Source organism: Aotus nancymaae, unplaced genomic scaffold, assembly GCF_030222135.1.
Source record: "Aotus nancymaae isolate 86718 unplaced genomic scaffold, 86718_ANA_hifiasm-v0.15.2.pri h1tg000073l, whole genome shotgun sequence".
Taxonomy (NCBI): Eukaryota; Metazoa; Chordata; class Mammalia; order Primates; family Aotidae; genus Aotus; species Aotus nancymaae.
In genome coordinates this window covers 4,023,509-4,095,597 of record NW_026988488.1, presented here as the reverse complement: position 1 = coordinate 4,095,597, position 72,089 = coordinate 4,023,509, and the positions used below count along the sequence as shown (strand labels likewise).

Genomic DNA, 72,089 nt, shown 5'->3' with positions numbered 1-72,089 from the left:
TGGTAATGTGTGTTTTGTGTATTTAAAGTGGAGAGTTCCATAAATGTTTATTAAGTTTACTTGTTCCAGGTCTGAGTTCAAGTCCTGGATGTCCTTGTTAATTTTCTGTCTCGTTGATCTATAGAATCGTTAGCTCTTCTTGTTACATTGATCCTTTTGCCATTATGTAATGTCCTTCTTTGCCTCTTTTGCTCTTTGTTGCTTTAAAGTCTATTTTATCATAGGCAAAAATTGCATCTCCTCCTTTTTATTTATTTGTTTATTTTTACTCTCTGTTTGGTTGGTAAATCTTCTCCATCCCTTTGTTTTGAGTCTTTGTGTATCGTTGCAAGTGAGATGGATCTGGATGCAGCATACTGATGGGTTTTGGCTTTTTGTCCAATGTGAATATATATGAGTTTAATAGTGCTATTTGATGCTAGCTGGCTGTTTTGCCCATTAGTTGGTATAAATTTTTCATTGTGTTGATGCTCTTTGCTTTTTGATATATTTTTGGAAAGGCTGATATTGGTTGTTCCTTTATATGTATAGTGCTTCTTTCAGAAGCTCTTGTAAAGCAGGCCTGGTGGTGGTGAAATCTCTAAGTACTTGCTTGTTCGCAAAAGATTTAATTTTTCCTTCTCTTGCAAAGCTTAGTTTGGCTGGATATGAAATTCTGGATTGAAAGCTCTTTTCTTTAAGGATATTAAATATTGGTCCCCACTCTTTTCTGGCTTGCAGGGTTTCTGCTGAGAGATCTGCTGTAAGTCTGATAGGTTTCCCTTTATGGGTAACCTGACCTTTCTCTCTGGCTGCCCTTAGTATTTTCTCCTTCATTTCAACCCTAATAAATCTGGCGATTATGTGCCTTGGGGTTGGTCTTCTTGAAGAATATCTTTGTGGTGTTCTCTGTATTACCTGGAGTTGAATATTACCCTGCCTTGCTAGGTTGGGAAAGTTTTCCTGAATGATATCCTGAAGAGTATTTTCCAACTTGGATTCATTCTCTTCATCATATTCAGGTACACCTATCAAACGTAAATTAGGTCTTTTCACATAGTCCTATATTTCCTGGAGACTTTGCTCATTCCTTTTTATCCTTTTTTCTCCAATCTTGTCTTCTCATTTCATTTCACTGAGCTGGTCCTCGACTTCTGATATCCTTTCTTCTGCTTGATCAATTTGACTTTTTAAACTTGTGCATACTTTTCAACAGAAGACATACACGTTGCTAAGAAGCATAGGGAAAAATGGTCAATATCACTAATCATTGAAGAAATGCAAATCAAAAGTACAGTGAGATACAATCTCACATCTGTCAGAATGACTATTATTAAAAAGCCAAAAATAACAGATGCTGGTAAGATTGTAGAGAAAAGAGCTATCAGGCAAAAAAAAGAAATAAAGGGTATTCAATTAGGAAAGGAGGAAGTCAAATTGTCTCTATTTGCAGACGACATGATTGTATATCTAGAAGACCCTATCACCTCAGCCCAAAATCTCCTGAAACTGATAAGCAACTTCAGCAAAGTCTCAATGTGCAAAATCAATGTGCAAAAATCACAAGCATTCCTATACACCAATAACAGACTTAAAGAGAGCCAAATCAAGAACTGCCATTCACAATTGCTATGAAGAGAATAAAATACCTAGGAATACAACTAACAAGGAAATAAGAGAGGACACAAACAGATGGAGAAACACGTTCATGGTTAGTAATTTACAGATTCAACGCTATCCCCACCTTAAACTTCATATGGAATCAAAAGAGAGCCCACATAGCCAAGTCAATTCTGCTCTCTCTCTCCAGTGTGTAGTGCTCCCCTCCCTGTGTCCATGTGTTCTCATTGTTCAACACCCACCTACGAGCGAGAACATGTGGTGTTTGATTTTCTGTTCCCTACAAAGGACGTGAACTCATCGTTTTTGATGGCTGCATAATATTCCATGGTGTATCTGTGCCACATTTTCCCTGTCCAGTCTATCATCAGTGGGCATTTGAGTTGGTTCCAGGTCTTTGCTATTGTAAACTGTGCTGCAATGAACATTCGTGTGCATGTGTCCTTATAGTAGAACGATTTATAATCCTTTGGATATATACCCAGTAATGAGATTGCTAGGTCAAATGGAATTTCTATTTCTAGGTCCTTGAGGAATCGCCACACTGTTTTCCACAATGGTTGAACTAATTTACACTCCCACAAACAGTGTAAAAGTGTTCCTATTTCTCCACATCCTCTCCAGCATCTGTTGTCTCCAGATTTTTTAATGATCGCCATTCTAACTGGCGTGAGATGGTATCTCAATGTAGTTTTGATTTGCATTTCTCTAATGACCAGTGATGATGAGCATTTTTTCATATGTTTCTTGGCCTCATATATGTCTTCTTTTGTAAAGTATCTGTTCATATCCTTCGCCCATTTTTGAATGGGCTTGTTTTTTTCTTGTAAATCTGTTTTAGTTCTTTGTAAATTCTGGATATCAGCCCTTTATCAGATGGGTAAGCTGCAAAAATTTTGTCTCATTCTGTTGGTTGCTGATTCACTCTAATGACTGTTTCTTTTGCCACGCAGAAGCTGTGGAGTTTGATTAGGTCCCATTTGTCTATTTTGGCTTTTGTTGCCAATGCTTTTGGCATTTTGGTCATGAAGTCCTTGCCTACACCTATGTCCTGAATGGTTTTGCCTAGGTTTTCTTCTAGGGTTTTTATGGTTTTAGGTCTTATGTTTAAGTCTTTAATCCATCTGGAGTTAATTTTAGTGTAAGGTGTCAGGAAGGGGTCCAGTTTCTGCTTTCTGCATATGGCTAGCCAGTTTTCCCAACACCACTTATTGAACAGGGAATCCTTTCCCCATTGCTTGTTTCTGTCAGGTTTGTCAAAGACTGGATGGTTGTAGATATGTTGTGTTGCCTCCGAGGCCTCTGTTCTGTTCCTTAATAGATTTTTTAATGTATTAACATACAGTTTCTCATAGTATCCACTAATGATCCTCTCATTTTTTTCAGTATCAGTTGTAATGTCTTCTTTTTCATTTCTGATTTTATTTGTATCTTCCTCTTTTCTTAGTCTGGCTAAAGGATTGTCAATTATTTTTAATTTTCTTAAAGTATAATTTTGTTTCATTGACATTTTGTATTTTTTTATTTCAATTTCATTTATTTCTGCTCTAATTTTTATTATTTCTTTTCTTCTACTGATTTTGGTTTGATTTTCTCTTGCTTTTCTAGTTGTTTAAGATGCATTGTTATATTGTTCATTTGAAGTCTTTCCTTTTTTGTTGTTGGTACTTTTACCTATAAATTTCCCTCATAGTACTGCTTTTGCTGTATCCCATAAGTTTTGGTATATTGTCTTTCCATTAGCCATTGTTTCAAGAACATTTTAAATTACCTTCTAAATTTCTACATTGACCTACTTGTCATTCAGGAGCATATTGTTTAATTTTCATGTTTTTATAGTTTCCAAAATTCCACTTGTTAATTTCTAGTATAAGCCCATTGTGGTCAGAGATGAGGCTTAATATTATTTCAATTTTTTGATGTTTCAGGACTTGATTTGTGACCTAACATATGGTTTGTTCTTGAGAATGATCCATGTGCTGAGGAAAAGAATATGTATTCTGAAGTTCTTGGGTGAAATGTTCTGCAAATATATATTAAGTTCATTTGATCTACAGTACAGATTAAGTCTAATTTTTCTTTATTTTCTGTCTTGTATATCTGTCCAATGCTGAAAGTCAGGTGTTAATGTCTCCAGATATTATTGTAATGTTGTCATGGGACTATCTCTCTTTTTAGCTCTAATAATAATGACTTTTTTTTTTTTTTTGGTATGGAGTTTTGCTCTTGTCACCCAGGTTGGAGTGCAGTAGCACGATCTCGGCTCACTGCAACCTCTGCATCCCACATTCAATTGATTCTCCTACCTCAGCCTCCAGAGTAGCTGGAATTACAGGCACCCTCCACTACACTTAGCTAATTTTGTGTATTTTTAGTAGAGATGGGGTTTTGCCAAGTTGGGCATGCTGGTCTCAAACTACTGACCTCAGGTGATCCACCTGCCTCGACCTCTCAAAGTGCTGGGATTACAGGCGTGAGCCACGTTGCCCAGCCCAATATTTACTTTATATATCTGGGTGCTCCAGTGTTGGGTGCATATATATTTTTAATTTTTCTATTCTCTTGACGATTTTATCTTTTTATCATTATATGGTGAACTTCTTTGCCTCTTATAGTTTCTTTCTTGAAATCTATTTTGTCTGATATAAGTACAGCGACTCCTGCTCTTTTTTGGTTTCATTGGAATGCAATATCCTTTTTCATCCTTTTGATTTCAGTCTATGTGTGTCTTTATAGGTGAAGTGTGTTTCTTGTAGGCAAGCAATCAGTGGGTCTTGTTTTTAATCCATTCATTCATCCTCTGTCTTTTGATTGGAGAGCTTAGTCCATTTACACTCAAAGTTATTATTGATAAATAAGGACTTACTGCTGCCATTTTATTTGGTTTTAGTTGTTTGTGGTCTTCTCTTTCTTATTTATTTCCTTCCTGTCTTCCTCTAGTGAAGGTTTTTTTTTTTTCTCCTGATGATATGGTTTTTAGCTTCTTGCTTTGTGTATGTGTGTCCATTATATGAGTTGAATTTTGGTTTGAGGTTACCATGAGGATTGTAACAACTTAACACTGTTTGCATAAACAACCCGGCAAAAAGAAAACCAATAACAATTAGACACTTTAACATCTTTTCCCTGCTTTTTTAACTATTTGTTGCTCCCTCCATGAGGGGCCTCATCTGACTTTTGTCTGGTTTTCCTTTCTTGTTTACCAGACAGTACTGACCTGCATGCCTCGCAATTGCTGTGTTCTCCCACCTCCGGCACCCAGAGATGCTCTCCAAACCATTCTGCTGCTACGTGGGTTGGGGATGGCATGGCATCTGTAATTCAGAACTGTTTGTTCTACCTCTTCAGTACCTTTTTTAGTGACATGAAGTTAAACCAGATATGTATGCTCACCTGATTTTTGGTTCTTATGAAGGTGTTGTTTTTTTTTTTTTTCATGTGTAGATAGTTGATAACTTGGTGTCCTTGTTGGGGGCATGATCTGTGGAGCTTTCTATTCCACCATCTTGTTCCACCTCTCTCTAAGTTATTTTAAAATGTACAATTGAATCATGCTTTTACCATAGCCACCCTATTATTCTAGCAAATACTGGGTCTTATCAACTCTTTCTAACTTTTTTTGATACCCAGTAATTATCTCCTCTTCCACAACCCTAAATACACTGGCCAACTTCTGGTAAATCATTCTTCTACTCTATATCTATTAATTCAATTGTTTTAATCTGTAGCACCCACAGATAAGTGAGAAAATGTGATGTTTGTCTTTCGGTGCCTTAACATAATGCCCTGCAGTTTCATCCATCTTGTCGCAAATGACAGGATCTCATTATTTTTATGGCTGAATAGTACTCCATTGTGTATATGTACCACATTATCTTTATCAATTTGTCTTTGTGAATAGTGCTGCAATAAACATGGAACTGCACATGAGTCTTTGATATACTGATTTCCTTTATTTGGGGTATATACCTAGGCATTGGATTGCTGGATCATATGGTAGCTCTATGTTCAGTTTTTTTTTTTTTTTAATTGCATTTTAGGTTTTGGGGTACATGTGAAAATCATGCAAGGTTGTTGCATAGGTGCATACGTGGCAGTGTGATTTGCTGCCTTCCTCCTATTCACCTATATCTGGCATTTCTCCCCATGCTATCCCTCCCCAACTCCCCACCTCCCCTCTGTCCCGCCTACTCCCCTCCAACAGACCCCAGTGTATAGTGCTCCACTCCCTGTGTCCATGTGTTCTCATTGTTCAACACCCACCTATGAGAACATGTGGTGTTTGATTTTGTGTTCTTGTGTCAGTTTGCTGAGAATGATGGTTTCCAGGTTCATCCATGTCCCTACAAAGGACACGAACTCATCGTTTTTGATGGCTGCATAATATTCCATGGTGTATATGTGCCAAATTTTTCCTGTCCAGTCTATCATTGATGGGCATTTGGGTTGGTTTCAGGTCTTTGCTATTGTAAACTGTGCTGCAATGAACATTCATGTGCATGTGTCCTTATAGTAGAACGATTTATAATCCTTTGGATATATACCCAGTAATGGGATTGCTGGGTCAAATGGAATTTCTATTTCTAGGTCCTTGAGGAATCGCCACACTGTTTTCCACAATGGTTGAACTAATTTACACTCCCACAAACAGTGTAAAAGTGTTCCTATTTCTCCACATCCTCTCTAGCATCTGTCTCCAGATTTTTTAATGCTCGCCATTCTAACTGGCGTGAGATGGTATCTCAATGTAGTTTTGATTTGCATTTCTCTAATGACCAGTGATGATGAGCATTTTTTCATATGCTTGTTGGCCTCTTGTATGTCTTCTTTTGTAAAGTATCTGTTCATATCCTTCGCCCATTTTTGAACAGGCTTGTTTGTTTTTTTCTTGTAAATCTGTTTTAGCTCATTGTAAATTCTGGATATCAGCCCTTTGTCAGACGGGTAGGCTGCAAAAATTTTTTCCCATTCTGTTGGTTGCCGATTCACTCTATTGACTGTTTCTTTCGCCGTGCAGAAGCTGTGGAGTTTGATCAGGTCCCGTTTGTCTATTTTGGCTTTTGTTGCCAATGCTTTTGGTGTTTTGGTCATAAAGTCCTTGCCTACACCTATGTCCTGAATGGTTTTGCCTAGGTTTTCTTCTAGGGTTTTTTATGGTGTTAGGTCTTATGTTTAAGTCTTTAATCCATCTGGAGTCAATTTTAGTGTAAGGTGTCAGGAAGGAGTCGAGTTTCTGCTTTCTGCATATGGCTAGCCAATTTTCCCAACACCACTTATTGAACAGGGAATCCTTTCCCCATTGCTTGTTTTTGTCGGGTTTGTCAAAGATCGGGTGGTTGTAGATATGTTGCATCGCCTCTGACACCTCTGTTCTGTTCCATTGGTCTATATCTCTGTTTTGGTACCAGTACCATGCTGTTTTGATTACTGTAGCCTTGTAGTATAGTTTGATGTCCGGTAGTGTAATGCCTCCTGCTTTGTTCTTTTTGCTTAGAATTGACTTGGCTATGTGGGCTCTCTTTTGGTTCCATATGAAGTTTAAGGTGGTTTTTTCCAGTTCTGTGAAGAAGGTCATTGGTAGCTTGATGGGGATAGCGTTGAATCTGTAAATTACTTTGGGCAGTATGGCCATTTTCACGATATTGAATCTTCCTAACCATGAACATGGAATGTTTCTCCATCTGTTTGTGTCCTCTCTTATTTTGTTGAGCAGTGGTTTGTAGTTCTCCTTGAACAGGTCCTTTACGTTCCTTGTTAGTTGTATTCCTAGGTATTTTATTCTCTTTGTAGCAATTGTGAATGGCAGTTCATTCTTGATTTGGCTCTCTTTAAGTCTGTTATTGGTGTATAGGAATGCTTGTGATTCTTGCACATTGATTTTGTATCCTGAGACTTTGCTGAAGTTGCTTCTCAGTTTCAGGAGATTTTGGGCTGAGACGATGGGGTCTTCAACATATACAATCATGTCGTCTGCAAATAGAGACAATTTGACTTCCTCCTTTCCTAATTGAATACCCTTTATTTCCTTTTCTTGCCTGATTGCTCTGGCTAGAACTTCCAGTACTATATTGAATAGGAGTGGTGAGAGAGGGCATCCTTGTCTAGTGCCAGATTTCAAAGGGAATGCTTCCAGTTTTTGCCCATTCAGTATGATATTGGCTGTTGGTTTGTCGTAAATAGCTTTTATTATTTTGAGATACGTTCCATCGATACCTAGTTTATTGAGAGTTTTTAGCATAAAGGGCTGTTGAATTTTGTCGAAGGCCTTCTCTGCATCAACTGAAATAATCATGTGGTTTTTGTCTTTGGTTCTGTTTCTGTGGTGAATTACATTTATACACTTGCGTATATTGAATCATCCTTGCATCCCCGGGATAAATCCTACTTGATCATGGTGGATAAGCTTTTTGATGTGCTGTTGCAATCGGCTTGCCAGTATTTTATTGAAGATTTTTGCATCTATGTTCATCATGGATATTGGCCTGTAATTTTCTTTTCTTGTTGAGTCTCTGCCGGGTTTTGGTATTAGGATGATGTTGGTCTCATAAAATGATTTGGGAAGGATTCCCTCTTTTTGGATTATTTGGAATAGTTTCAGTAGGAATGGTACCAGTTCCTCTTTGTATGTCTGGTAGATTTCGGCTGTGAACCCATCTGGACCTGGGCTTTTTTTGGGTGGTAGGCTCTTAATTGCTGCCTCGACTTCAGACCTTGTTATTGGTCTATTCAGGGTTTCGATTTCTTCCTGGTTTAGGCTTGGGAGGAGGCAACTGTCCAGGAATTTATCCATTTCTTCCCGGTTTTCTAGTTTATGTGCATAGAGTTGTTTGTAATAATCTCTGATGATGGTTTGAATTTCTGTGGAATCTGTGGTGATATCCCCTTTATCATTTTTTATTGCATCTATTTGGTTATTCTCTCTTTTCTTTTTTATTAGTCTGGCTACTGGTCTGTCTATTTTGTTGATCTTTTCAAAAAACCAGCTCCTGGATTTATTGATTTTTTGAAGGGTTTTTCGTGTCTCTATCTCCTTCAATTCTGCTTTGATCTTAGTTATTTCTTGTCTTCTGCTAGCTTTTGAGTTTTTTTGATCTTGCTCCTCTAGCTCTTTCAATTTTGACGATAGGGTGTCAATTTTAGATCTCTCCTTTCTTCTCATGTGGGCACTTATTGCTATATATTTTCCTCTAGAGACTGCTTTAAATGTGTCCCAGAGATTCTGGTATGTGGTGTCTTCGTTCTCGTTGGTTTCGAAGAACATCTTTATTTCTGCCTTCATTTCATTGTTTATCCAGTCAACATTCAGGAGAAAGTTGTTCATTTTCCATGAAGCTGTGCGGTTCTGAGTTGGTTTCTGAATTCTGAGTTCTAACTTGATTGCACTGTGGTCTGAGAGACTGTTATGGTTTCCGTTCTTTTGCATTTGCTGAGGAGTGATTTACTTCCAATTATGTGGTCAATTTCAGAGTAGGTGTGATGTGGTGCTGAGAAGAATGTGTATTCTGTGGATTTGGGGTGGAGAGTTCTGTAAATGTCTATTAGGTTTGCTTGGTCCAGGTCCGAGTTCAATTCCTGGATATCCTTGTTAATTTTCTGTCTCATTGATCTGTCTAATATTGACAGTGGGGTGTTGAAGTCTCCCACTATTATTGTGTGGGAGTCTAGGTATCTTTGTAGTTCTTTAAGAACTTTCCTTATGTATTTGGGTGCTCCTGTATTAGGTGCATATATATTTAGGATCGTTAGCTTTTCTTGTTGCATTGATCCCTTTACCATTATGTAATGTCCTTCTTTGTCTCTTTTGATCTTTGTTGCTTTAAAGTCTATTTTATCAGAGATGAGAATTGCAACTCCTGCTTTTTTTTTGCTCTCTGTTTGCTTGGTAAATCTTCCTCCATCCCTTTATTTTGAGTCTTTGTGTATCCTTGCATGTGAGGTGGGTTTCCTGGATACAGCACACTGATGGGTTTTGGCTTTTTATCCAATTTGCCAGTCCGTGTCTTTTGATTGGGGCATTTAGTCCGTTTACATTTAGTGTTAATATTGTTATGTGTGAATTTGATCCTGTCATTTTGATGCTAGCTGGCTGTTTTGCCCATTGATTGATGCAGATTCTTCATTGTGTTGATGCTCTTTACCATTTCGTGGGTTTTTGGAGTGGCTGGTTCTCGTTGTTCTTTTCTATGTGTAGTGCCTCCTTCAGGAGCTTTTGTAAAGCTGGTCTGGTGGTGATGAAATCTCTGAGTTCTTGCTTGTTCACAAAGGATTTTATTTTTCCTTCACTTATGAAACTTAGTTTGGCTGGATATGAAATTCTGGGTTGAAAGTTCTTTTCTTTAAGGATGTTGAATATTGGCCCCCACTCTCTTCTGGCTTGTAGGGTTTCTGCTGAGAGATCTGCTGTGAATCTGATGGGCTTCCCTTTGTGGGTAACCCGACCTTTCTCTCTGGCTGCCCTTAGTGTTTTCTCCTTCATTTCAACCCTGGTGAATCTGATGATTATGTGCCTCGGTGTTGCTCTTCTAGGGGAATATCTTTGTGGTGTTCTCTGTATTTCCTGGACTTGAATATTGGCCTGCCTTGCTAGGTTGGGGAAGTTTTCCTGGATAATACCCTGGAAAGTATTTTCCAGCTTGGATGCATTCTCTTCATCACATTCAGGTACACCTATCAAACGTAGATTAGGTCTTTTTACATAGTCCCATATTTCTTGTTGGCTTTGTTCATTCCTTTTTACCCTGTTTTCTCTAATCTTGCCTTCTCATTTTATTTCATTGAGTTGATCTTCGACCTCTGATATCCCTTCTTCTGCTTGGTCAATTCTGCTGTTGAAGCTTGTGCATGCTTCACGAAGTTCTCGTGTTGCGTTTTTCAGCTCCATCAATTCACTCATATTCCTCTCTAAGTTGTCCATTCTTGTTAGCATTTCGTCAAGTCTTTTTTCAAGGTTCTTAGTTTCTTTGCATTGGATTAGAACATGTTCTTTTAGCTCACGGAAGTTTCTTATTATCCACTTTCTGAAAGCTGATTCTGTCATTTCATCACACTCATTCTCCATCCAGTCTTGTTCCCTTGCTGGTGGGGAGTTGTGCTCCCTTGTAGGAGGAGAAGTGTTCTGATTTTGGGTGTTTTCATCCTTTTTGCGCTGGTTTCTTCCCATCTTTGTGGATTTATCCACCTATCGACTTTGTAGTTGCTGTCTTTCTGATTTTGGTAATTTTAAGTCTGCAGCAGCAGAACTCATAAACCCCCTTTTTCTTCCCTCCCGGTGTTCTGTCCCAGGGATTTAGGGCTTTATGATTTTCAGCTGTCTTGTTGTTGCTTTCCCTGCCCACAAGGTGGCAGCCTAGTCGCACTCATCCTGCAGAGGCTTAGCTGAGCTGTTGTGGGCTCAGCCCAGCTTCCTTGTGAACTTCCCTGCAGTCCTGTTTATATGGGTGCAGTTAGAACTGCTTCCGCTATGTTGGCCCGCCCCTGTAGTGACGGAGTCTCTGTAGTGGCGGGTTACCTTGGTTACGACAAATTGCCCTGGGAACTGCAGGGTGTGTCCTAATGGAGGATGCCCCTTCCCCACAGAGCTGGACCGACCCGGGTTCAGTTGTGTTTCCTGTGGTGCTTTCTTTGCCCTAGAATCTCCTGGCTTGACTCCCTGTTTCAGCTCCCCTTTCTGGCTTACCGGGGACTCGGTCTCACTCTGCAGGAGGAGCCACTGCCCCTGCCTCAGGTTGCAGGCAGAGCGGCTGCGCCAGTCAAACCAGCTGCACTGGTGACCCGTGGGGCTCTTCTGCCTGTGAATCTCCTGGTCTGTGGGCAGTAAAAATCCGCTGCCCAGTGAGCCGTTTAGTCAGCTGAAGCGGCGGCTCTGAGATTCGTGGCGCGTTTTTGCCCAGGGAATCTCCTGGCTTGACTCCCTGTTTCAGCTCCCCTTGCTGGCTTACAGGGGACTCGGTCGCACTCACTCTGCAGAAGGAGCTGCTGCTCCCTGCCTCAGGGTGCAGGCTTAGCGGCTGCGCCGCTCAAGCCAGCAGCACTGGCGACCTGTGGTGCTCTTCCCCCTGTGGATCTCCTGGTCTGTGGGCAGTAAATAACCGTCTGGAAATGCGGCATCCACTCACCCTCTGCGCTTTCTCTCGGAGCTGCAATCGCGAGTTCCTCCTAATCGGCCATCTTGGATCTCCCCTATGTTCATTTTTTTATGAGACTTTCAAATTGTTTTCCATACCAGTTTTACTAATGCACATTCCCACCAACAGTATATGAAGATTTCCTTTTTTCACATCCTTGCCTGCAAATGTTATTGCCTGTCTTTTGAATAAAAGCTTTTTGTTGGTGGTGGTGGTGGTTTTTTGTTTATTTGTTTGTTTGTTTTGAGACAGAGTTTTCCTCTTGTCACACAGACTGGAGTGAAATGGCATGATCTCAGCTCACTGCAGCCTCTGCCTCCTGGGTTCAAGCGATTCTTCAGCCTCAGTCTCCTGAGTAGCTGGGACTTCAGGTGCCCACCACCATGCCCAGCTAATTTTTGTATTTTCAGTAGAGACCAGTTTTCACCGTGTTGGCCAGTCTGGTCTGGAACTCCTGACCTCAGATGATCCACCCACCTCAGCCTCCCAAAGTGGTGGAATTACAGGTGTTATTAGCCACTGCACCCAGTCTTTGCATGAGATTATATCTCATTGTACTTTTGATTTGCAATTCTCTGATGATTAGTGATGTTGAGCACATTTTTGCCCATTTTTAAATAATATTATTAGATTTTTTCTTATATGGCTGTTTGAGCTCCTTATATATTCTGATTTTTAATCCCTTGCTAACTGAGTAGTTTGCAAATATTTTCTCTCATTCTGTGGATTGTCTCTTCACTTTGTTGACTGTTTCCTTTGCTGTGCAGAAGGTTTTTAACTTGATATGACATCATTTGTCTATTTATTATTTTGCTGCCTATGCCTGTGGGATATTGCTCAAGATGTTTTTGTCCACTCCAATGTCCTGGAGAGTTTCCCCAAAGTTTTTTGTAGTAGGTTCATAGTTTGGGGTTTTAGCTTTAAGTGTTTCATTCATTTTGATTTGATTTTTGTATATGGCTAGAAATAGGAGTCCAGTTTTATTCTTCTGCATATGGATATCCGGTTTTCCCAGCACCATTTATTGAAGAGATTGTCCTTTCTCTAATGTATGTTCTTAAAACCTTTCTTGAAAATGAGTTAATTGTAGGTGTATAGATTTATTTCTGGGTTCTCTATTCTGTTTCCTTGGTCTATGTGCCTATTTTTATTTCAGTACCATGCTTTTTTGGTTACTATCGTTCTATAGTATAATTTAGTTAGGTAATTTGATTCCTCCAGTTTTGTTCTTTATGCTTGGGATAGATTTGGATATAGTGAGTCTTTTTTGGTTCCATATAAATTTTAGAATTGTTTTCTCTATTTCTGTGAAGAATGTTCTTGGCATTTTGATAGGGGTTGGGTTAAATCTGTAGATTGCCTTGGGTAGTATGAACATTTTAACAATATTTATTATTCTAATTCATTAACATAGATATATTTCCATTTTCTTGTCCTCTTTAATTTTTTTCATCAGTGTTTTATAATTTGCATTGTTAATATCTTTAGTGTTTTGGTTGTTTCCTACGTATTTTTTATTTGTAACTATTGTAAATGGGATGAATTTTTAATTGCTTTTCTACATTGTTCACTATTGGCATATAAACATGCTACTCATTTCTATATGTTGATTTTGTCTCCTGTAACTTTACTGAATTTGTTTATCAGTTCTAATAGCTTTCTTTTGGAGTCTGTATGTTTTTTCAAATGTAATATCACATCATCTCCAAAAAAGGATAATTTGACTTCTTTCTTCTCAAATTGGATACCTTTCATATCTTACTCATTTGATTGTTCTAGCTAGGACTTCCAACACTATGTTAAATAACAGTGGATGTCCTTTATGTGTTTTAGATCTTAGAGGAAAGGCTTTCAGTTTTTCCCCTTTTGGTATGATACTGGCTGTTGATTTTTCCCATTTGTGTTTTATTATGTTTACGTATACTACTTCTATCTCCAGTTTTTTTGAGGGTTTTTATCAGGAAGAGATGTTGAATTTTATCACGTTTTTTCACCATCAATTGGAATGAAAATATGGTTTTAGCCTTTCATTCTGTTGATACGATGTATTACATGATTGATTTGCATATGTTGCACAATTATTGCATTCCAGGGATAAATCCCACTTGTTCATTATGGATGAACTTTTTAATGTGTTACTGAATTTGGTTTGCAAATATTTTGTTGATAATTTTTGCATCAATATGCATGAGTGATAATGGCCTGTAGTTCTCTTTTTTTGATATGTCTCTGTCTGCTTTTGGTATCAGGGTAACACTGGCATCATAGAATAAGTTTGGAAGCATTCTTACTTCTTCCAGTTTTCAAAATAAGTTCACTAGGTTTGGTATTATTTCCTTTCTAGAAGACATTTTATTACAGCTTCAATCTTGTTACTTGTTATTGGTCTGTCCAAGTTTTGGATTTCTTCATGGTTCAATCTTGATAGGTGGCATGTGTCTAGGAATTTGTCTGGATTTTCTAATTTATTGGCATATAGTTGTTCATAAAAGCCACTAACAATCCTTTGAATTTCTGTGGTGCCAGTAGTAATGTCTCCTTTTTCATCTTTAATTTTATTTAACTGGAAATTCTCTCTCTCTTTCTTTTTATTTAGTCTGGCTAAAGTTTGTCAATTTTGTTTAACTTTTCAAAAAAACAACTTCTTGTTTCATTGATCGTTTTTATTGTCTGCTTCAGTCTTATTTAATTTATTTATGCTCTGATTTTTAGTACTTATTTTCTTCTGATAATTTTTGGCTTGATGTGCTTTTACTATTTTAATTTACTTTTAAAGATGCATTTTTATGTTTATTTATTTGAAGTTATTCTTATTTTTAGTGTAGGCACTTATAAACTTTCATCTTATTACTCAGTTTATTGTATTCCATAGGTATGTTGTATTTCCATTATCTTTTTTTAAAGAAATTTTTCAATTTTCTTCTTTATTTCTTCATTGGCACATTTGTCATTCAGGAGATTGTTTTTAATTCTCATTTATTTATATCATTTCCAAAATCTATCTTGTTACAGATTCTAGTTGTTTTACATTGTGGTCAGAGAAGATGCTTAATATTTTTTCAGTATTTTTGTATGTTTTTTAAGACTTATTTTGTGACCTAACAGATAGTGTATATTTGAGAATGATCCAAGTGCTAAGGAAAAAAAGTATATTCTTCAGCTGTTTGATAAAATGATCTGTAAATATCTCTTAGGTCCATTTGGTCTATAGTGCAGATTAAGTCTGATGTTTCTTTGTTGATATGCTATCTGGAAGAACTGTCCAGTGCTGAAAGTGGTGTGTTGAAGTCTCAGCTTTTATTGCATTATGGTTATCTCTCTCTTTAGCTATAGTAGTAGTTGGTTTATAAATCTGAGTGTTTGTCTGGCATTGATATGAGGGTAATGCTGATCTTATAAAATGAGTTTGCTAGTCTTCTCTCCTATTTTATTTTTTGGAAGAGTTTGAGAAGGATTGATCTTAATTCTTCTTTAAATGTTTGCTGGAATTTACCAGTGAAGCCATCAAGTTCTGAGCTTTTCTTTTTGGGGAGGTTTTGGATTACCAATTCAATATTTTTATACATTTTTGATTTGTTTATACTTTGTATTTCTCAATGATTTAGTCTTCATAGGCTGTATGTTTGTAGGAATTTAACCATTTTTCAAGTTTATCCAGTTTGTTGGCATATAATTGTTCATAGTAATATTTTATGATCTTTTTTTCCCCATGGTGTTGATTTTGACGTCATGCTTTTCATTTAAAATTTTACTTGTTTGTCTTTTCTTATCTCAATCTAGTTAAAGGTTTGTCAATTTAGTTTATCATTTTAAAAAAGTGACTCTTAGTTACATTTATCTTTTCTATTACTTTTCTAGTATCTATTTTATTTATTTCTGCTGTGTTCTGTGTTATTTTCTTTATTCTGCTGAAGTTGGGCTTCATTTTTTCTTCTTTCTCTAGTTTCTTGAAGTCTCAGATTAGGTTGATTATTTAAGATCTTTCTTATTTCCTATTGTTGGCTTACATTGCTGTAAACATCTCTCTTAAAATTACTTTTCTGCTGCATAAATGTTTTGTTATGTTTTGTTTCCGTTTTCATTTTTCTCAATACTTTTTTAAATGTCCTTTTTTTGGATCACAGGTTGTTCAGAAGTGAGTTGTTTAACTTCAAGCTATTAGTGAATTTTCTCATTTTCCTCTTGTTGATTTTTAGTCTCATTATATTTGATCAGAAATGATAGTTGATGTGATTTTATCTTCTTAATGTTCTTATCTTCTAAATGTTTTAAGAATTGTTTTGTGGCCAGACATATGGTCTATTCTGGAGAATGTTCTGTGTGTGCTGAAAAGAATGTGTATTCTGCTGCTGTTGGATGGAATGTTCTGTACATGTGTGTTGGGCCAGTTGTTCAAATCCAGTTTTCTTATTGATTTTCGGTCCAGATGATCTATCCACTGTTGAACATGCGGTTTTGAAGTTCCCTATTACTTTTGCATTTCTATCTGTGTCTTCTTTCAGTTCTGTTAATATTTGCTTTATATATTTAATTGCTGTCATACTGGTTGCATAAACAAATATTTACAATTGCTATGCCTTCTTAATGAATTGATCCCTTTATCATTATATAGTTTTTTTGTCTTTTGTCACAATTTTGACTTAAAATCTATATCTTGTTTGATATTCCTAGACACAGCCTGCTTTTTTTTGATTACCCATTGTATGAAGTATCTTTTTCCATACCTTCACTTTCAGCCTATCTGCATCCTTCAAGCTGAAGTGAGTCTCTTGTAGAAAACATAAGTTGGATCTTGTTTTTCTATTTAGTAACTTTATCCCTTTTTATTGGAAAATTGGATCTGTTTTCATGTAATTTTTGATAGTCAGAACTTACTACTAGTAGCCATTGTGTTTTCTGCCTCTTTTGTAGTTCCTTTGTTCATTTTTTCCTCTCTTGCTGTCTTCCTTTGTGATTTGATGACTTTTAGCAGAATATTTTCATTCTTTTCTCTTTAACATCTGTGTATCTAACATATGTTTTTATGTACTTACTGTTAGAATATACATCTTATATAAAATGGGGTACTATTTGCATATAACCTTCACATATCTTGTCATGTACTTAAAATCATCTGTAGATGTACATATACAATGTAATGTTATATAAATTCTATGTGAATAGTTGTTATACTATATTTTAAAATTTGTATTTTTTATTGTTATTGGGTTTTACAAAATATTTTTGATCTGTGGTTAGTTGATTATCTGGATACTGAACCTACACATATGGAGGGCTGACTGTATACTGGTTTCCTTGATGGTAACCCATAACTCCCACATACTTTCATCACCTTTTTCTTTTCTTTTGGTTTTTGTTGCTTTGAGTGGACAATTTCAAATAATCTCTCTTGTGGTCACTGCTTTATTTTTCTGCTTTACTGAGCCTGTTATTTCTAGCTTTCTCTAGAAATTTTTAGTTCAGTCGTTGTGCTCCAGAATTTCTATTTGGTTCCCTTTTATGCTTTCTATCTCTTTGTCAGATGTTTCATTTTGTTCAGGTATTGTTTTCCTGATATCATTTATCCACAGTAAAGGGCCTGGAGCCTGGGTTCATTGCACCAGGCCTGGATCCTGGGTCTGGAGGTGGTGTACTAGATTGTAAGTCTAAAAGTGGTGGCCTGCAGGCTAGGTCTATAGGGGCTGGCCTGGATACTGTATCTGTGGGAACAGGCCTAGTATGTGTCCTGGCCTGAAGGCTGAGTCTGTGGGCCAAGCCTGGATACTGGGGCAGTGGGAGGTGGTTCTGGAGCGTATGGCCATGGGCTATGACGCTGGGGCCTACAGAAGCAGGTCTGGTCTTTGGGTCCACTGGAGTCTGAGGCCATGAGGACTGGTATAGAGCCTTGTTCTTTGCAAGCTGGCCTGGTGCCTGGTGCCATGTAAGCCAAACTGGAGCTAGGGTCTTTGAGATTTGTTCTGACACTCTAGCCAGCCTGGAGGCTGGGTCTGTGGATGCCAGCATGGAGTCTAATGTTGTGGGGTCTAGTCTGATGGTGGGGCTTCTCCAGAGTCTGGGATGGGCCTGGAACCTGAATACATAGGGTAGTCCTATGTATTCGTATCTACCTTACTTACCAGGCCTATAGCTGTAGTAGGCCTGATAACTAGGGTAGATATGCTAGCATAGATAATTACCTATCATTTATGTGCCTCAATTTTCTCATCTATAAAATAGAAGTGATGTTATGGTTTTTGCCGAGACTTGGAGGAGGGGTAATATGGATAACGTAAAACTTTCTTTCTTTCCCTCTTTGATGTGTCTTTTCTAATTTCTGTGCTATGCCCAGGTACTATAATCTCTCACCTGGATTCCCTCACTCTTGTAAACATATTTTTGTTCATAGTTTTCTTTTTTGTTATTGTTGTTGTTGTTGCTTGTTTGTTTTGGTTTTTATTTTAGTTTTTATTTATTTTATTTTTTTTTTTTTGAGACGGAGTTTCGCTGTGGAGTGCAATGGCGTGATCTCGGCTCACCACAACCTCCGCCTCCTGGGTTCAGGCAATTCTCCTGCCTTAGCCTCCTGAGTAGCTGGGATTACAGGCACACGCCACCATGCCCAGCTAATTTTTTGTATTTTTAGTAGAGATGGGGTTTCACCATGTTGACCAGGATGGTCTCTATCTCTTGACATCGTGATCCACCTGCCTCGGCCTCCCAAAGTGCTCGGATTACAGGCGTGAGCCACCGCGGTTTTTAAGACAGAGTCTTGCTCTGGTCACCCAGGTTGGAATGCAGTGGCATCATCATAGCTCATTGCAGCTTCATATTCCTGGGCTCAAGCAAACCTCCCGCAACAGCCTCTCAAGCAGCTGAGACTACAGGCTCATATCACCACAACAGGCTAATTTATTTCCTTCTTTCTTTCTTTTTTCTTTTTCTTTTCTTTTCTTTCTTTCCTCTTTCTTTCATTCTTTCTCTTTCCTTTCTCTCTTTCTCCTTCCCTCCTTCCTTCCCTCCTTTCTTCCTTTTTTTCTTTCTTTCTTGACATGAGTCTCGCTTTGTTGCCCAGGCTACACATTGTTTTTCAAATTGATGTTTCCACAAGAGGATGAGTGCTGAAAAGTTCTATCCAACGATCTTGCTGCTGTCACTTCCACTTAATATTTTATATGTTTGTTTGTTTCATTTTAAAAATGGAACTAATTATGGAACTGCTCTGGAAGGGTTAGTAAAATAACTTACCACATTGCCTAGTATAGTGCCTGCATATACTGCACATTCAATGATAGCAATTCTGCCTTTTCCAATTAGTACATTTTTATAATGATAGTAATTCCACTTTCCTGTGATTATAGATTGAATAAGGTATGTGTGTACAGGACTTCAAAGGGTTATGGCCCACATTACTTTAAAGTAATACTATTAACAAATATATGTCTAGAAGATTCAGTATTGCAGAGCCTTCTGGTCAGTGTGTGCTGAACTTCTGAGCATAGGCCCATGAAGTTATAGAGTAGGTACAGAGGTTTGGCTACTTGGCTGAGTCAAAATTACATTTGAAGTTGTTTGAGTAAGGTGAGAACAAACAATACCAGGAAGTAATGATAAGGAAGTTACTCATGTAACCAGATACCACCTGCACCCCAATAACTTATGGAAAAAGTAATTAATAAAAAATAAATAAATAAAAAGAAAAATAGAAGGAAAACAGAGGGGCAGGATTTTTTTTCGACATTAGAAAGAGTATTTTCCAAAGAAAAGAGTTACCAACACTGGAAAAAGCTGTGGATGAATCAAGTAAGAAGATGAGCAAAAATGTTTCTTAAAATTTGGCAGTGAAGTGTTCTTCTCAGGCTTCAGGGAAAACATACGGGGCTAGAAGCCAGATTATAGTAGGTTGGGAAATTAATGGAAAGTGAAGATGTGGAAACAGTGATAGAGACAACTCTAGCCAAAAATTTGACTAAGAAAGAAAGTGAGACGAGGCTGTTATTCGAGAAAGAAGAAATGTGGTGGAAGGGTTGATTATATTTTGTAGTACGAGGAATTCAAATATTTTTATGGGTAAAAGGAGTGGGCACAAGAAGTCAAGTAAATATTGATGCCAGAGAGAGTAGGGGTAATTGATGGAGAAAGATTCATAGAGATCAGGGGAGGCATTCTCTCCTCTTCTTCAAGAGGAAAACCCAGGATGAGTGAAGACAGAGAGAACCTTATAGGTATTAGGGAAGAAGGTGTAGGGACTAAGTGCCTAATAGAATCTGTTTTCTTGATGAAGAAAAGAGTCAGTATTTCTGGGCTATGAATTAGGTGCCAAAATAGGAACTTAACCTCTACTTCTAAAGGTAGAAGTTTAGAATAGCTCTCCAGAGAGGATAAGAAGAGCCTCTGATTGGAAGGGAAAGAAAGGATTGTACATTTTAGTGTGGCAGTGAATATTTTAGTCATCAGCTATTCTTGAGAATCCTGGGTCAGTTGCCACTTATTGGTTGTGGCACTGATAGACAGCATAGATAAGTTACCTATCACTTACGTGTGTCAATTTTGTTATCTACAAAATAGGAAAAAATAAATAAATACAAATAAAATAGGAGTGATGTCATAGTTTGTGCCTCATAGGATTATTGTGATGATTAAATGAGCTATTGCATATAGAACATTTGGCATAGGGCCTAGACATATAGAGATCATCAAGCACTGATCAAGTCTTGGCTATTATTATTATTTTGGATGTGGGCTTCAATTCTTTTGCAGCCATGTTATATTTATCATGGCAGGGGAGAGATCCAAGATGGCCGATGACTAGCAGCTCGGGCACGTACCTCCCAGTGAAAGTGCAAAGAACGAGAGGACGTCACACTTTCAGACGAATATTTCTTGCTCACGGACCAGGAGATTCCCAGTGGAGGAGCCCCACGGGTCGCCAGGGCGACTCTTGTGGCCGGCGCGGCAGTTTTGCTGGTGCCTCAGCGCGCCAACTCTAGGTGCAGAGTCCGGAGATTCCCGGACAGAAAAGCACCATCAATCTTAACACCGCTGTTTTGGCCGGCACAGTGGACTGCTCAGATTTCGGCGCTGGGAATCAACAAGTTGGACGTCAGAGACCTAGTTAGAAAGTCGGCAATTACAAAGACGACAGACGGATAAATATATAATGAAGGGAAGAAACCAGCGTAAAAAGGTAGAGAACACTCAAAATCAGAATGCCTCTCCCTCTACAGGGGATTGCAATTCCCCATCAGTAACGGAACAAGGCTTAATAGATTACACGTGTGTTCCAATAACAGAAGCAGGCTTCAAAACGTGGGTGATAAGAAACTTCTGTGAATTAAAAGAACTTGTTTTAACCCAATGCAAAGAAACTAAGAACCTTGAAAAAAGGTTTGACGAAATGTTAACGAGAATGGACAAGATAGAGAAGAATATAAGTGAATTGATGGAGCTGAAAAACACAACACGAGAACTTCGTGAAGCATGCACAAGTTTAAAGAGTCAAATTGATCAAGCAGAAGAAAGGATATCAGAAGTCGAGGACCAGCTCAGTGAAATGAAACGAGAAGACAAGAATGGAGAAAAAAGGATGAAAAGGAACGAGCAAAGTCTCCAGGAAATATGGGACTATGTGAAAAGACCTAATCTACGTTTGATAGGTGTACCTGAATGTGATGAAGAGAATGAATCCAAGTTGGAAAATACTCTTCAGAATATCATTCAGGAAAACTTTCCCAACCTGGCAAGGAAGGGTAATATTCAACTCCAGGTAATACAGAGAACACCACAAAGATATTCTTCAAGAAGACCAACCCCAAGGCACATAATCGCCAGATTTATTAGGGTTGAAATGAAGGAGAAAATACTAAGGGCAGCCAGAGAGAAAGGTCAGGTTACCCATAAAGGGAAACCTATCAGACTTACAGCAGATCTCTCAGCAGAAACCCTGCAAGCCAGAAAAGAGTGGGGACCAATATTTAATATCCTTAAAGAAAAGAGCTTTCAATCCAGAATTTCATATCCAGCCAAACTAAGCTTTGCAAGAGAAGGAAAAATTAAATCTTTTGCGAACAAGCAAGTACTTAGAGATTTCACCACCACCAGGCCTGCTTTACAAGAGCTTCTGAAAGAAGCACTATACATATAAAGGAACAACCAATATCAGCCTTTCCAAAAATATATCAAAAAGCAAAGAGCATCAACACAATGAAAAATTTATACCAACTAATGGGCAAAACAGCCAGCTAGCATCAAACGCCAGTATTAAACTTATATATATTTTAATTGGATAAAAAGCCAAAACCCATCGGTATGTTGCATCCAGACCCATCTTACATGCAACAATACACAAAGACTCAGAGAGAAGGAGGAAGATTTACCAATCAAACAGAGAGTAAAAATAAACTAATAAACAAAAAGCAGGAGATGCAATTCTCGCCTCTGATAAAGTAGACTTTAAAGCAACAAAGATCAAAAGAGGCAAAGAAGGACATTACATAATGGTAAAAGGATCAATGTAACAAGAAGAGCTAACGATTCTATAAATCAACGAGATAGAAACTTAACAAGGACATCCAGGACTTGAACTCAGACCCAGAACAAGTAAACTTAATAAACATTTATAGAACTCTCCACTTCAAATACACAAAACATACATTACCACCTCACACCTATTAGAAAAGTGACTATATAATTGGAAGTAAATCACTCCTCAGTAATCGCATAGCATTTCATAGGTTTAAATGAAATATTGGTTGGCTGTTTGTTTGTTATCTTCTTCCCTTATTCCTTCCTGATTACATCATTAAGTATAATTATCGTTATAAAAGAGGTTTTTAATAAGCATTACTAAATTGCGTTCTAGCCTGGGCAAGAAAGCAATACTCCCATTCTCTCTCCCTCTTTCTTTTCCTTTTTCCTCCTCCCCATTCTCTCTCTCTCTTTCTCTTCCTTTTTCCACCTCCCCATTTTCTCTCTCTCTTTCTTTCTTCCTAAAAAAAAAAATAAAAATATCATGGTACACCTGAGGCCTGGGAGCTCATTATAGATGGATAAATTCAAATGTGAGAATTCTCCTCCTTGGGTGCACCCATTCATTTATTCAACAGATGTATTGATATATAACATATGTAAAAATGTATTGAGCACTAAAAATACTCTAGGTACTGTTTTGTATGTGAAAAATTAGTGAAATGGTATACAAAGTCTCTGCCACATAGGTTCACACTCCAGGGAGAGAAGTTAGAATCAGGCCAGAGGGCCAATGGAGAGTTGGGGAAACTCTGTAAAACCCATGCACTTGAGGGGCAAGTGGAGAATGAGAATCCAGAAAATGCTGTAGAGAAATAAGTGAAACCAGAAGACATGGTTTCCATGAAAGTCAAGGCAAGAGAATCAGAAAGAAAAGAATCCAAACAATGTTGGATGTTATAGATAATTCAAATAAGAAAACAGAAGAATTCATGGGTTGGATAGTAAAGAATTCATGGGCGACCTTGAGAAGAGCAGACTATCGTGAGTTTGGAAATGAAGAGGTGGAGGTGAAGATATGAAAGCAATGAATCCTAGTTCAGAATGGAAAGACAATTTAGGAGAAGGAGCCAGAGGAAGAAAGACTATGAAGATACAAATAAAGCAAAATGGAATAGACAGAAGGAGTAAACACGGATGGAGACAGGAGGAATCTCTGAGGTAAGAAACAGGATGAACTTGAATGTGGAGAGGTCACAAGTTTTTAGCGCTCAAGCTTGGTGCCCTTTTACATTCTCTGTGAAACTGGTGGTGAAGTCATCTGCTAGGAGTTTGGGAGCTGTGTAAGAACAGAGTTTTAAAAGCCATCTTGGGCAAGTGGAATAGAAGATGATTTAGAATTAGACATAACACTATTGGACTGCGCTAGAATCCAACTGAAGTTTGAAAATTCCCATGGCTGGAAGTAACTCTTATACCCCGGCTTTCTAATTCAGAAGACCTAAGCCTGTATACACCATTGCATCAGATATGTATGGCCAAGGTTATCTACACAAATCTCACAGGCTGACTAAAGAGAACAAGAAGCTGATATTGTATTAAGGGACATCCCTAGCAATGTTTGAGTTTATAGGAGTTGCCCCACAGGCCTCAGCATCCCCTTAGTCTTTCAGCCTCTTTTTCCGCTCCCTGTTCCCAGTCTTGAGAAGAGATATAAGGGCCCCATTCTGCCTGGATAACCATGCAGCTCCTTCATGAAATGCTGTCCTGCCTTTGTTGGACACTAGAATTAGAGGTTACTCAGGATTCTCTGAGACACAGCTAAGGCCAGTATTCCCCTGACTGACCCTAAGTAACCTCTGAGAGAGAGCTGAGGGGTGGCATCAGTGAGCTCTGAATCTCGTTGAGCCCCAGAATCTGTCTGGCCCCAGAGATAAGCAGAGTGGAGGCTGGTCCTGCCTATCCTGCTGTCAGGTTAGGCTGGTTCCAGCACTGTAGTACAGGCAGAGAAACTCTTTACTGATAGGACTCAGTTTGGATTCATGAAATGACTCCTGTCTCTCATAAAAGGAGGGGATGTGGAAAGCCCTCAAGAAATGAGCTGATCCAAACTTAGTTCTGCTGCACAAGCACACGGAGCTAAAGTGGCTCACCCATAGAGAGCAGAGAGCCTTAACCCTAGCCACCACCACACTGCACCTCAGGTCCTGGGGTTAGTGCTGAGAAAAAGCTCACCTACCCAGTGGATTTCAAAAGGCCTAGTCAATTCCATTAGCTTGCACTAGATAGGGTATTCAAAAACGTCCTCTTTGATAGGGTGACATTTAAGCAGAGATATGGAGGAAGTGAGAAAAGGAGCCATGCTGATATCTGGGGTAAGAGTTGACTAGGCTGAAGGAACAGCAAATACAAAGACCAGAGTCTGGAGCATGCTTTGAGTGTTGGAATAAATATCAAGGTGGCCAGTGGGGTTGATTATGGTGGTCAAGGGGAGTGGTAAGAGATGAGATCAGAGATAGAGGGGCAGGTTAGTTGGGGTGGGACGGAGTGGGATGGATTGTAGACTATTATATACTATAGTTAAGGATTTTGGCTTTTCCAAAAGATCACTGGCTGCACTGCTGAGAACTGACTGGAGTGGGGTAAGGACAATATAGCAAGGACAGCTGTCGGAGGATATGGCAATAATTCAGGTGAAAGGTAACTGTGGCTTGCACCAGAGTGATTCCAGTGAAGGTGCTAAAAAGTTGTTGAAATTCAGAGTTTATCTCTGAGGCAGGAGGCAGGGCTGACAGGATGTGCTGATGGGTTGAATGTGAGGTGTGAGCAAAAGAGAGGTGAGGATCATTCTGACTGTGGCCTCATAGATTGTGAAGAGAAAATGAATTAATTCATGAAAAAAAATGGAACAGTGCCTGGCAAGTACTTAGTGAGGGCCAGCTAACTGTTACAGTATTATTGGACAAGTTATGGTGGAGGACAGTAGCTTCACATTTGCTGCTTATAATCACTTTCCACAAGCAAGAGCTTGTGTACTCTGACATTTCCCTGGCACCTCTATCTCAAATTTCCTCCTGTACTTCCAGGCAGAATCACAGAGTACAAGGAGCCGCTTCATCTACAAAATGAGTATAGTAATCTCAACCTCATAGGACGGCTCTAAGGTATGTAAAGAGACACATATGCATGACATACAGATGTTCAGTAAGTGCTCTTCTTGTACACCTTCTAGACCTTTGCTACTGAAACTATGGTCTGTGGCCCAGCATTATCAGTATCATGTGGAAGCAGTTAGAAAATAAGAGTCTTAGTCCCACACCAGAGCTGCTAACTCAGAATCTGTGTTTTAACAAGATCCTTAGGTGGTTTGTGTGCACGTTAATATGTGAGAAGCACTGATCTAGGGTTTCAAGGTCATCCAGTCCAACAGTCTCTTCAGGGTACAGATGCAGAAAGAAAGGCTAAGAGAGAGGAAGAGATTTACATGATGTTATATTTAGTTTTGTGAAGACGTCTACATTCAAGCTAGGGTTCTTTCTACTACATAAAAGTTTCAGAACTGTCTGTAACTCAGCCTCTCTGGGTAGGAAAGGAAGGAGAAAAAGCAGAGGTCCTGTTTTGTAGGAAAGGACAGGACAGAATTAAGAGGTATCCAGGGTAGCTATTTTCATTTTAATCTCACAGATAATTTCAGAGGGCCCTAAAGTGCATTCATGTATTTATTTATTTATATTTAATAAACACTTCTATACCACTATGTCCCAGAAATCGTTCTAAGCTCTTTATGCATATGAACACTATTTTGTATATTAACTCATATAATTCCCAAAACAATCTTATGAGTAAAGGATTGCTATTTTCCCCATTTCCCAGAAGAGAATCCTGAGCCACAGAGTGGTTAAGTGACTTGTCTTAGGTCATAAAACTAGTAAGAGGCAGACCTAGGATTCCAATTCTGGCAGTTTTCCCTCCTCCTAGGCCTGAGCCCACAGTAGCTAATTCTGGTCTCAACTCTAGCAAGGGGACAGATACAACGTTCATTTAGGACTTTTTCTACTTCAGCTTAGGGCCTATTCAGCCCTTTCCCACCAAAAGCTTTTCAGCTGCTGTACTGAGACCCTATCCTGAGCGGGCATTTAGCCTCTGCCCAGTACAGGAGGAGCCCCTCAGAGGCTGATAACGACACATTTCTCAGTCCTCTCCCCCATACCTTGGCTCAAGCTTTTCTTTTCCTCTACCCATAATGCTATTTCCTCTTTGACCTCTTTTAAAACCTCCAAATCGATTGAAAAGCCTTTGCTTTCCCTGGCAAACTCTTTTTTACTACTTCTTTCTACCCGCCCCTTAACCCTTCTAGTCTGTACCTCATAGTTTGGTCTTCTGACTCTATCCAGTCAATTTTATCTTCTCAACTCTTCTGCAAGCTCTTCAAGGTCAGGGACCAGTAACGTTTCAGGATTTATCCACTGCTGCCTCTGAGATCATAGATAATAAACTCCCAAGTGTCATTGCTTGAAATGCCCTTAGAGACTATGTAGTTCAACCCGCTCCTTGTACAGACAATCAGGGGCCCAGAGAAGGTGGGTGATCAGAGCTAAGTGCCGTAAACAGTTTTCCTTTATTTTTAGTAGTCTTTTCCCTGCTTCATTTTTGCTCTCTTCCTCCTGTCACAATACTACCTACGCTTCTGAACGGAGGAGTATTTTTTTGAGGCAGAGCCAGAGCTGGAATGTGGCTTCTCCATATGTCTGAAAATCGTGGCTTTTCCAACAATAATTTTCCCTGTCAAACTCCAAGCCTGCTAACTCGTGAACAAACTTGGATGAGCTGAGCTGCATTCAGCTGTGAAAGAGACAACTTGACGCTTTCTCTAGACCCAACTCCGTGGCCCTCTACTTTCTGGCCCCGCTTCAGTCCCGGGAGCTTTGCAGCTCCTGCCATACCAGTCGCTTGGTCACTGTTCTTCAGCCTCACATTGTGTCTCTGAAGGGCAGAGTGTCTTTTCGTAGCCACGCCTAGACACTCAAGTAGTCCAATAGCTGCTCTAGGAACTTCACTGGGGAGGAAGAGGTAAGCTTACCCTGAAAGGAGGATTTGGGCCGTTGAAGCTACACGTGGATGTGAAATGAGTCAAGCGGAACTTTGATTACAAGGAATTTCATCCACTGTGAGCGTGTGGGCAGGCTGGGGGCCGAGGGGCGGGGCCGAGGGGCGGGGTCGAGGGGCGGGGGCCGAGGGGCGGGGGCCGAGGGGCGGAAGCTGGGTGGGTTGTTTGCTCTCCGCTGAGGTGGGTTTGTCCCGGAATCCCATTTTGGAAGCAAGAGCCGTCTACTCGTCCGTTACAGGGTAAGTGTGGGAACACTCTCTGGTGTGGCAAGGCGGCTGGGACCTGCGGCATCTAGGTGCGGAAGTACAGAATCGTGTCAGGATGATCGTGCTAGGGTGCCGCAAAAACAATTGGGAAGGCGCCCCGTGGCTGACTGTCAGTCCATCCATTTGTATCCGGAGAGCGCTTTCTGAGGTGCCAGGGATTTGGGCTGATATCCCCAGGGTCTTGGCGAGCCAGTTCCTGTAGGCTCTTACTGGACCTGCATTGCCCTGTAGGCTCCTATTGGACCTGCATTGGGAACATGCCTGGACGTGTCCAGCAACCTTCAGCATCTAGCATTCGTAAAGAAGAGAAGGAGGCTGGGAGTTAGTGGAGGCGGGGGGGGCAGTGGATCAGACTTGTGGAGCATCCTGAGGAAAGCAGAACTGCTGGCCCACCCACGTGGCTCGAGGGCAAGTCAGGGCTTGTGTAAAGAGCAAGCTAGCTCTGTTTGGGGGCTTTCAATCCACCCCCTCACCCGCCGAGCTTGGTTTACTTGATCTCTCATTCCTGGGAGCTGAGTCCCGGGCAGTGTTATTTTGATCCTGCCTCACCCCAAACACTGGCCAAGACCCAGCAAGCTGCAAGAACTGGGGGACAAGAAGGGACCCGCCAGAGATCAGGCTAGAAAAACAGAGACTTCAGGGTCTGACTTAGACAGGTGTTGGCAGTTCGCTAATGTCATGCTGGGTAGCTGGGGCAGGAAAGTTTGCACCATCTCCCCTAGATAACTCCTCTGTTCCTTCCTTCACCACAGCATACCTTCAACTCAGCAGACTCACTGAGCACCTAGTCTGTGCCACCATGTGTGAGACAGTGAGATGTTTGTCTGAGACTTAGGCTGTACCCACTGGGGCCTGACAGTGTCATCCTGGTTATAAAAAACACAGATAAATATAAATATAACACGAGACAGGTTTTAAAAGTTAAATCAAAATGCTCAGAGGCTGCCAAGTAAGGATCATATCAAATTGAACCATATGAAATCAGAAAAAGGTTTTTTGATTGTTTTTTAAAATTGCAATGCCTTTCAGGGCTCCAGAGTCAGACTACTTGAGTTCACATCTCATACTCACCATTTATTAACTTGTGTGACCTTGGACAAATAAAATTACTTCTCCCTTTCTGAGTTTCTGTTAACTCCAGGCTAAAGTGGATAATAATAGCACCTACCTCATAGGGTTGTTGTAAGTATTAGATGATATAATCCATATAAAATACTTTCACACACTTAGCATGCTGGCTGGCCCAAAATAAACACTCAATAAATATTAACTATTATTATTTAAGATAGACTGTGGCACACAGATAAAATTTCAACAGGTGGAGATAGAGAAGACAGTTTAAGCAGAGAAAATAACAGGAACAACTGCTTTAAGGCAGGGAAGCTCAGGGCATATGAAAAGAACACCAGCTGACCTGGATTTTAGAGTTAGCAGGAAAATGTAAGTTAAAATTGCCAAGGCAGATGGGTGGTAAACTGCAAAAGACAGTGGATGCTAGGGTTTTGATTTGATTTGGCAGACAATGGAAAGCCATTGAAAGTTTCTGAGCTTAAAAAAAAAGGCAGATCCTCTGCTTTAGGAAAAGTAATCTGGTAAAAAAAAAGGTTAGTCAGCTGGAATGGAATAGGAAAACACAAGAGGTGGATAAACTAGAGGCAGTGAGGGAACAAGGCCCTGGGACTGAGGCGGGGCCTATGGGAATAGAAAGGAGGTAATGAATTTAACAAACCATCACAAAAGTTGAATCTACGGAACTTTGTAGTTGATAAATTATACAGGATTGAAAAAGGAAGAAAGAGAAAATCAGAATCTTTTCTAGTTGGCTTAGAGGGTAAAAGGTTGTGCATTCCCATCTCACTTCTGTGGATAATGCAATAGAAAAGATATGCACTTTCTGAGCTAGACACAGCTGTATTCAAGTCCTGGGTCTGCTATTTGTCTGCTGTTTGTGATCCTAAACATATTATGTACCTGACATTCCCAACTAGGATCAGTATTTCCACAAAGCATTTAGAAGTATGTGTGGTGTGTTTGTGTGTTTTACACACAGTCTGAGGTAGTACTGCATTGAATGCCAAACAGGTGTAACAAATAATTGTTCCTACCATCCACCATGCCAGTAGTAAGCCAAATGAGAAGTAGTGAAATTCTTTGAGCCTCAGCTTTCTACCCTGAAAAAAAAGGGATAACAGTACTCACATCATGGTGTTATAAGAGGATTAAAAGAGATATTTCCTGCCAAGGGTTTAGTGCACAGTGCCTGACAAATAGAATTTCATGATTTGTAATTTTCTTTTACCCTAACAGAATCCACATTAAAACATCCCTGCCAATCTCTGCTTGAACACTTCTAGAGGGAATTCCTTACTTCTTCCTGAGAGAGCCCATTCACTTCAGGGAAAGCCTTGGACTGCTAAAAGTGCTTCTTTTTCATAGCTTAACTTTGTTTTCCTAAAGCTTGTACCTGAATATCCTAGTCATTCCCCTTGAGGCCACCTAGAGTAGTGTGTTCTTTTTCTTCCATGACAGTTTTTCAGAGATCTGAAGATCAGAGATCAGATCCCCCTGTATCTTCTGTTCCCAGGTCAAACAGCTCAGCTAATTGTACCATTTCTTATCTGGCATGGTGCCAAGTCAAATATGACTGGTTTTGAAGTATATAAATTGGGGTATGAGTATGTCTTCATAGTAGTGAGGACTTCTGCAAAAGGAACAGAATGGGTAAATGTGACAAATTTCTTTGTAATTTATTATCTTTTAAACTATTTTTTCTGATCAGGCATAGTGGCTCATTCCTGTAATCCTAGCACTTTAGGAGCCTGAGGTTAGAGGAAGGCTTGAGTCCAGGAGTACAAGACCAGCCTGGGCAACATAGCAAGATCCTGTCTATGTAATTTTTTTTTTTTTTTTTTTTTGATTAGCAGGGCACTGGATGCTGGGCACCTATAGTCCAAGCTACTTGGGAGGTTGAAGCACTAGAATCTCCTGAGCCCAGGAGTTTGAGGTTGCAGTGAGCTATGATCATGCCACTATACTCCAACCTGGGCAAAAAAGTGAGACCCTATCTCAAAAAGAAAAATTAAAGAATATAAATCATTTTTTCCACTATGTGCCAAATACTTTCAAATCTATCATCCCAGTGATTCTTTATCTTCAACTGAGGGAAGTGCAGATTTGTTTATATATATTATACAGGTGGCCAAACAGATCATTTAGTTAGTAAGTATCTGTGCCAGAACTGGAAGCCACATTTTTCTTACTCCAAGTTCAGTATGGTTTTTCAATTCCCACAGCTGTTAGGGTTTAAGGTGATAGATAGCTGGGCAGTTAGGCCAACTCTGGCACTAAAGAATGAGACAAAAGAAAGATGGATTCTCCAATTACCTTAAAGCAGTTATTCCTTCTTTGAGAGAATTCTTTTCTTTTGAGACAGAGTCTTGCTCTGTCACCAGGCTAGAGTGCAGTGGCGCGATCTTGGCTCACTGTGCAACCTCCGCCTCCCAGGTTCAAGTGTGTCTCAGCCTCCCGAGTAGCTGAGACTATAGGTGCGTGCAACCACGCCTGGCTAATTTTTCCTATTTTAGTAGAGACAGGGTTTCACCAGGTTGGCCAGGTTGGTCTCGATCTCCTGATCTCGTGATACACCCTCCTCGGCCTCCCAAAGTGCTGAGCCACTGCGCCTGGCTGAATTTCTTTCTTGAGATGTCTTCTTGACCTGCTCCACTTGAATGACTCCTGCAGAGAATGAATCATCTTTTGGAGCCATTCCTCAGTGCTGAAACTTCATATTGAAGCAGAAGCTGGTTTTTCACTGCTTTCTTTTTGGAAACTAGGTCCACCCATGTATTATCTTCATGGGAGCTTAACAGGAAGGATATGGGTCAGTTTCACCATCAGCATGCAAATTACAATTAATATTATTTTGTGTACATAGATATGAGGATGGCTGTAGTCTGTCTTGGATCAGAGTTAACGGTATATATTTTTTATGTTCCCCACCAGACTGCAATCTCCTAAATATGGAGAATATGCTTTATTTACCTCTGGTTTTCTCTCTTGCCACTAAGATCAAGTGGTTTCTGAGTGACCAGAAATTAATTCTCCCTATCGTGGGGTGACAACAGTTATTATACCCTCCAAACATCACCAAAAGACATCACTCTATTCTGAAAAATAAAGGAATTTCCATGTAATATATGGTGGAATCAAACAGTAAGATGTCCTGCTTCCAGGAGGTTGTTAGTCACCATTGTGGATAAGCCAAAGAGAGTAGGCAGCATACTTCCCTTCTACAATCCATCTCTCCATGAACCAGCCCACCCTTTGGAATTGTTTCTGTTGAGGGTAAAATGAGCCATTATCGAGCTGTGGGAGTTAGGAAAAAGAAGCTGAAGTGTTGGTAGTATAGTCACTGAGTAATTGGTCTTAAAGCTGGGCCAACTCCTCTCTTTGTATATGGGAAGTAGAGAAGCCACTGGGCCCTGAATATGCAGACTTGAATTCTACTTTTAGGTCTACCACCAACCAACTGTGTGACTTTGGGAAAATTCTATCCCTTTTCTGAGCATCAGTTTCCTCATCTTGGTTCATCAGAAAATGGGGTTAAGTTGTCCTGAATACTTTCAGGATTCCATGACTATATGTTTTCAATTATCTGATAGTTTGAAGTTTTAATTGGTTGCCAAAGAGGAGGAAAAAAAACCCCACAATGGAATGTGATGTCTTAAGAGTACTGAGGTGCCTATTACTAAAGGACTTCAAGTAGAGCTGGATGATATTTCTTTACTGGGCAACAGGCCACTGGGGCTAAGATTAATTTTAAACCCCTTTTGACTCTAAGATTGTCAGAGTCTAAAAATGGTCTCAAAGGATGTGCATTTACATATGAGATTGTAGGCTTCTTGTTATCAATCTCACCTTCCCTCTACAACCTCACAAAGTCCTATACCTTTCTCTGTTTTCTTGGGCATCTAAAGAAAAAATAAAGAAATATTTTGGTGGCAGTATTCTATTTTGTACACACAGGCCTCATTCTATGGGTCTCATTCTATTCTCCCGGCCTTTTGGTAAGGATGTGGCCCTAGGTTGTGTTTGTAAATGCCCACAGATCTGGATCTCTTATCCTTTAGGATATTTTATTCCCTGCTCTATGAGGATAGGATGGAGTACTTGATTGCTATGGGAAAAAAATAGACTATTCTTGTTGACATCTTCAGATACAGCTATTCAAGATTGCTTGGTAAATGGGACAGGGTGGAGGGAGTGTGGGGCAGGACCAACAAACTTAATAGAAATCAGAAATTGGAGTACTTGACTGAGTTTTATCCAGTCCCAGCCCTGCAAATAAATCATACCATGAATTCAATTCCCAACTGGGACAACTCAGCCAAAAGCCTTCTTGGGAAGTCAACTTATCTTCCCTTCCAGTACTGCTGGTCGAGCAACTAATTTTATGGCATCGTGTGGTAATTGGTACATGACCAGAGACTCTTTTTGGCTAGGGTAACAGCAGAGCAAAGCGGAGTTTAGCTGAGTGCTGGTCTAGCTTGAGGCTTGTCTCCCATGCCCTTTGTTCCTCAGCTCTGGGTGCGGTAGTGACAACAATCATAGCAACTCCTCACATGTGAAACTCACAATCTGGAGTTTCCAGAGCACTCTCACATACATTATCTCATTTTTCCCTTGAACATAATCCAGGGTAGTTTCTGTGCTTTTGCTCCCACTTGGGAAGAGTATTTCAGAAGTCAGCAGAAGAACATTTTCCTTCAACATCAGCCCAGAATTTGGTGTCCTTAATTTCATCCTGTTTCTTTAATAATATCTTTGTATTCTTGGCTACACAGCTCCTTTTCCCCTTTCCTTTAACAATTATTTTCAGCAGTTGCCAAACACTATCCAAATATTTATATTTTTAATTTACAGTCTTCTAAGTTATATTTGTCTTTTGAGGTTTGTGCTTTGTTTGTTGTGTGTGTGCATGTATGCACATGTTTTGAAGGCAAAACAATTTGACGCATATGGTTAGCATTTACTTTTGTCCAAGTGGAAGCAGCCCAGTTCAATTGGTCATCAATTCTGTCTGTACAATGACAATGGCTTTTAGTAAAGATTTTTTTTTTTCTTTTTCTACCCCAACTGGAGCATTACCTCTTGCTGTGTGCGCTAGAATAAAAGACAAAGGAGAATAGATGAGACTTCTTTAATTTTGTATATATTCTTTCTCTTCTGTTGATATACCATTCCTGACATTACTGGGCCAGATGTTACTATCACTAACTGTTAAAATTCTTCGGCCACTTTGGAAATGTTGAAAGTAGCAGATTAAAAACTGAAGTAACCATCTGTGGTCTCTGAATTATGTCTATTTCAGGCGCAGATTTTAGTCTACTTAAACACAAAAAGACAATTTACTTTCATCACCTGCCCATAAAATAAAATCAAAATAACACATCTTCAGTCCTGTCCTCCTCCACCTCCCAGTATTAAAAGCTGACACATTGGGCATCCCTTACTTCTTAAAGCTTTGTGCTATACTACCCTTTCAAGGTTCTTTGTTTTTTTTCTTCTCTGGCTTCCCCTTCTTGGTTGCTATCATCTACTCCTGCTCTTCCAGCTTCAAGTATGAGTGACCCTCAGTGTTTTGTTCTTGTCATTCTTCTTTTATTTATTTTTTATTTTTTGAGACAGAGTATGACTTTGTCACCCAGGCTGGAGTGCAGTGGCACTATCTCAGCTCACTGCAACCTCTGCCTCCTGGGTTCAAGCGATTCTCCTGCCTCAGTCTCCCGAGTAGCTGGGACTACAGGTGTGCACCACTACACCTGGCTAATTTTTGCATTTTTAGTAGAGACAGTGCTTTGCCATGTTGGCCAGCCTGGTCTTGAACTCCTGACCTCAAGTGAATTACAGGCAGGAGCCACTGCACCCAGCCATTCTTCTTTACCCATGATTTAACTTCTGCCATGATTTACTTAGGCCAGAGGTTATCAACCCGCAGAGGTTTTTATGTAATTAATCTACAGCATAGGATTTTTTTTTTCAGTGCTCCAGATGGTTCTGATGTGCAGCCATGAGCAAGAACTGTTATTCTGGTCTTTTAATGAATTGACACATCTCCAACTTCAACCTATATTCTACATATTTTATGTGCTTGTTGGGCATGACCATTGAAATGTTTCTCTCTCCCCTTCAACTTCTCTATGCTTAAAATAATTGAAAAACAGTGCATTATCTTTTCTCCTACCAAGCAGCACTCCTTTTATGCTTCTTATGGCACTTAGATTCTTGTGGTTTCCCAGGCAGGAGCTCTCAGAATCTTCTCTGACTCTTGTCATTCTGTTGGTCTTCACTTTGTAATGTTTATGTCTCCTACTATCACTTTCTCTCTGTTCCTATTGTAACCACCTTTGACCTGACCCTTATCTCCTAAGGCTTGGACAGTTACCCTATCAAACCATTATTTCAAGTGCACTTTGGTTGACATTCATAAAATGCATCTTTGCCCACCTAAAATATCACTAAAGAAAAAATTTTGGTGAAGGCTGGGAGGACCTCCATTCTCTAAAGTTCAATACTGCCTTGAAAAGTGTGCCAGACTCTTAGGTCCTAAATTACCTTTGAGTTCTGTCCCCAACTCTTACTGCATTGCTGTCTATCTCACTTCTTAGGTGTATTAGTAATTGCTTTCTAAATTTGGGAGGAGCTTCAGTGTTATTTGCATATATGTTTAGGATTGTGATATTTTCCTGTTGGACAAGGCCTTGTATCATATAATATCACTCTTTGTCTCTTTTAACTGCTGTTGCTTTAAAGTTTGTTTTGTCTGATATAAGAATAGCTACCTCTGCTCACTTTTGGTGTCCATTTGAATGAAATGCTTTTTTCCATCCCTTTTCTTTAAGGTTATGTGAGTCCTTATGTGTTAGGTGAATCTCCTGAAGGCAGCAGATAGTTGTTGGTGAGTTCTTATCCTTTCTGCAGTTCTGTATTTCTTAAGTGGGGCATTTAGGCCATTTACATTCAATGTTAGTATTGAAATGTGAGTTTCCATTGCATTCATTGTGCTATTTGTTGCCTATGTACATTTTTTTTTGTTTTTGCTTTTTAAAACGTATTTTTGTTTTATAGGTCCTGTGTGATTGATTTATGCTTTAAAGAGGTTCTGTTTTTATGTGTTTCCGGGATTTGTTTCAAGATTTAGAGCTCCTTTTAGCAGTTCTTAGAGTGGTGGCTTGGTAGTGGTGAATTCTCTCAGCATCTGTTTGTCTGAAATAAACTGTATCTTTCTTTTATATATAATACTTACTTTCACTGGATACAAAATTCCTGACTGATAATTGTTATATTTTTAGGAGGCTGAAAATAGGGCCCCCAATTCCTTCTCGCTTGTAGGGTTTCTGCTGAGAAATCTGCTGTTAATCTGATAGGTTTTCCTTTGTAGGCTCCCTTCCTCTTCCCTCCCCTCCCCTCCCCTCCCCTCTCCTCCCCTCCCCTCCTCTCCCCTCCTCTCCTCTCTCTTCCTCTCCTCTCCCTCTCCCTGGCTGTTGGCTGGTACTGGGGGTTGTCTGCCCAAAGTCCTGTGATGTGAACCGTCTATGGGTCTCTCAGCTGTAGATACCAGCACCTGTTCTGTTGGAGGTGGCAGGGGGTGAAATGGTCTCTGTAACAGTTCTTAGCTTTAGTGGTTTAATTTTCTAGTTTTGTGGTGGTTGGCCTTCTGCCAGGAGATGGTGCTTTTCAGAGAGCATAAGCTGTGGTAGTGTGGAGAGGAACCAGTGGTACACGGGGCCCTAGAACTCCCAAGTATATATGCCCTTTGTCTTCAGCTGCCATGGTGAGTAGGGAAGGACAATCAGGTGGCGGCGGGGCTAGGCGTGTCTGAGCTCACACTTTCCTTGAGTGGGTCTTGCTGCAGCTGCTGTGGGGGTGTGGGCGAGGTTCCCAGATCCATGAAGTTGTGTACCTAGGAGGATTATGGCTGCTTCTGCTGAGTCATGCAGGTTGTCAGGGAAGCGGGGCACAGCTGGCAGTCACAGGCCTCACCCAGCTCCCACACAATCTCAGTGGCCAGTCTGACTCCCACTGTGCCCCCCTAACAGTCCCATGTCTGTTTCTAGGCAGTGGGTGAGCAGGGCTTGAGAACCTGCCCCATGCTACCCACTTTCCAGCTGTGAAAGAAAAGGGCTTTGGTTCTTCCCCTGCCTGTGGAGTCTTCACACAAGATTTGTGCCATACCCCGAGTTCTGACCAGGATGTTCTCTCCTGGTTCAAATTGTTACAAAGCTCAGCTGGAGACTTCCTTTTCCCCATGGTGTTTTCCCCCATGCCTCTGGCCACCCTTCTGAAGTTTCCCTGTGGTTCCAGGAAGGAATGGCCTCTACCCCTGTATTTTCCTTGGCCCTCTATTGACTCAGCCCCAGGTAAGGTCAGAAACTTCTCCCACAAACTAGACCTTCAGTTTCCCCAGTGGGGGTGTGTGTTTGGTAGTGGAGGATCTCCCTTTCCCACTTCCACAGTTGAGGCACTCACAGTATTTGGAGTATTTGCTGGGTCCTACAGGTGCAGTCTACTTCCTTCAAAGTGTATGTGGGTCCTCTCAGGATTTCTGGTTTGTTCTTACAGTCGTCCTGGACCTAAAATTCACAATGCAAGCCTCCTCACACTGCTCTGTCCATCCGAGTCGGAACTGCAATCTAGTCCGGCCTCGTGTCTGCCATGATGACCCCCCAGCTCTACTTCTTACTGAAATCTTGAGCAAGATCTCAGATCTGTCCTTTCCTTCCTCACCATGTGATCTTCTTTTTCAATTAATTAATATATTTATTTGAGATGGAGTCTTGCTCTGTTGCTCAGACTGGAGTGCAGTGGCACAATCTTGGCTTATGGCAACCTCAGCCTCCCGGTTCAAGTGATCCTTGTGCCGGAATTACAGGCATGTACAACCATGCCCAGCTCATTTTTGTATTTTTAGCAGAGTCGAGGTTTCACCATGTTGGCCAGGCTGGTCTCAAACTCCTGACCTCATGTGATTCACCCACCTTGGCCTCCCAAAGTTCTGAGATTATAGGCATGAGCCACTGCGTCTGGCAAAATTTATTAATTTTTGATGACAATTCCTAGCTTCCTCCTAGGGATATCATGATGATCTATTGAGCCAATTGATATAAAGTCCTCTATACACTCTGAAACCTTTTACTCAGGCAGGAGATTATTCGCATTATTCTGTAGATTTTCACCATTTGCTCACCCAACAAATATTTATTTAGTGCCTACTGTGCACCAGGCACTATTCTAAGCACTGAGGATGAAGTGGCAAACACAATAGGTACCATGGTCTCATGGCATTTACATTCTGATTGGGGAAGAAATAAACAATAAAGAAGTACATAAGTAAGACGTATAATATGTCAGAAGATCATATGTGCTATGGAAAAGAATAAAACAGGAAATGGGGATAGGAATTATGGAAAGAAGGTGAAAATTTGAGAGTGATCAGAGAAGCCTAAGAAGACTGTATATGAACAAAGAACTGAAGAAGATTAGGGAGGTGGCCATGCAGATATCTTGGAAAAAACATTTCTGCTTGAGGGAACAGCAGATGTGAAGGCCTTACGATGAAAGCATTTCTGGTTAGTTTGAAGACCAACAAGGAGGCCAGCATGGCTGGAGTGAAGAGAATAAGGAAAGGAGTAGTAGAACATAAGGTCAAAAAAATAATGGGGGAAGTTGAGGTAGGCATATCATCTAAGGGCTCCATTGGCCATTATAAGAACTTAATTTTTTATTTTTTAATATGAGCTATTTATTATATGCCATATATCACTGTGTATATTTTATGTTTTTATATACCCATTCATTTTTGAAGTTATATCCAAAATTATGTAGGACTTATGTTTTATTATTAGTGAAAGAGGGAGACTTCAATGGCTTTTGAGGCTGGAGATGACATTATCTAACATGTTTTAGCCTCTTTATTTTTATTTCCTATTCTCCCTAGAAAAAATATGGGTAGGCCTCAGGTTCCTCTCTCAACCGATTCTCTCTGAATATGGGAGAGAGACACAGAAAAGCCTTTCTTCTGAGTGCCCTTTATATTCAGGTGAAACAGACAAGGTCAGAGCCAAAAGAGCCCTTAAAACTGTGATTTTCAACATTGACTGCACATGAGAATCACTTGGTGAACTGTAAAATGTCACATGCTCAGGCCGCATTTTTTACTAATTACAACAGAATCTTAGGGGAGGGACCCAGGTGTCAGTATGTTTTGGCACTCTCAAGGTGCAACCAAGATTGAGAACCAGTGGTCTAAGAGATGAGCTAAACCAACTCCCTAATGGTACGAAAGGGGAACTTGATTCCAGCATTGGGGAGGGATATTCTCCTGATGGCAGAGCTGCCCCTAGGACCATTCACTATACTGAGCTAAAACAAGAAGTGCAAACTTTATAAATAGTAGGGCAAAAGGCAGATATAATGTTTGATAGTTTGGAAGGAGGTTATAGACAAGAGAAACCTGGGATAGAAGCAGGTCAGAAAAGGGGAAGGCTGAGTGCCAACACCGAAAGGTAAAGCAACATTTAGATTACAGGCCAGATATCTGGAAATGATGACACTGTACAGTTTAGAAGCTTGATTATCAAGGAAAGCAGTGTTCTCAAGGCAAGGTTGAGCAACTGCCTTGATTTTGTCTTGTGCATGTGGATAGAGGGATGGACTCACAGGAGAGGAATGGGCAAGGCATGGAGACCATCTGCTGTCTTCTTCACCCTTTTTAATCCCTCCCCTCCTGCACTGTCCAGGCAATGCAAATATCCTGAAGTACTGAGTTCTTAATTTAGACTTGTCCTTCTGTCCTGCCTACCCATACTACATAGAGAGAGCATGTTTCATCCCACAGGCATGTGTGCAAGTTAAGAAGAGCAACAGCCACAAGCTGCAGCCAGAAGCAGCTGTACCCCCAGCAGCCAGGGTACCTCACATCCAGCAGAAACTTGGCCAACATCAATTATTCAGGGCACGATGAGCTAATTTGGGGCCTACTATTAATTTCAGCTTTATTGTTTCTCCTCTTCCCTGTCTGCTTGTAGTCTTACTCTTCAACGTTATTTTTTGAGGAATCAGGACAGGGGGATGAGTGGGAAGAACAGCCACATGACAGGCAGGCAAAATAAGGAGATAACTCTAGTCATATTGCCACTTCTTGGCCCTTGTAAAGACAACAATGTATATACAACACGTACTGGATAAGTTTGGGTGAAAAGTTGGATGAATCAAATTGTAGTTGGAGGACTATATAAAAATATTCATAGCAGTTTTAACAATTTTGGGGGGGCTAACTTAGGCAATGTCCTATTGGAATAATACATTCACAGTATTAAATAAAGCTAAACTATCTTTTAAAATGAGATATAATTCACATACTATAGGACTTACCCTTTTAAAGTGTATAATTCACTGATTTTAGCATATACACAAAGTCACATGACCATCATCACTGTCTAATTCCAGGGCATTTTCATTACCCTAGAAAGAAACTTATACCTATTAAGCAGTCACTCCCCATTTGCCTTTCTCCCCAAGCCCTGATAACTACTAAAGCTACTTTCTGTCTCTATTGATTGCCTATTCTGGGAATTTCATGTAAATAGAATCGTACAATATTTGTCGTTTTGTGTCTAGCTTCTTTTATTTAGCATGTTTTCAAGGTTCATTCATGTTACTGCATAGTTAATTACATCATTCCTTTCTCTGACTGAATAATTTTCATTGTATGGATAGACTACATTTTGCTTCCCATTCATCAATTGAATGGTTTTCCTCACTTTTGGCTATTATAAATAATGCTGGTAGGAACATCTGTTTACAGGGGTTTTTTTTTTGTGGACACATGTTTTTAGTTATTTTGGGTATTTACACCTAAGAGTGAAATTGCTGAGTCATGTTATAACATGATGTTTAACATTATGAGAAGCTGCAAAATTATTTTCTAATATGGCTACATCATTTTATATTCTTGCAAGCAATACACAAGGGTTCCAGTTTCTCCACATCCTTGACAACATTTGATTGGCTTTTTTTTTTATTGTAGTGGATATAAAGTGGTGTTTCATTGTGGTTTTGATTTGCATTCCCTTTGTTGCTAATGACACTGAACATCTTTTCATGTATTTATGGGCCATTTGTAAATCTTAGGGTGATATCTATTCAAATTCTGTACTCATTTTTAAGTCTTTTTTTTAATTTTTGAGTTGAAAGAGTTTTCTATATATTCTAGATACAAGTCTCTTATCAGATATGAAAAATTTGTCTCCCATTATGTGGGTGGTCTTTTCATTTTCTTGATGGTGTCTTTTGAAGCACAAACATTTTTAATTTTTAAATTTTGTTTACATGTCATTGATCTATTTTTCTCTTTTGTTCTTGTGCTTTTGTTGTTATATCTAATAAACCACTGCCTAATCCAATGTCACAAACATTTACACCTGTATTTTCTTATGAGAACAACATTGATTATAGAATTTGCATGTTTTCTTATAAAAAAACATTTATAATAGTTTTGTAGTTTTAACTCTTAAGTTTAGAGATTTAGTCTATCATGAGTTAATTTTGTATATGATGTGAGTTAGGGGTCCAATCTGATTTTTTTGCATGTGTATATCCAGTTTCCCCAACACCACTTTTTGAATAGATTGTTTTTTCTTATTGAATTTTCTTGACACTCTTTAAAAAAATCAGTCGACCATAGTATAACAACTCAATTTATAATGGCCTCAAATTAAAAGCAGCCCAACATTTGCCAAGAAAAAAAGTATAAATTGTGGTATATCCATACAATAGGATACTACACAACAATATTAATGAGCAAATGTTGCTACAAAAAACATAGTGGATAACTGTCACAGACATTGTATTTAGCAAGAGAAACCAGAAACAGAAGAGTGTATCTTGTATGATTCAAATTTATGTGAATTTCAAAGACAGGTAAAACTAATCATAGTGATATAAGCCTGTGCTGTAATTACCTGGAGAGGGGGTGATATTGACTGGGAAGGGGCATGAGGGAGCCTGCTGGGGTAACAGAAAGGTTCTGTGTATTTATCTGGGTGGTATTTACATGGGCATGCACAAATGTAAAAATTTATTAGTTTACTTAATCTTTGTACTCCTTGCTATGTATATGTTGTACTGTAATCAGAAACAAGACAGACAAAAAGTCCCAGCATGTTACCCACATGAATTTTTAGAGCACTTCCACATTACCTCATCTAATGTCCAAACTACTCCTGAGTTACACAGATCAGATATTCTCTGGGCAAGGTGGGAAGTTGGAGGCAGTATTTCAGGATAGAGTTGGCAAACAGTACAACTGTGTGGGTGATGGGCTTTAGCAGAATCAGAACCCCACCATGTGTTATACTTCATGGGATTGAGAAAAGAGGCATCTGGCACTTCCCTTCCTCTTCCCAACCCTCAGTCATGTAAAGAGAACACAATCCCATGTCAGAGTTGGGGTGAAAAAAATTTTCTAGAGCATTCACAGCCTTATGTTGTGGAGGTGAGAGGGACTGTTCTGTGGAAAATGATATGCTATTTCATAAAGTCCGTAATAACATCCTCACTTACTTGCAAATCTGATTTTATTTCCTTTGCACTTCCATTTCAAAGACAATTATCTCAGAAAAGTTTCCAAATGTTTGTCAACCAAGTTAATCCTATACAGGAATGCCTTGATGAAAAAAATCTAGCAAACACTTAGAACAATGTTTATTTTAGCCAAGGTGGCTTAGGTACTGAAGGTATCATGGAGAATCTTTTCCTTAAGCCTCAGGTCACTGGTGGTTGCGATTAATGAGTAGGAAACTGCTATAGCAGGGCCCATGTTAAACATAGCCTTCATGCTCCGGCTGAAATGGTCAATAAAGAAACTTAGTGCTCCCCTCCCTGTGTCCATGAGATAGCATGGGGAGAAATGCCACATATAGGTGAAGGGGAGGAAGGCAGCAAATCACACTGCCACATATGCACCTATGCAACAATCTTGCATGTTCTTCACATGTACCCCAAAACCTAAAATGCAATAAAAAAAAAAAAGAAACTTAGGTGCCTTTTCCTTTTCTTCCCCACACATCCCAAGAGTAACAAATGTGCACTCTTTTTACTATAAACCTCACTCTTCTGAAGAGGAAAAAAGAAAGGGAACCTGCTGATTACCAAGTGTCTCGTATGTATCAAGCCCTATACTTGGTCCTTTAACATGTATTATTGCATTTAATTTTCTAAATTACTGTGCAGTATATTATTTAAACCTCCATTATGCAGATGAAGAAACTGATGCTGACAAAGGTAAAACAATTTGTTTGAGGATGCACAATTAAGATTCAAACCCAAATCTACATGTCCCTAACTAAGAGCTTTGCTCTTTTCTTGATGTGAGGTTACTACTATTGGTTGCAAAGTCATTACCTGAAAGAGAAATAACCTAGGTGGCTAGATACGTATGCATAGTTAGCCACAGTCCAGGGAATGAAGCATGTTGACAAGCTAACAAATAGTAAGCGCTTTTGAGGTACACAAGCTCTGCCAGGTTCTGGGCTAGACACTGGGCATGCAGTGGTCTCTACTCTTGGGAATTTTATAGGTCTGTCTATATTGCCAACTTACCCAGAAGTTTAGAGGATTCAGCCACATTCTTTGTGATACCTTGGAAGAGTGTCTAGCTGCAGTATGGGATACCTAACAGTAGCCCTAATTTTCTGAAAACATAATTATTCTTTTACTTTATCTTTTAAAAGGTAGTTACATATGCTACAGGAAACTGTTGATTACAGGGAAAAATTGATATAAGGTCTGACATTGTTCCTGGATAATGACATTTAACTCTCTTTAGGTAGTTTTACATATACGCCCTGACTTCTTCAAAACAGTCCAGAGTCTATGATTTTGTACTCTTTAATAAAGTCAAACAGGAAGCAATCCCTTTGAAAACTGGCACAAGACAAGGATGCCTTGTCTCACTATAATTATTCAGCATAGTACTGGAAACTCTGGCCAGGCAATCAGGCAAGAAAAAGAAATAAAGGGTATTCAATTAGGAAAAGAGGAAGTCATATTGTCTCTATTTGGAGATGACATGACTGTATGCTTAGAAGACCCCATCGCCTCAGCCCAAAATCTCCTTAAGCTGATAAGCAACTTCAGCAAAGTCTGAGGATACAAAATCAATGTGCAAAAATCACAGGCCTTCCTACACACCAATAACAGACAAACACAGAGCCAAATCATGAGTGAACTCACATTTACAATTGCTACAAAAAGGATAAAATACCTAGGAATACAACTAACAGGGGATGTGAAGGACATTTTCAAGGAGAATTACAAACCACTGCTCAAGGAAATAAGAAAGGACACAAACAGATGGCAAAACATTCCATGCTCATGGTTAGGAAGACTCAATATCATGAAAATGGCCATACTGACCAAAGCAACTTATAGATTCAATGCTATCCCCATCAAGCTACCATTGACATTCTTCACAGAATTGGAAAAAAAAAAAAATACCTTAAACTTCATATGGAACCAATATACAGCCTGCATAGCCAAGATAATCCTAAGCAAAAAAAAAAAAAAAAGAACAACGCTGGAGGCATCAGACTACCTGACTTCAAACTATACTACAAGGCGACAGTAATCAAAACAGCATGGTACTGGTACCAAAACAGAGATCTAGACCGATGGAACAGAACTGAGGCCTTGGAAGTAATGCCACACATCAACCATCTGATCTTTGACACACCTGTCAAAAACAAGCAATGAGGAAATGATTCCCTATTTAGTAAATGGTGTTGGGAAAACTGGCTAGCCATTTGCAGGAAGCTGAAACTGGAACCCTTCCTTACACCTTATACAAAAATTAACTCCAGATGGATTAAAGATTTAAACATAAGACCTAACACCATAAAAACCCTAGAAGAAAACCTAGGTAATACCATTCAGGACATAAGCATGGGCAAGGACTTCATGACAAAAACACCAAAAGCAATGACAAGAAAAGCCAAAATAGACAAATGATATCTAATTAAACTAAAACGCTTCTGCACAGCAAAAGAAACTATCATTAGAATGAACTGGCAGCCAACAGAATGGGAAAAAAAATTTGCAATCTACCCATCTGACAAAAGTCTAATGATATCCAGAATCTACAAAGAACTTAAAAAAATGTACAAGAAAAAAACAACTCCATCAAAAAGTGGGCAAAAGATATGAACACACACTTCTCAAACGAAGACATTTATGCAGCCAGCAAATACATGAAAAGCTCATCACCACTGCTCATCAGAGAAATAGAAATTAAAACCACATTGAGATACCATCTCATGCCAGTTAGAATGGTGATCATTAAAAAATCAGGAGACAACATATAGGTGAAGGGGAGGAAGGCAGCAAATCACACTGCCACGTGTGCATCTACGCAACAATCTTGCATGTTCTTCACAAGTACCCCAAAACCTAAAATGCAATACAAAAAAAATCAGGAGACAACAGATGCTGGAGAGGATGTGGAGAAATAGGAACGCTTTTACACTGTTGGTGGGAGTGTAAATTAGTTCAACCATTGTGGAAGACAGAGTGGCGTTTCCTCAAAGATCTAGAAATAGAGATACCATTTGACCCAGCAATCCCATTACTGGATATATACCCAGTGGATTATAAATCCTTCTATTATAATGACACATGCACACATATGTTTATTGCAGCACTGTTCACAATAGCAAAGACTTGGAACCAACCTAAATGCCCATCAATGATAGACTGTATAAAGAAAATATGGCACATATGCACCATGGAATACTATTCAGCCATAAAAAAAGAATGAGTTTATGTCTTTTTCAGGGACATAGATGAAGCTGGAAACCATCATTCTCAGCAAACTGACACAAGAACAGAAAACCAAACGCTGCATGTTCTCACTCATAAGTAGGAGTTGAACAATGAGAACACATGGACACAGGGAGGGGAACATCACACACCAGGGCCTGTCCAGGGGTAGGGGACTAGGGGAGGGATAGTAGGGGATGGGCTATAGGGGATGGATAGCATTAGGAGAAATACTTAATGTAGATTACATGTTGATGGATGCAGCAAACCATCATGGCGCATGTATACCTATGTAACAAACCTGCACATTCTGCACATGTACCTCAGAACTTAAAGTATAATTAGAAAAAAATAAAAATAATTTTTAAAAAGTCAATTTATTAAACTTCTAATGAAAGATAATTTAATTTGTATGCTTTGAATAAACAGGATGAGAAAAAAGAGGGAAAGGCTCTCTGTTCATTCCCTGTCTTGATATGGGGTTTTGGCAACAAGCCTGCCTTGCGTAGACAGAGGTTTCAAAGCCATGGTTAGAGACATGTTAGGGTTTAAGCCACATGATGTTTATTAAGTGGATGGAGCTCTGGAAACCAAGTGAAATGAGGTGTCTCAAACCATCAAAAGCCAGCAGCAGCTGTCACGGAGATTTTAAATGCCTATCATGGGAACTTAGTTCAAGAGGAGGGCCACTTCTTGGTTCCTGACAATATTTTTCTGTTTTGTGGGCAAAAGGGGAGATAAGAAAGTTGTCCAGATCAGTATCCTGGCCCTGTTACCGTGGCATTGAACTTCCTGGTCATGAGGGATATGAGAATACTGATGTTTTTTGTTCTCAGTGAGAAGAGTGCATAGCAAGGGGAGGGAAGCATGCCTACTGAGGCCAATGCCATTGGCCAGTGAACAAATCAGCACAGAAGAGAGTATGTTTATCTTATGCAAACGTGGATCTTGTAGGCCACTTTCCTTTGAATGAAGGAATGGGAAAGAATGGCCCAGTTGATGATGGGAAAAGGTGCACTTAAGCAAGAATGCCAGCTAGGATGACTTAACCTATCTCTTTTGGGGACCTTTGAGTGGAAGAGTGGTGACCTCTCAAGGTACACATGTACACTCTCCTCTCTTCTGACTTAAAGTACACATTTAGGACTTTTGGCACTTTTAGAAACCACTTGAAATTCACCCTAGTATAAGGTCATGAGTGAGTAAAAAATACCTCATGCTACCTTTCTTTTTGAGTAGGACAAGCCCCATGTATGAATTACTTGAGCCCCTTCATTAAAATTCCTCTTTGTAGAAGACAACCTTTCTGCATACTTAATTCTGTCTTATTTTGTATAGCTCTTCAGAATGGTTTGATGGCCCTTAGCACCTTTAATCCTTCTAAGAGCTATGTATGGTAGGTGAAGAACGTGCTATCCCTTTTGCTTACATTAAGTAATTGAGGCCAAAACAGATAAATTGATACATCACAGATTGTAGATTGAAAAGGTAAGAGCTAGGTAGGGTGACCAGTTATCCCACTTTGCCCAAAACTGTTCCAGTTTTAGTGCTGAAAGTTCCATGTTCTAGGAAATCTCTTCGTCCTGAGCAATGGGATTATTGGCTATCCTATAGGCCAGGATTAGAATCCAAATCTCCTAATTTTCAGTCCAATGCTAGCTCTACTGCCATATACATCTGTCTTCCAAGAACTTATCTGAGTAATGTTTCTCTTTCTGTGAACCTTAGTGCACCAAGATATTTCTACGTGCTGGGTCGTTCTCCCCTCCCATTCTGCCTAGGACGGAAGCAATGGCAGCTAGTAGTCCTCAGAGGCACTGAGACCACTGTTGGCAAAAAGAAACCATGTTTCAGCTTTCTCAATTACAAAATAAGGATGATAATCCCTATACTGCTGACCTCACATGGATGTTGTATAGATCAAATAATAATAGATGTGAAAGTAGTTTCTAAATTGTTATGATCTGTTCACACATGACGGCTTGTGATTATTCTGTACCCCCTGGGCAGAAGCCAACTCCTTTTCTTATTCTGTTTACAAATTCAGCTCCTGGTATAGCCACTGACTGTGAATTTGAGCAAGTAGCTTGGTCTCTTTGCCTCAGTTTCTTCATCTGTAAAATGTAGCTAATAATAATTCTTAACGTGATTGTTTTGAGAATTGAATGAGTTATTACATGCAAAGCATTTACAAGAGTTCATGGCATATGGTCAGAACTATATAAGCATTAACTCTTTTGTGTTGGCTTCCTCAGCCCCACTGTCTCAGAGACAGAGACTAGATTAAGAGGACCCAGAAACCACGTGACATGGAAGCCACTACTTACAGTCCCTTCCCACTAACTCCCTAGTTCTTGTGTTCTGTACCCACAGCCTTCCCACCATGGATTGCCAAGAAAATGAGTACTTGGACCAATGGGGACGGTGTGTCACCTGCCAACAGTGTGGTCCTGGACAGGAGCTATCCAAGGTAAGTTCTCCTAGTCAGTATACTTATTTTTGTCACATCTTAGGAACCAGCCTGGCAACTGAAAGAGGCCAAGATTAGGGGAGTCAGCCCTACTTATGACTGATCCAGTTCAGCAGGTAAAACCTGGGATCCACAGGGTATGCAATATCAGTCATAGTTCCAGCATGAAGTCAGCCTAGCAGGATCAGGGTCAGGGGAAGTTTCCATGAGATAATAGGGTATTTCAAGAAGAGATGTCTTGTGCAGAGATCCATGATGACTGTTAAGCATTAGGGAAATCTGTTAGCTAAAGCAAAGCCCAACCACATGGTGTTGAAGAGCCAGGTATCAGATCTTAGGAATGAGAAAGAGAGAAGAACCAAGTAGTGCAGATCTTCTGAACTCCAGCCTCTGTTCTGGAGGATCTGCACTACTGAGGAAGCTGTGCAATGGAGAATTTAGGGATAGGGAACCAGGGAGGGTCTAAAATCCCAATTAAAGATAAGGATCAGAACAAAATGACCAGCAAGGCAGAGACTTTATGCAACCTACTTGTTTTCAAGCCTGGATCTGCTTAATTGTTCTTTCCTCAGGTCCTTTGTTGGTCCCTGAACCTGGGGGTGATATTAAATTTTGGCTGCAGCTGGGGCTACAGAGTCCAGAAGCAGATGTTTTCTGCATACTCATGCCCTATTTTATGTAATTGCTTGTTCATTCAGCAATTGCTTATTGAACACTTGCAAAGTGGCAGGCATGGTTGTAGATACCATGGATATGGCAAAATGGACAAAAATATTTGTCCTCATGGACCTTTTATTATTAGTGAAAAAAATAATAATCGAGACACATACACAGATAAATAGAGAATCTAGATATGAAGATATGAGAAGAATCAAATTAAGGTGATGTGATACAGAGTGACTGGGTGGCTACTTCAGCTTATGAAACAGGGCAAGGTCTCCCTAAGGAGACACCCTCTGAGGAGAGGATACTAGTGCAGAGTCCCAAGGTGAAATGAACTAGGCATGCTGAAGGAAAAAGGAGCAATGGGTGTATGGTGAATGAGAGGGAGAGTAGTACACAAAGAGGTCAGAGAGAAAGGTATGGACCAGACCAGATAGGGGCTTGAGCTCTATGAGAAATGTTCATTTTTCTCTAAGTGCACTAGGAACTCTTTGGAGGGTTTTGGATGGGAAAGTTACATGAGTCTGTGGCTAGAAAACAATATAGCAGTTATCTAGCCCACTTTCTTCCTACCTTTGTATTTTAAAAAATGAAGAGAATGGCCGGGCGCGGTGGCTCAAGCCTGTAATCCCAGCACTTTGGGAGGCCGAGGCGGGTGGATCACGAGGTCAAGAGATCGAGACCATCCTGGTCAACATTGTGAAACCCCGTCTCTACTAATACAAAAAAATTAGCTGGGCATGGTGGCGCGTGCCTGTAATCCCAGCTACTCAGGAAGCTGAGGCAGGAGAATTGCCTGAACCCAGGAGGCGGAGGTTGCAGTGAGCCGAGATCGCGCCATTGCACTCCAGCCTGGGTAACGAGAGCGAAACTCCGTCTCAAAAAAAAAAAAAAAAAAAAAAAATTGAAGAGAATAAGGCCCAGGGATATCAAGGGATACAAGTACGAATTCTAATTTTTTTTTTTTTTTTGAGATAGTATCTCCCTCTGTCACGCAGGCTGGAATACAGTGACTCACTGCAACCTCCATCTCCTGGGTTCAATCCATTCTCCTCCCTCAGCCTCCCTAGTAGCTAAGACTACAGGTGCATGCCACCATGCCCCTCTGATTTTTGTATATTTAATAGAGACTGGGTTTCACCATATTGGCCAGGCTGATCTTGAACTCCTGACCTTGTGATCCGCCTGCCTCAGCCTCCCAAAGTGTTGGGATTACAGGCCTGAGCCACTGCTCCCGGCCCACTAATTCTGAGTCTTTACTCATGGTATTATGTCCCATAGTGGGGTACCCACATGGTTAATAAAGGATCCCAGAACCAAGGAAAGATTACCAGAGGTTAGGTCATGCTGGACATTAAAATGGATATTAAAGCACACATATATATAAAGCTCATATTAAATGGATATTAAAGCACATATGTAAAATGCACATATATAAAACACTTATATAAAATAGATAATAAAGCACATATGATCTAAGGCTTCTATATATAGCATATGTGTACGTATACTATATACAGAAGCCTTAGATCCATATGTGCTTTAATATCCATTTTATATAGTATGTCCATTTTGTATAGTATATGTACACATATACTATATACAGAAGCTTTAGATCCAGATACACATATGTGTATATATATACACACATATACTATATAGAAGTTTTAGATCCAGATACATGTAGGCATGAGTCCCATCTTTGCTCTGGGCAGATTATTTCACCTCAGAATCAATTAGGATGTATTAAGTTGAAAGTAACATAAAATTTAACTGTGACATGAACCATATTTATTTATGTAGTGAAGTCTGGAGACAGGCAGCCTTTTTATTTGTTAGGCAGATCAGAAATGTTATCAAGGACTCAGGCTCTTATAATCCTTCATTTCGGACACCTTGCTGTTTTGTTCTCATGATTGTGGCCTATGATGGCCAAACTCGAAGCATCATATCTTCACACAATAGTCAAAGTCAGGAATCAGTTGCAGAGTCAAAATAGCTTGCCTTTTATAGGGAAGAAGTCTTTTCCTAGAAGCTGTCCAACAGATTTTTCCTTATATTTTATGGTCTAAAACTGAGTGATGTAGCTATCTCTATCTGGAAGAGACACTGGGAAATAAGTATCTGGCAAATGAGAATGGGATTGTATGATTAAGACCGATCAAGAATCCATTCTTGAGGCTGGTCATCATGCTACCTAGAATGAAATCAGTGTTTTCATAGTAAGGAAGAAGAGGGGCATTGATGTTTGATTAAGCAGCTAGAAGCATCTGGCTAAAGTTACTTTTATTTATTTTTAAATTTTATTCATGAGTTATAAGCATCACTGTAAATAAATAATTGCAGAAAATTGACACCATTTCCACAGGACATTTTCTTGATGTGTAATTGCAAAGCTAAATAATGCATACAATTTTAAGATGCTTTAAATATATCAGCAGATAACACTTCTGAATTTTGTTTTGACTAATTTCCATTACAATTACATTTATTTTCAACAGTGCATAGAATTCCCATGTCCCAGAACCCTAACCGCATGTGAATAATACATATTTTCATCATCTATTAGTTTTATGCCTTCCTTTATAGTATTAATTACTAATTTATGAGGACTTTATGAGAATTTTGGTTTTACTTTTTTTCTATTTGATAGGGGAAATGTACCAACTTTATTGTGTTTGTTTGTCCATTTGCATTTTCAGTTTTGTGATCTGTTTCTTATTGTTTCTCTTTCTATTCTTTCTATTTATTTATTGTTCTTTGTCTACTCACCTAAGGAACTTAAGTAGACAGACATATAGTAGCTAACAGAGTATTTTAAAAAACGTTTATATAAAATATATAAAATATATTAACATGTAAGTGTATTTGTACTTAAAAACCAGAAATGTTTTTAAATTTTGTTTCATTTTATTATCATCTATTGATTTTTTAAATATATTTTCCCTTTGATGTATTAATTTGATGACATATATTAATAAATTCTTAAAATTTAAATATCTTGCATTCCCAGTATAAATCATTCTTGATTATAAGTTTAAGGTAAATACCCTTTTGTGTTGTATAAGTTAGTATTTTATCTAGAACAAATAATTATTCTTATAGCACCATCAGCATCAAAATTTTGGATCAGCGTTGTACAACCATGGTAAAATTAAGAAGATCAATGTTTTCCAGTTATAAAACTGATAGCAGAAAAAGAATTTTTGCACTTTAATCATTTGAAAGAACTTCCTTTGGCTCCTAATTATGAAGGAAGATTCTTAATAAATTTTTTAATGATAATTTGCTCTTAATTTATTAAAAAATGATTCATTTATTTAAGAAATTTTTATTGAGTACAATTAGATAGTCTTTGGTTTTATTTCACTATGCCAATCTCTGTCTTTTAATTGGCTTATATAGATCATTTATATTTACAATAATTATTGATATTTTAGGATTAAGCCTGACATTTTATTCTTTTTTGTTTTCTCTGTTTTTTGTCCCTCTATTTGTCTTTTCTTACATTCCTGTGGGTTACATGAACATTTTATTTAGGACTCCATCATGATTTATTTGTAGGGTTTTTGAGTGTATCTCTTTGTATCATTTTCTTACAGGTGGTTCTGGTATTACAATATACATATTACTTTTTCAGTGTCAACTGGTATCAACGTTTTGCCATTTCAAGTGAAGTATTGAAATGTCTATTCCCCTTAATTCCTTTACTTTCCCCAGTATTAAATATCGTCATAAATATCAGATATAATTTTTGTTAAGTTTGTTTTAGTCATTGACTATGATTTATAAAATGTATGAAGAGAAAGATAGTACATTTTATATACCCATATTTTTTCTCTTCCAGAGTTCTTCCTTCCTTCCTGATGCTCCAAGAGTTCTTTTATCACCTCCATCTTTTAAATCATTTCGTTTCTGTTTTATGAACTCCCCTTAGCCATTATTTAAGAGTAGGCCTACTAGCAACTTACTCTGTTAGTTTTTCCTTGCCTGAGAATGTTTTTATGTCCTTTTATTTCCGAGGATACTTTCACTGGATATAAATCTGCAGTTGACAGTTCATTTCAGTACTTGAAAAATGTGATACTTCCTTCTGGTCTCCATGGCTTCTGATAGAAATCCACTGTTGTGTCATTTGGATGGGTGTTTTTCTATAGTTAATGTCATTTCTTCTTGGCTATTTTCAATATCGTTTTATTGTCTTTAGTTTTCTGAAGTTTTATGATGTGTATTTGTGTGCATTTCTTTGGATTTATTCTATTTGAGGTCTGTTCATCCTCTTTAACTTGTAGGTCTTTTTGCCAAATTTGTGAAGTTTTATCTCAATTTATTTGAAAATATTTTTAGATACACATTTTTTAAAATGTTCTTTTCGTAAGATTCTGATGATATGATTGTTCTATAATTTGTTGTAGTCTCATAAGTTCTTGACTCTTTGTTCATTTTATTTTGTCTGTTTTCTTCCTGTTGTTCATGTTGCATAAATTCTATTGTTCTAGCCTCAATTTTACTGATTCTATCATCTGTCTCTTCTCTGCTACTAAGGCCCATCCAGTGAGGTTTTCTTTTTAATTTCTGTCATTTTATTTTTAATAATTACCATCTGCTTATTTAAAACAAAACTTCTGTTTCTTTGAGGAGATTTTCTATTTTTAAGAGAATTTTCAATTGTTTTTTAAAACATTTTTATTATGGGTGCTTTAGAATCCTTGTTCAATCATTCCAGCATCTGCTTTATCTAAGGGTTGGTGTCAGTTAATTGACTTTTCTCATTCATGTTGTGATTTTCCTTATGCTTATTATAATGGGTGGTTTTTCATTGTATTCTGGACATTTTGTCAATTATGTCAAGAGACTCAGAATCCTGTTTAAATCTTTTACTTTAGCACTCAGTCATCTGTTTAGGTTTAGTATACAGTTTCTGGTCTACTTTTATGAGCTGCAGTTCTAAAGACTGTTTAATTTCCAGGACCTTTGTGGTGTGATTTTTGGTCTGTGGGGTTTATATTGTGCTGCCTTAGGTATAGAAGGAGTTTTCCTGGGCCAGGTCACTTGATCCATCTAAGTCGGCATAAAGAAGTGTCTGAGTTGTGGAGTCAAAGAACATTCCCCAGACTGGACCACTTGTTATTAGTAAGATACCACTTGCCAGTATAGCCACCTGTTCCTTTGTGGGGGAAAAGAATCTCAGACCCACAGGATAAAGAGATATTTAAGCTGGGTCCTTATGGTGGAATCTCAGGTGCCCCCTGCAGCCTATTGTCTCTAGTTGTGGGTGGGGAATCTCAGGCCCATAGGAAGAGGCTTCTCAGGCCAACAATTTGTGCCTCAATTTTGCTTATTTGTGAAACATGGATTATAATGCACCCTTATAAGGTTTTATGAAGAATAAACAAGTTTATAATGTCATGAGTATGTGGATTTTTGTCTGATTGATTCAATTATTTAGTCACAATATTCAGAATACCACCCTCACACATTGTAGTTGCTTCAAAACTGTTTTCTGAGTTAACCAATAAAATAAAAGGGAGTGCTAACCAATCAGTCAATCAATCAGTCGACGTACTGGTTAACTTTGAATAAATGCTTGTTTGCTTTTGTCATTCCCTTCTCTAGCAAGCGAGTAAGTGAGGAGTCAGGCTCGGGTCTTCTGATTCCAGTGCTCTAGATGATATAAACACTTGCTTTCCAGAAGAACAATATCTAATGTTTATCTGTTAATTGAAGGATTACTATATTCTAGGCATAGTGACAAGCACTACACACAACCCCTGCACAGAGCTATATATGTATCTGTGTATGTTGTATGTGTGTGTGTGTGTGTGTGTGTGTGTGTGTGTGTGTGTGTGTATCTGGTTAAGAGACATCTTTTATCTGGGATAAAAGCTGTTTATGTTTCTTTTTCTGTGAATATATATTTAGTTTCTCATAAAGTTGTTGTTGTTAATTTATACCAGTTCTGTATGTTATAATATAAATCTTTAGCCTGTGATATGGTGTACATTTTTTTACTAGTTTGTTATTTGTCTTCTAATTTTGCTTATGAATCTTTTATCCTGAAACTTTTTGAATTTTTATGTAATTAGAACTATCTATCTTTTCTTTACTGCTTCTGGACTTTGAGTTGCAGTTAAAGAAGATTTCTCTATTCCCAGATTAAAGAGGAATTTATTTATCTTTTGTTTTGGTACTTTTGGGTTTTAATTTTTATTTATAAATTTCTCATCTATTTGGAATTTATTCTGGTATATAGTGTGAGGAATGTATCAAATTTGATCATTTTTCACATTATCTTTCTGTTATCCAACATGACCTATTTAAAAAGCCAGCTATTCTCCATTGCTTTGAGATATTCCCTTTGTTCATTTGGTCAGCTCATGTAAACTTAACAAATCTATAATTTGGATAGCATTATTTCTGACAAGAAAATTCAGACCCATGACATGCCTAAGGTCACAGGGCTGGTCAGTGGTGGAAGTAGGAGTTAAAGCTAGGTCTTGGCTACCTTGGATCAGGGATTTTCATCACTACATTGTGTTTCCTATTAGTTTGACCTTCAGCTCACTGTTTAAAACAGATGTGGCAGCTATCACTATTCCAATGCTGCACATAAGGTAGCAGAAACTCCAAGAAGCCCTTTGCCTTTTCAAGAAAATTGTATTATGAGTAAAATAGCTAGTGCCCATGTCAGATCCCATTGGTACATGGGATCATTGTGAGTGAGGCTGTAAGGCATTGAATAAAGCCTGAGTGGGCAAACACAGGGACAGAATAGCAGGAGTATTTAGAGTCTGCCTGATGCTCACTTTTTCCAACTCCTGGGAAAGTATAACTTAAATGTTAGTTCAGGTAATACTAACTGCTGCAACAAATGCTAAAGTTTGGTGACATAACAGATTAAGTGTTTATTCCTGAATGTAACTCCAATCCATGTTGGGGAGTAGGAAGATTCTTCTCAGCCATTCAGAAACCCAGACTTATTGGAGCTCTGTGTTTTTTTAGCAGCCTTATTAATATACAATTTCCATACCAGGCAATTCACCCATTTAAGTTCACAATTCATGGTTTTTGGTATATTGCATTATGATTTTTAAGATTGTGGTAAAATATATAACCTCAAATTTGCTGTTAACCATTATAAGTGTGGAATTCAGTAGCATTAATCACATTCACAATGTTATGCAACCATCACCCTTTTATTTCTAAGACTTTTTCTTACCCCAAATACAGTCTCTGTACGCATTAAGCAGTAACTCCCAATTTCCCCCTCCCCAAAGTGCCTGATAGCCTCTACTCTACTTTCTAGCTCTACAGATTTTCCTATTCTAGATATTGCATATAAGTGGAATCATATTTTTCCATGCATTCACCTTTACCAGACATATTTACTCTTTGTATGGCATTCGGTTACTGTCCATTGTCCATTCATTTCAGCCTGAAAGACTCCCTTCTTGTAGTCAGGTCTAGTGATACCAATCAGCTATTGTTTATCTAGGGATGTTTTAATTATTCCTTTATTTTTGAAGAACTTTTTAGCTGTATATAGAGTCTTTGAATCTTATTGAAAGTACCTTTACTTGACAAATAATTTTACTCTTGATTTTCAATATTTTCTTTCTGTTTTCAGCTATAAACATTTTGTTTATAGTGTATCTCAGTGTGGGTCTCTTTAAGTTTATCCTGCTTGGAGTTTCTTGAGCATCTTGGATGGGTAAATTGATGTATTTTATCAAATTTGGGAAGTTTTAAGACATTATTTCTTCAAATATTCATTCTCTTCCCTCATCTCTCTATTTTTGTTCTGGGAATCCCATAATGCATATATTGGTCACCTGCATGATGTCCCACAGGTTGCTTCTGTTCTGTTTACTTTCTTCTCCTCAGACTTGATAATTTAAATTGTCCTGCCTTCAAGTTTGCTCATTCTTTTACCTACTTAAATTCCCTAGTGAAATTTTCATTTCATTTATCTTACTTTTTAGCTCCAGTATTTATATTTGGTTCCTTTTTAGCATTTTTCTTTACCAATATTCTCACTTTGTTTATACATTTATTTCCTGATTTTAGTTCTTTGTTCATGTTTGTCTTTGAGCAAATTTAAGACAGCTCTTTTAGTCTTTTGCTAGTAAGTGCAATGTTCAGGCTTCCTCAAGAATAGTCTCTGTTCTTTCTTTTTCTTGTTCCTTTGAATGGGCCACAGTTGCTTGTTTCTTTTTACACTTTGTGATTTTTGTTGTTGTTGTTGTTAAAAACTGGGCAGTTTTGTATTATAATGAAGTAACTCTGGAAGTCAGATTGCCCTCTTCCTCACATTTACCTGTTTTATTTTTGGTTTTGGTTTTCTTTGTTTTCTAGTTTTGTGTGGTTGAAGGCTATAGTAATCCATTTGTTGTTGTTGTTATTGTTGTTATCATTTTATCTGAGACTGAGTTTTTCTCTGTCACCCAGACTGGAGTGTAGTAGCATGGTCATTGCTGACTGCAGCCTCCACTTCCTGGGCTCTAATGATCCTCTCACCTCAGCCTCCTGAGTAGCTGGGACCACAGGTGCATGCCACCATGCCCAACCAATTTTTGGTAGAGACAAGGTTTTGCCATGCTGCCTAGGCTAGCAGTCCATTTGTTCAGATGTTTTTCCAAGCTATTTTTGTAAATACTCTATTTCTTGTCATGTATAGTAATTGAAACCTATGTTAATTTAGCTCATGTTCTGCTAATGTTTGGACAGCAATTTAATTAAATGCTAAAAGTTAAAAAACAACAATATCAACCAAAAGAAAAAATAGTCACACACTTCTCCCACTTTTTTAAGATTGGCTCTGTGTTGAGGCACTCCTTCAGCAGTTAGCCAGATGTGTACTTAGCTTAGAAATCAGCCTGTCATGTAAGCTTTAGGTCTCCATTAGTATTTTCTGAACATGTGTCTTGTCCTGTGTATGCATATACCTTTCTAAATTCCTCCACGTGGATGCTTTTGAATGTCCTTATTTCTCAAGTAACCTCCCCCAGCTTTTGCTCCCAAATTCAGACAGTCTGTTTTATGTCTTAATCCATAATCTTTGCCCTAGGAATTGTGGTTTGTTAGTTTGCCTTGGAGCATTTTGAAACAGTGGCTATCACTTTTCCAATCTGCATTCTGAATTGAGTGGAACATACATAAATACCTTTTATCAGTCCTTCAAATAGCTCTCAAAGAGGTTAGGACAGACATACACAGTAATTTGTCAATAAGGTTTGCTTAGCTCACTCTGGAATCAGGTACTGAGGTCTCGCACTAGGAACACAGGCTGATGCTACTTTAAAACTTCCACTACTTTAGGACTGCCACTGCTCTGGGGTGAGGGATGTAACAAGTACAAGTAAAAATAGCAGAAAACTTTCCTATTATTTTCAAGTGGATTTTTTCTTGATTTAACATTTACTTGGTTCATGTAAGCCTTGGAATGTTTTCCAGAGTTCTGACAACATTGATTATGACAGTTCCTGCTTGTTTTTCTATATTTCTGTGGGTGCATAAGAGCTTGAAGCTGCCTACTCCTCCATTTTACCTGACTTCCTCTGTCATTCTTAATATATTCATTCCAAGGTTTACAGGGGTATAAACATGCACTGAAAAATGAATGTATAAAAAAATGTAAGTAGCGCACAGGACATGTTTTTGAGTCAGGCCTAGGAATGGCACACAATATTTTCATTCATATTTCATTGGCTAAAAATGATGCACATGCCCCCACTTAATTCCAGTGGGGTTAAGGAATGTTGGGTAGTGTTATTCCCAGGAGAAATAAAGAATAAGTTAAGTAAGCAACCAGCCAGCTTCTGCTACAACTAGCATTCAGTAAATATCCTTTTACAACTAGAGTTGTTTCTTTGAGAAGGAGCTGTGACGTATCAGGCAAGAGGCTTGTTTCCTCTTGAGGTTAGGCTGCCAGCTCTAAGAATCTTTAGAGAACATTTATTCCAATTTCCTCAAGTGTTAGAACCTCTGATGCCCAAAAATTGGGGATCGGGAGGAAGGAATATGTGCCAAAGTTAGCACCAGAGCTGAGACAAGAGCCAGCTAGACTGCCTCTCATCTGTATCGTTGGCATTCAAACATTTTTTACCATTACCTAGAGTAAGAAATAACTTTTTATCACAACCCAATATACACTTTCATGTATTTTTTTTTTTTTTTGGTGTAGAATATTTATTTATTTTTCCCACGAATCACTCGAAGTTTAGGTCAGTGGGAAATTATTTTAATCAAAGAATTGTACATTTTCTTCCCACATATCCTGCCTTGTCTTAGGAAATGACACTGTGATCCATTTCATTTCAAGTAAAATATTACAAAATATTTACAGGAAAATATTAAAAATAAACACAAAAGGCAAGATGAAATAAACTGTTTTTGTCAGAAATCTGTACTCCAGTGCCCACAGCACACAAGAAGAGTCAAAACAAAATAAGCAACTAAGATCCCTCTGATCACAAATTTCCAAAGAACTGGAGAAGGGGAAGAAACAGGATGAAAATGGTGGTGTGAAAGGGAATGATGTTCGCAGCACTGCTTCAATAACTGATCAATTCTGAATGAAATACTCTCTTTTATGTGCAGTAAATTCTGGGCAAGGCTAAATTTTAGGATATTCCTTGAACTGAAATTAGAAAATACCCTGACTATGGCAGCAGCTCTTTCATCTACGTTTAATAAGAGTCCCTTTCTCCATGGGCCACTGTTATGAAGCCTGTTCTGGCGTCAAAAGCTGTCACAGTAGCCCTTCCATCTCTTTCATGAAAGCCTCATAAACATCATCCTTAGTTTGTACGGAGACAGGAACAGAAGGACCAGATTTGGGTGCTGCTTTGACAAGAGGCATAGCAGAATCATCCTCTGACTTTCTTCGGGGAGCAGAAGTAGCCCCTTTATTCTCCCGACATACTCTCAGTGCATTGGGCACAAATCGAGTAATCTCTGCCTTGGGATTAGTGATCTGTGGTTTGGCACTGATGGTTGCTGTGGCTTTCTTCTCAATGGTGGCTGCATTCGTATCATCCGACTTGAGTCGCTGAGTCAAGTTGGGTGGGGCACTTAAAACCCCAGGGTTCGGCAAGGGAGCTGGTGGGAAAAGCCCAGCAGGGGGCAGGTCCAAGGGGAGCCGTCAAAGGTGGGCGCATCATGCCAGGACGAGGTGGAGGAATACCTGGAAATGGAAGGGGAGGTAGCCTTGGTGGGGGTCCCCAAGGAGGGGGACCAGGAGACAGACCTGGAAGTGGACCTGGGGGAGGGCCAGGGGGTCGGCCTGGTGGTGGTCCTGGAGGCAAAAGTCAGGGTAAAGGCCCTCAGAGTCCTGGCATTCCAGGTGGTCTCAGGAATGGAGGAGCTCCGGGAGGTGGACCAGGAGGAAGGCCCGTAGGTGGCCCAGGAGGCCGTAATGGTGGAGCAGGTGGTGGTAAAAGAGATGGTGGTCCTGGCATGGGAGGTGCTTGTATCTGAGAAGGAGGAACAGACTGCCGGGGAGCCTGATGCTGTGAAGAAGCAGTGGATGTGCCATCGAAATGGGATTCCTCTTTATGTTGTTTTTGTGATTGCTTTTCTGCTTCAGAGTCATCAGAGTCATCTTCATCATCATCTTCTGAAAATCCCTCTACTTTCTGTCCCTCCTCAGGGATTTCTTGATCTGCCATACGAAGCATCATGGCTTGAAGAGGAGTCAGTTCCTTCATATTCTTTTTCTTCCTTGATTTTCCAGGCATATCTGCAAACCGTACACTCAGATCTGACTTCTTTTCTTCGTTGTTGTCTCTTTCACCATCATCACAGTGCACAAATTCATCCCCCTCACTTTCTCCATCTGATTTGTCAGTGTCACTGTCATCAGTACTGTCATCATGCTTATCTTGATCCATGTCCTCAGGATAGCCATCATCTTCACTGGTGCTAGAAACATCATCATCATGACCTTGCTGGGCAAGTTCAGGACTATATAACATGTCTTCATCTCACCTACGAGGGGGAAGATCTAGGGCAAAACCAACTTTACGGCCATACATCTGCATGACTTGAGGAGGAGGTGGACCAGCGGAGGGCCAGGAGGTTTTCTGCGAGGGGGTAACCTTGGAGCACCGTGTCCAAGAAGAGGAAGGATAGAAACTGCCCAAGTTGGAGGCCCATAGGCTGAGGTTTTCTTTAGGATGGAGGGAGGCTGGGCACCAAGAAGTGGAATGTCCTGGATCAAAATGTTGAAAGGAGCATGCAGCATATCTGGCAAAGGAATACTCTCCACTTCCACACGCTGAGCGTTCTTGACAGCATCAAAATATTGGCTAAGTTGAGCCCTCTTCTGTTCATACTGTACTTCTAGCTTTCTCAATTCTTTGTGAATATCTGTTCTCTTTTTCATAGAGTCGTAGAATACGTTCAGAGGTTTCACACAGCTTTTTATGCTTGTCTTTCAGTACTTTCTCATTTAATTGTGGCTGTTGCACTGGGTTAAACTCCATTTCATCCAATTTCTCCATATCTCGGATAATCTGTTTTGGATCCCTCATCTTTAAAACTGCAGCTTGAACCATCATGTGCTGTTTTTTGTTCTTCTTTAATTCTCGCTTCCGGGCTTCCTTTCGGGCTTGGTCTGTGGGGTTCATAAATTTTCCACTCTTAGTGGATGATGTAGATCTCTGTCCCATGTTGACAATTTGTATGGTTTACTTGTTCATTAAAAAAAGAAAAACACTTCTGCTGTGCTCCCAGGACTGCGAGAAGCAGGGAGGGAGTGATCCTCGACCTCTTTTACTTGGTAAGGGCCTTCGACTCGGCCTCTCAGTCAATCCCTCAGCTAATGCCATCTTGAAAGCTTGACTTTCACGTATTTTATCTGTAAAACTTTTATAAAACAGTACTGATGTGGGTAGTACTTAAGACTCTTTGTCAAATATTCCAGTTCCCCACATTCCACCACATCGAAGAATTGCATTTTCTTGTACACTTTGTAGTTATTAATGATCATGTGATGTGTATGGCCAAGGACATGTGAGTAAAGCAATATGGGTCATTTCTTGGGGAAAACTTTAAGAGCTTGTACATAGTTCACAATGTTGTAATCATGGCAGCACAAAGATAAAGCTTCTGTAACTCTGGGTACCCCACTGAGGATGATATAGAGCAGAGCCTTCAGGAACCCCTTGGTAGGCAAATATAATAAGTGAGAAATAAACTTTTATTATTTTAAGACATTGAAATTTAGGGTTTGCCTTTTGCAATACTACAGACTAGCCTATGCTGACTGATACAAATACTTAGCTTTACTTCATTCTATGTACTCTTATATTTCATACTATTATTCTATTTTTTTTTTGAAAGAAAGAAAGAAAGAAAAAAATGAAGAAGAGGAAGAAAAAGGAAGAGAAAGAGAGAGAGAGAATGGGAGTATTGCTTTCTTGCCCAGGCTAGAATGCAGTTTAGTAATGGGTATTGAAAACCTCTTTTATACCAATAATTATATTTGATGTAGACATGAAGGAATAAGGGAAGAAAATAACAAACAAGCAGCCAACCAATATTTCATTTAAACCTATGAAATGCTATGCGATTACTGAGGAGTGGTTTACTTCCAATTATGTAGTCACTTTTGGAATAGGTGTGAGGTGGTAATGTATGTTTTGTGTATTTGAAGTGGAGAGTTCTGTAAATGTTTATTAAGCTTACTTGTTCCGGGTCTGAGTTCAAGTCCTGAATGTCCTTGTTAATTTTCTGTCTCTTTGATCTATAAAATCATTAGCTCTTCTTGTTACATTGATCCTTTTGCCATTATATAATGTCCTTCTTTGCCTCTTTGGCTCTTTGTTGCTTTAAAGTCTACTTTATCAGAGGCGAGAATTGCATCTCCTGCTTTTTGTATATTTGTTTATTTTTACTCTCTGATTGGTTGATAAATCTGCCTCCTTCTCTTTGTTTTGAGTCTTTGTGTATCCTTGCACGTGAGATGGGTCTGGATGCAGCATACCGATGGGTTTTGGCTTTTTATCCAATTAGAATATATATATAGGTTTAATACTGGCATTTGATGCTAGCTGGCTGTTTTGCCCATTAGTGTAAATTTTTCATTGTGTTAATGCTCTTTGCATATTGATATATTTTTGGAAAGGCTGATATTGGTTGTTCCTTTATATGTATAGTGCTTCTTTCAGAAGCTCTTGTAAAGCAGGCCTGGTGGTGGTGAAGTCTCTAAGTACTTGTTTGTTCGCAAAAGATTTAATTTTTCCTTCAATTATAAAGCTTAGTTTGGCTGGATAGGAAATTCTGGGTTGAAAGTTCATTTCTTTAAGGATGTTAAATATTGGTCCCCACTCTTTTCTGGCTTGTAGGGTTTCTGCTGAGAGATCTGCTGTAAGTCTGATAGGTTTCCCTTTATGGGTAACCTGACCTTTCTCTCTGACTGACCCTAGTATTTTCTCCTTCATTTCAACCCTAGTAAATCTGGCAATTATGTGCCTTGGGGTTAGTCTTCTTGAAGAATGTCTTTGTGGTGTTCTCTGTATTACCTGGAGTTGAGTATTACCCTGCCTTGCTAGGTTGGGAAAGTTTTCCTGAATGATATCCTGAAGAGTATTTTCCAACTTGGATTCATTCTCTTTGTCACATTCAGGTACACCTATCAAACGTAAATTAGGTCTTTTCACATAGTCCCATATTTCCTGGAGACTTTGCTCATTCCTTTTCATCCTTTTTTCTCCATTCTTGTCTTCTCGTTTCATTTCACTGAGCTGGTCCTCGACTTCTGATATCCTTTCTTCTGCTTGATCAATTCGACTGTTTAAACTTGTGCATGCTTCGTGAAGTTCTCGTGTTGTGTTTTTAAGCTCCATCAATTCACTTATATTCTTCTCTAAATTGTCCATTCTCATTAGCATTTCGTCAAACCTTTTTTCAAGGTTCTTAGTTTCTTTGCATTGGGTTAGAACAAGTTCTTTTAATTCACAGAAGTTTCTTATCACCCACGTTTTGAAACCTGCTTCTGTTATTGGAACACCCTCGTAATCTATTAAGCCTTGTTCCATTACTGATGAGGAATTGCGATCCCCTGTAGAGGGAGAGGCATTCTGATTTTGAGTATTCTCTGCCTTTTTATGCTGGTTTCTTCCCTTCATTATATATTTATCTGTCTATCGTCTTTGTAATTACCGACTTTTTAACTAGGTCTCTGAGCTGACGTCCAACTTGTTGATTCCCAGCGCCGAAATCTGAGCAATCCACTGCGCCGGCCAAAATAGCAGTGTTAAGATTGATGGTGCTTTTCTGCCCTGGAATCTCCGGACTCTGCACCAAAAACTGGCACGCTAAGGCGCCAGCAAAACCACCACGCCGGCCACAAGAGTCGCCCTGGTGACCTGTGGGGCTCCTCTGCTGGGAATCTCCTAGTCCGTGAGCAACAAATATTCGTCTGAAAGTGTGGCGTCCTCTCGTTCTCTGCGCTTTCACTGGGAATTACGAGCCCGAGCTGCTAGTGATCAGCCATCTTGGATCTCTCTCCAGCTATTATTCTATTTTATCTTTCAATGTTGGTTGCAACCTAGTGAATTGGTCTTATGACCTAGTAGTGGGGTTACAACTTGCAGTTTGCAAAATGCTACTCTGTTCAAGTCCACTTGTCCCATAGGTGATCCCATCTCCAAGCTCCTATAGAGCAATATTAACAACTCCCATCTCTCTACAGGATTGTGGTTACGGAGAGGGTGGAGATGCATACTGCACAGCCTGCCCTCCTCACAGGTACAAAAGCAGCTGGGGCCACCACAGATGTCAGACTTGCATTACCTGTGCTGTCATCAATCGTGTTCAGAAGATCAACTGCACAGCTACCTCTAATGCTGTCTGTGGAGACTGTATGCCCAGGTGAGCCTGATTTATTAGACCAATTTCGTCTGGGCTTTGCTAGCTGTTGGAGGTTTCTCCCATCCTCACCTCTTAGAACTTAGTTGAGGTATTCTAACCATCAACATATATTCAGTTTTAGCTCCCAGAAGAGAGAAGTGGTATCTTCCTAAGATTCCTCTATAAAGTACCTAGCACATTGTCAGCCACAGATGAGTACTTGACAGCTTTTTCATCATCATTCTCAGCCTAGGACCAAAGTTCAAGATAAATCTCACCGTAGACTTAAAAGAAGTTATGGTGTATTTGGTAGCAAAGCAGTGCTCCCCTCTCTTGTGGAATTAGGTCTCCTTTGGGCTACATGGTGTGGTGAATGGGGAAAGAAGTGGAGTGTCTAGGCTTCTGAGTCAGAATAAGACACAGAGACAGATAACTCACAATGATGGGTGGGCACTTACTTTCAGGTTGGCAAAATTCTTAGGGGCTCTTTTTCCAGAAAGAACTGGTCCAAGTGCATTGCTTGTTTGATCACCCTGCCATTCCTAATTGCTCTGAACACAGGTTCTACCGAAAGACACGCATTGGAGGCCTGCAGGACCGAGAGTGCATCCCGTGCACGAAGCAGACCCCCACCTCTGAGGTTCAATGTGTGTACTCAAGTTATCTTTTTCCCTTTCCTCCTCAACCCATTGGGTGGCAGCAAGATAGGGTAGTAAAGACTTCCTCTATCCCCTCATACCATAGAGTAGAGTGGCAAGGGAATCAGATTTGAATTCTGGTTTCACGACATATTATCTATGTAACCCTCTGAAAATCATTCAAACTCATTGAACCTCATTTCCCTCCTCTGAAAAAAATGTGAGTCATGATAATTTTTCTTCATACATTGTGTGGCGGCTATCTAGGTCTAATGATAAAATGGGTATTAGGAAGCACTTTACAAATTATAACATATGTACACTTATGAGATATTACTATTATATGAAATATATAGGAGGCCCTAGGGCTGAGGACTTGTAAAGGCTGAATAAAGAACTAGGGTCTAATCTATGCCTATATCAGTATCCATTTATCTTACTATCTATCATTTTTATCTTCTATCTATTTACTTATTATTTTTAAATTATTGATATATATTTTTAAATCATGAAAAAGTTCAAACACATAAAAATATTTTTAAGTGCAGAAAAATGTAAAATTAAAATGCAATTACCCAGCATCCATCCAAAGCTAATAAATCGTAGCATTTTGCATATTTGCTTCAGATTTTTTAAAGGAATGAAGATTTCACAGATACAATGGAATTCGCGATCCTCTCAGTCCTATTATCTCCCTACCTCCTCAGATACAACCACTATCCCGAAATTGTATGTATTCTGTTGGTAGACTATGCTACAGTAACAAACAAACTGCAAAATCTCAGTGACTTTATACAATAAAAGTTTATTTTTCACTATGCAACGACCTTCCTACCTCATTTGACTGTGCCTTCTAAACCATATAGCTTCCAGGACAATGACACAGGGGAAGAGATGGAGGAGACATACTTGTTCTTAACTTCCTCAGTCTGGAATTGACACATGTTATTTTGACTCACAGTTCATTGGCCAGAAATACTCTGATGGCCTTACTGCAGGGGTATAAGGGGAATACAGGGGATCATTGTGGATAATTGGCAAGCACTATGCCTCTGCCATACTCTCCACTAATGTTTTAATACTTGGATTCTTTTGTGATATATGTACATATTCATAACCAATATATGCTATTATTATGTATTTTATAATGTTTAATAGAAATGATATCAAGCTACATATTCTCTTTCTCCAATTTGCTTTTTCCCCTCTAGATTATTTATATTGATCCATAAAGGTCTTCAAGTGCTGTGTAATAATATAAAATTTTAGGATTTTATCATGATTTGTTTATCCTGTGCTCTAATGATGAATGTTTTAGCTTGTTGCCATTTATCTGGATTGTATTATTAAATGTGGCATGGAAAGATCATAGGATATGTGCATCTTCGATTAATTGTACTAATTTGTACATACCAGCAGTATGTGCAAATTCTTTTGCCTTGTTCTTTATAATTTTGCCTGCTCTGGAAAGAAGTAAAACCAGCATAGGCACTCTAACTGGGGAAGGCCCTAGGGAGAAGGATGACAGCCTGAGGAAGTCCAGGCCCAGAGTCAGGGTGACTGTTCACTGCCCTCACTAACTGACCGGCCCCATTTTTTTTTTTTTTTTTTTTTTTTGTCTCACAGGTGCCTTCCAGTTGAGCTTAGTGGAGGCAGATGAACCCACAGTGCCCCCTCAGGAGGCTACACTTGTTGCACTGGTGAGCAGCCTGCTAGTGGTATTTACCCTGGCCTTCCTGGGGCTCTTCTTCCTCTACTGCAAGCAGTTCTTCAACAGACATTGCCAGCGTGGTAAGGGTGGCTGTTTAACGTTTCACATGAATCAGGAACAAGGCTCTTATTGGCAGAAGAGAGGACTGTTCCGAGGTTGAGAAATAATGGGCCTTTTCTACCATGCTTGAAAATCCCATGAGTAGTCTTCTGTTGGTCTGGGAAACTATCTGGGGCTGCAGTAGGAAGCATGGGACTTCAGAGATTACTGAGGCTAACCCTGAGAGTTTAGAAGACCTGGTTCATTACATTTCAGGGGTTTGTAAAGGAATGTGGTATGGTGGGATACCACAGGAAAGGAAACCAGAGACCTATGTCCTACAACTACCTCTAAATCACTATGTAACCTTAGACAAGTCATCTAGCCTCTTCAGAACTCTTTCTTCCTAATTGTTAAGGTAAGAGATAGGATTGATCTTTTTGATTTCTGAGTTCTTTTCCAATTCTTTATATCTATACTACTAGGTATAAATTCTAGAGCATGTCAGGAATTGAAGAAGGCTCGGCTATATCTGAGATATGACTGTAATAAAAGTGGTTGAGGTCTAAGGCAACTCCTATCAGTATACTAACTTCACAAATGGGGATAACTGAAACCCCAATGTCCAGAAGAATTGGCAAGCCTAGACTTTCTTCCTCGGATAATACTGATGTCCAAGAGGTCTGGCTCAGTCCATATCAGGTGGCCATGCAAAATTCCAGATGGAAAATCATATATAAAGTCACACTAGATGAATTCATGGAACACAATTTTTCCACAGACCATGGAGAGAATGGTTCAAGCACATTATATTTATTTCTATTATTATTACTACTAATGTATAATAAAATAATTATACGACTTACCATAATGTAAAAGAAAAAGTCACACTAACACTGTGATCTTTATTAAGCACAACTTCAGCTACTAGACAAGAATACAGGACAGAAAATCCAGCTCACTGAGGGCAAAGATGGAGGAAGTGGGAAGGTGGCTGGTCAGGACCAATTAGAACTCCAGCCAAGAATACCAAGGTTCATTGCAGCTTCCGTGCCATTAAGGGAACTGAGAGTTAGGCAGGGACACTGAAACAGAAGCTCAGACCAGAAAATGAAGTTGATTTATAAGGGAGACGATAAAGTTTACTAGATAAAAGAGTGCTCAGGACTCCTTTTCAGCCCACTGGACACTGGACCCAAAGCAGTACTATTTGTGCGGGAAGATCCTGCTAATGTAGATTTGCCTTGGTCAGTTTGGCTCTGGGGCCTGGCAGATGATCTTGAAAAACCCAAGAGGTATATTTGGTTGTGCCCTGGCTTAAATGGAGATGAATATAGCATTTCATGGGCTGCAGGATACATGGGAAACACTGTTGTCCCTTTATGATCCTTCTCAAAGTCTTCTTCTCTCTTGTCTACTCTTTGCTAGCCCCTGGGACACTATGACTCAGGGTAGACCTTCCTGTCTCTGACTTTGGAGGCCAGTGTCCCAGATAAGAGGTGTTACTTAGTCCCTGGGTGCATGGACATGAAACATGAGCAATGAAGCATTTGGACCCCAGGGTCCAGAAGATGAAAATGAGGAATATCTGAGAGCTGCCTCAGGAGAGGAGAGATGGGTAACCCTTTTCTGCTGTCCTATCCTGAAGATAATAATGTAGTAGCCTTCTTGGAATATAAGGGCAGGAAGCTTCCCCAGTGTTTTTATAAGGGGTAGGAGGGCTAGACATTTTCTCATTTTGGAAAACTTTTTCAGGAGTCACTGACTTACACACATACTGGAGTGAGATGTATGTATGAATTAGATCCAATGTAAGGTTGCAAGAGAGACAAGTAGCAACTGTGGTAAACTAAAGAGCGCTCCCTTGTCTAAAGGGGAATCCACTACTCAGCTCCAGGTCTTTGTAACCATGTGGAAATATTTAGTGTTGCAGAATCTTCTACATTTTCAAGAGAATTCAGAAATCTGGATTTTTTTGTGAAATTGTGGTAAACATAGTCAACGAATTTGAATAAAGAGCAAAATCACAACCAAAGTTAAGAGGCCAAACAAACACACATCTCACAGGTTCTGTTTGTGACCTGATGTTGAATCAGACCTAGGCATAAAAGGCGTATTACTTTTCTATCATCATAACAAATCACCACACATTTAGTAGCTTATTATCTCACAGTTTCCATAGCTTAGAAGTTCAGCAGGCTGTTCGGTCTCTCTTTAGAGTCTTACGATGCCAAAATTAAGATATTGGCAGGGCTCTGTTTCTTTCTGGAGTCTTGGGGAGATAATCTGTTTGCTTGATCATGCATGCAAGTGGCAGAATTCAGGTCTATGGAGTTAAAGGGCGTAGGTCCTATTTCCTTGCTGGCCTTAAGCTGAAGGCCATTCCTAGCCTCTAGGGCCACTTACTTTCTTTGACTCATGGCCCCCTTCTATTTCCAAAACTAGCAATGGTGAGTTGAATTTCTCTCATGCCACATCTCTCTCATACTCTCTGTCTCTTTTAGGGTCACAGGAGTACATTGGACCCATATGAATAATCCAGGATTCTCTCCCTATTTTGAGCTCCATAACCTTAATTCTATCTGCAGAGTCTAGTTTGTTATATAAAATAATGTATACAGACATAACACCATGCCATGAAGATTATGGCAAGGGAGAAGTTATCAAAATCCTGTTTCCCACAAAGGTTTCTTTTTGTCTAGAGAAATTGATTATTTTCCCTGATCCGGTACCAGGTAGCCCCAATCTGATACCCAAATGTAAGTATGTTTTTCAACTGTGTCACCTCAGCCTGGTGCTAGGTGCTCTAGTCCCCAGGGAGAGGAAGGGAAGAATCAGCTCCCAGACATCTCCCTATCTTGTGCTCAGTCCCCAGTGCCGAGCTGAGAAGAGCACCTGCTTTTGGGTAACCCAGTGGCTTTCTGCTTCGAGTTGCAGGAGGTTCGCTGCAATTTGAGGCTGATAAGGCAGCAGAGGAAGAATCTCTCTTCCCCATGCCACCCAGCAAGGAGACCAGTCCTGAGTCCCAAGTGAGTGAGAGCATCTTTCAGACGCAGCCACTTAACCCTATCCTCGAGGACGACTGCAGCTCGACTGGTGGCTTCCCCACACAGGAGTCCTTTACCATGGCCTCCTGCGCCTCAGAGAGCCACTCCCACTGGGTCCACAACCCCATCGAATGCACAGAGCTGGACCTGCAAAAGTTTTCCAGCTCTGCCTCCTATACTGGAGCTGAGACCTTGGGGGAAAACACAGCTGAAAGCACAGGAGACAGGCTGGAGCTCAATGTGCCCTTTGAAGTTCCCAGCCCTTAACTCTAATGAGGTGAGCCAGAAAGATGGATCAGAAAAAAAAAGCAAAACAGAAATTAGGGACCACCCTCAAGGAATTCCCCTCTGGAATATTATTGTTCACAAGGAGTGGAGGAACAGCAGCAAGCTAGGAACACTTGTGGGTGGAGGGACAACAGCGGTGATGCTGATTTTTTAGCCAGACAGATATCACACTTCTGGGTCTCCAATTGTCAGGGAACTGGCAAGGTTGTCATGACACCAGTCTCTCCATTCTGGCCTTTCACAAGCTCTCTCAGGGCCCCACTATCTAATGGTCACATTCAGGTATCTCCCTTTACATCTACAAGCAGCATAACACAGTAGAAAAAAATATACAAGCCTTGTCATCTGGAAACCCTATATTTCAAATCAACCTCCATTCCCTAATAGCTATATGAACCTTGTGCATATCCTTTCATTTTACAGAGGCAAGAACTGAGACACAGAGAGGGAAAATTAGTTTCTCAAAGTCACAGAGCAAATTCATGGGCTAGAACTGGGCAAGAACCCAGGTTTGGGGGTTCCGTTTTAGAGTTCATCCAACTGCACCATTGCAACGATTTGATAGCCAATGTTACTTTCTCAAAAGCATAAGATAGGACAGGAGGTAGATTTCCAGTCTGCAACTAATCAAATACTTTGTATCGCCCACTGAATATATTTCTTCAGTTAATACATTTTCAGTTCTCCCAATGACTTCCCTGCTCCCTACATCCAACCTAAGAAAATGTGAACAAATGTACATTTGAAAGTCATAACTGATATCAAATTTGAAAGTTATTATAACTGATATCAAATCAATAAACTTAGGTACCATCAAGGTTATCTATTCTTCTTCCAAGGCGTGTGTCCCTTTTATAATATTCCCACTAAGAGTTTGTGTAGTCCTTGCTCACATACTTGAGGTGGCAGAGGGCTGACTACTTCTCAGTGTATATTACAATATACACAATTGTGACTGGCGGGTTTGAAGTCAATGGAAAAAAAGAGCTTTCTGTCTCCCTTTGGTACCTACCTATGCATCCTGACTCTGTTCCTTGTGCCAGACAGACCTCATCTGTTTCCCCTGTTCTGTGATAGCCCTGCAGAGGCTTAAAGATAACATCGCTTCTCTGGAGAATACCACTTTAAGTTCTTCTAAATTTTGTGGAGCTTAGAACTAAACCCATCTTCATGATAAATGGTTTCACCAATGTAGAATAAGGTAGAATTGTCATATCCCTGTCTAGGTAATGTATTTCTGCTGTTGCAACCTCAACCATTGGCTTAACGTATGATATTTAGAGGGGTAGAGAGAAAAGGGTGCTAGTGAGATTTCCCCACGTTTCTAATTTGATCTGCTCTCTCCCTAGGTCTCTTGGGCTCCTGGCAGCCTTGCCCAGTTGTTCTCTCTGGACTCTGCTTCCTTGTTCCTATACCACAACAGCAACAGGGGCCTGAAATGTGTCCACAACAGCTAATATTCTACAGATGGGGCATATTCTATCCCATCTCACCAGGGAATTGATTCTCCATTTCACCAGGACTGATGTGCAGCATTTCTTGCTTCCCCATTGTAGCCTGGGGAGCCAGATTTCCCATTCATGGGACTACCAGACATGTTCCTAACTCAACTTGATTATAGAGAAGAGGTGAGAGAAGGACAGTGAATGGGGTAGGGTTTTCATGACTGCATTTTTGGTCAGGTAAGCCTCTCAAAATTGTGTCGGCACATCTGCCTAGCACTTTAGGGACAAAATCAAACCCTTCTTCCTTTTTAGCTTCTCAACACTGCCTCTTTCCTCAACACACACACATGCACACACACACACACACACATACAGACATCTCCCATCTATTAATTAATATTAATAGATAGTATTAATATCTACCTTGGGAGAGGCCTGGTGCCATAATTCCCCAGCTCATGTCTCACAGACTTCACTAGTTGTGACAGCTCTGAAGCCAGCACATTTGCTATGGTCCTCT

General features: G+C 39.5%; 1 protein-coding gene and 1 pseudogene across 4 annotated transcripts; one reads left to right on the top strand and one right to left on the bottom strand.

The window, feature by feature from the left end:
• The first annotated feature begins 27,240 nt into the window (after positions 1-27,240).
• EDA2R (ectodysplasin A2 receptor) lies at positions 27,241-71,561 on the top strand. Of its 4 annotated transcripts, none has more exons than XM_012460841.2 (7): positions 27,241-27,333; positions 47,787-47,883; positions 64,244-64,422; positions 64,963-65,048; positions 66,666-66,830; positions 69,721-70,113; positions 71,474-71,561. In XM_012460841.2, exons 2-6 carry the CDS (start codon positions 47,797-47,799, stop codon positions 70,101-70,103), a joined length of 900 nt encoding a protein of 299 aa, XP_012316264.1. In that variant the 5' UTR covers positions 27,241-27,333; positions 47,787-47,796; the 3' UTR covers positions 70,104-70,113; positions 71,474-71,561. The 4 variants fall into 4 exon arrangements, with proteins under 4 accessions (XP_012316264.1, XP_012316265.1, XP_012316263.1 ...); XM_012460842.2 differs by lacking the exon at positions 27,241-27,333 and adding an exon at positions 27,429-27,512 and having other exon boundaries at positions 69,727-70,113; XM_012460840.2 differs by lacking the exon at positions 27,241-27,333 and adding an exon at positions 27,429-27,512.
• On the bottom strand, positions 59,297-61,268 carry LOC135271040 (WW domain-binding protein 11-like; annotated as a pseudogene).
• Positions 71,562-72,089: the final 528 nt, after the last annotated feature.

What these genes read in the sequence shown, in the direction of transcription:
- EDA2R (XM_012460841.2), top strand. Translation starts at nt 47,797, where the DNA reads ATGGATTGCCAAGAAAATGAGTACTTGGACCAATGGGGACGGTGTGTC. An exon ending in CCCCACCTCTGAGGTTCAAT is followed by an intron (nt 65,049 to 66,665) that starts GTGTGTACTCAA and finishes TTTGTCTCACAG; the next exon opens with GTGCCTTCCAGTTGAGCTTA. An exon ending in CAACAGACATTGCCAGCGTG is followed by an intron (nt 66,831 to 69,720) that starts GTAAGGGTGGCT and finishes TTCTGCTTCGAG; the next exon opens with TTGCAGGAGGTTCGCTGCAA.